The following is a 72,089-nucleotide window of genomic DNA, read 5'->3' on the forward strand; positions in this document are numbered from 1 at the left end:
CGAGTCTGATATGCATTATTATTAATTGAGATCAGTGAAGAGATATAAGATGGCAAATGCCCAGAGAGTGATTTATAGATAAAAAAAATAGCCAATGAGATTCTCTTCATGCAGCTAGGACCAACCAACTCTATCGTATAGTGAGCAGTGGTGAGTAGTGTGCAGTGGTGAGTAGTGAGCAGTGGAGAGTTGTGAGCAGTGGTGAGTAGTGAGTAGAGAGCAGTGGTGAGTAGTGTGCAGTGGTGAGTAGTGAGCAGTGGTGAGCAGTGTGCAGTGGTGAGTAGTGAGCAGTGGTGAGTAGTGTGCAGTGGTGAGTAGTGAGCAGTGGAGAGTTGTGAGCAGTGGTGAGTAGTGAGTAGAGAGCAGTGGTGAGTAGTGTGCAGTGGTGAGTAGTGAGCAGTGGTGAGCAGTGTGCAGTGGTGAGTAGTGAGCAGTGGTGAGTAGTGTGCAGTGGTGAGCAGTGTGCAGTGGTGAGTAGTGAGCAGTGGTGAGTAGTGAGCAGTGGAGAGTAGTGTGCAGTGGTGAGTAGTGAGCAGTGGAGAGTAGTGAGCAGTTGTGAGTAGTGAGCAGTGGTGAGTAGTGTGCATTGGTGAGTAGTGAGCAGTGGAGAGTAGTGAGCAGTTGTGAGTAGTGAGCAGTGGTGAGTAGTGTGCAGTGGTGAGTAGTGAGCAGTGGAGAGTAGTGAGCAGTGGTGAGTAGTGTGCAGTGGTGAGTAGTGAGCAGTGGAGAGTAGTGAGCAGTGGTGAGTAGTGTGCAGTGGTGAGTAGTGAGCAGTGGAGAGTAGTGAGCAGTTGTGAGTAGTGAGCAGTGGTGAATAGTGTGCAGTGGTGAGTAGTGAGCAGTGGAGAGTAGTGAGCAGTGGTGAGTAGTGAGCAGTGGTGAGTAGTGTGCAATGGTGAGTAGTGAGTAGTGAGCAGTGGTGAGCAGTGAGCAGTGGTGAGCAGTGAGCAGTGGTGAGTAGTGAGCAGTGGTGAGTAGTGTGCAGTGGTGAGTAGTGTGCAGTGGTGAGTAGTGAGCAGTGGTGAGCAGTGAGCAGTGGTGAGTAGTGTGCAGTGGTGAGCAGTGAGCAGTGGTGAGCAGTGAGCAGTGGAGAGTAGTGTGCAGTGGTGAGTAGTGTGCAGTGGTGATTAGTGAGCAGTGGTGAGTAGTGAGCAGTGGTGAGCAGTGAGCAGTGGTGAGCAGTGAGCAGTGGTGAGTAGTGTGTAGTGGTGAGTAGTGTGCAGTGGTGAGTAGTGAGCAGTGGTGAGTAGTGTGCAGTGGTGAGTAGTGAGCAGTGGAGAGTAGTGAGCAGTGGTGAGTAGTGAGCAGTGGTGAGTAGTGTAAGGGTCGCCAGTAATAAATCTTAGAGCAGAATGGTAGATTGAGTCTAATGGTTTGAGAGCGCTGGCGGATGCTTTTTTTTATAAATTACATCACCATAGTCCAGCACTGCTAGTATGGTTTCTCCACTAGTCTTTTCCTAGTGTGCACGGGTAAACAGGATTTATTCCCATAAAGGAATCCAAGCTTTTGTCTGCACTTAATGGCGAGTTTGTTAATGTGGGATTTAAAAGAAAGTTTTTCATCGAGCCAGATGCCGAGATATGTATATTCGCTAACTTGTCCAATAGTGGATCCTGTCAGAGTAGTAATAGTTCCGCAATTTAAAATAATATTTGAAAATAATGGAAAACAGCTTGAATTTGGTTTTATTCGCATTTAAAACCAACTTGAGATCATATAGAGCAGTCTGTAGAGTGTTAAAAGAATGTTGAAGTTTTTCTATTGCAGCATGTGCAGAATATGCTGAGCAGTATAAGATTGAAGCATCTGCATGAAGGTGTACTTTGCAGTCTAAGGTAGAGTCAGCAAGATCATTGATAAAAATATTTAAAAAAACGGGACCCAGGATTGAGCCCTGGGGCACTCCAATTGTTATGGACTGTAGGTCTGATTTATGTTTACCAATAGACACACATTGCTTCCTGCCAGAAAGGTAATCCTGCGCCCACAGAGTTGAATTATTGCTAAAACCAACCTTATGTAAAGAACCTAATGGTCGATCATGATCAACAGTATTAAAAGCTTTAGTGAGATCAATAAAAATGGCAGCACAGTACTTCTTCTTGTCTAGGGCGATGTATGGATCATTTAAAACCAGAGTGGTTGCAGAGATGGTACTATGTCTTTCTCTAAATCCAGATTGATACTATGTATGGAGAGCAGGTCTGGAGGAAGAAGATATTGGTTTTGTGGGAAGCAGTAGTAGTAATGACAGGCTGATTTACAGGCAGGTTTGAGTCAGTGTTATTAAATATCCGACCAGCTGCAGCAAAGTGTACATTAAAAGCTTGGCACAGTTCTTGCTGGTCAGAGATTAAATTACTATTGACTAGATTTTTAGTTTGCATTTGTTGGGAGTTGTTTTTGAGGGCGTTTACTGCGTTCCAGAAATCTTGTGGATTAGAGGAGCTAGTCATTTGGTTGAGGAAATAATCTGATTTGGCTTTTCTAATTGCAGAGGTGCATCTGTTTCTCAATTGTCTAAAAGTAAGCCATTTTTCAACTTCCCCTGTGCGTCTGGCAATTGACCAGGCTTTATTTCTTGACTGTAGCAGTGAGGACATGTCTCCTGAAAACCAGAGAATAATGTGAGGACAGTACTGAAGCCTGAGAAATGCATGATGGACACAGGAACAATGTGAGGACAGTGCTGCAGCCTAAGGAATGGATGTGGAACACAAGAAACTATGTTGAGATGGTGCTCAAGCTTGAAAAATGGATGAGAGACACAGCGAACGGTGTAAGGACAATGCTCAAGCCTGAGGAATGGAAAAGGGACACAGGGAGCAATGTGAGGACAGTGCTCAAGACTGAGGAATGCATGAGGGACACAGCGAACAATTTGAGGACAGGGCTCAACCCTAAGGAATGGATTAGGAACACAGGAAACAATTTGAGGACAGTCAAGACTGAGGAATGGACATGGGACACAGAAAGCAATATTTTGACATTAGTCAAGGGTGAGAAATGGATGAGGGACAGAATGAATTTTCTAAGGACAGTAAATTAGACTAATCTAGGCCCTTTCCAACATCCTGTTGGACTGGTTGCTCTAGACCATTCTCTACATTCATCTATATGGAGCTGAAACCCATAAGGAAGTGAATGTGGTTTTTAACAATCTCACGCAAGCCTTTTAAAAACTGTAAAACATTTCACTCAGCTGTCAGTCCTACATCGCTTTTACTTTCAGAAATGTGTTTTGAACATTCCAGCACCCCATTAGAATAATCTCTGATGAAGGTATCATGCACAAACATTCTGTTCTTTAAAAGTACCAATCATACCTCACATCATCTGACACTTCTTCACATCTTCACCAGAGATTGTTCTGTTGGGGGTACAGGAATGTCTGAAAGGCAGCTTTTATGTGGTGATCTCTTCTTAACAACAGGTTGTTTGTGCACAACAAATTATATCCACCATTTAGTTGTATTAGTTAAAGGAGTAAAACATATTTTCTATTACATTTAAAATGAACAGTGTTGCACTATAGTGTTGTACTAGTTAGAGACAGCATTTGACCAATCTAGGATTTATTGTAGAGTGTCCAGAGTGAAACCTGTCCTCAGGGTCTAAGGCCTTCCCCTGCTTTCTGTTGGGCTGGTGGTAACCAGGCACCTCCCAACTGCATAGGTTCAGGCGAATCCTGTGGGAATGCTGCTTGGATGGAGTCACCTGACTTTTCCTGAGCGCTCTGAAGTATATGGTTGTCCAGGTTTGATTCTGCTTTTTAGAGGCTGCTGAAAGATAGCTGCCAAAGCTTTTTCAGCCCAAGCTCTTTCAGCCATCAGTAAGGTCTAACAACCTTAGCCCTGTTCCCATTCCTCCTAAGGGTTGGTAAAATGTGTAGCAAAAGGCCTTAGTTTTTTAAAATATATATCAATTTATATTTTAATCTTATTTTATTATATTTGTTTTTATTTATATTTTAGTGCTTGTAGTTATTGACAGCTGAGTATGGACTGGAGCAATTTTACTGCCCAATGTGGAATTAAGACACCCAACCTTTGGCCCAAACAAAGCACATAAAACCAAACAAACCAATTTATTTGTATAGCAATTTATTTGATGTCACAAAGCAGCTTTACAGAAACATGATCACAGGACAAAGAATCAGGTAAAACATTAAACATAGAAAATACAGAATACAGAACCCCCAGTAAAAACTCCCTCAGAGCTGCAGGAGGAGGAAGAAACCTTGGGAGGACCAAGACTCACATTTAAGGGAGGACCATCCTACCACTGATCAAACAGCTTTTAAATTCATTTTAAAAAGTCTTTATACATACACATAGATTTTATAAATTCAGCGGTAGTGAGTGACAGGAGCGGCGGAATGACATGGGCACCAACTGACATGGGGAACAAGCGGTACCACGCAAGAAGCCCAGGATGAAGCACGTTCTTGGCGTCCACCCAGCTCCTCAGGTCCGCAACCATCGCAGTCAATGAGGTATTAAAGGCATCCTCCACGCCATTGAGTCCAGAACCTCTCAGCTCTCCCAAATCCACTGGGATGACCTTAGGTACACCCTCGTCTAAGGGACCTGTGACAACACGCTTGAGCAGCACGTGGAGAGTTATTGAGCAGGCAATTGGTGACTGTGCACTTTCCACTGTGGAGTCACTCAAGTTCCTGGGCACCACCATATCCAGGGACCTGAAGTGGGAGAGGAACATCCTCTCCATCATCAAGTAAGCTCAGCAAGGGTGAGGACGCTCGCTGGCAAAATCACCTCTTTCAGGCTTCCCTCAGATAGAAGCTTCATTCTCTGCTCTGCTACTCTGCACTCTGGCATGCTGCTGTTAGCTTGCTCTACTCTTCAGCTTCTACACTTTTCTCTGTTTTCTTCTCTTTTACTCTTCACACTTAATAATCCACTTTTAGTCTGCTTCCTCTTTGCTCTACACACCTATTAATCCACTCTCAGTCTACTTTTATAGACTTTTTCCTCAGGTTTGCTGGATCAGCTGCTTGCTGCTGCAGTTTGTTTGTGTAAGTTTCTAATTTCAACTGAAACAAGGTGAGTGCTTTTTTCTCCATGGCTTCTGCCCAGGTTTACCCCTGTTTAGAGTGTGACATGTTTAACTTAGACCCCTTGTCCACCGATACTGGTAAAAATAGTGGTATTTTTACTAAGTGTGAGATAGTTAGCACCTTGGTGGATAAGGTGAATAAGTTAGAGCTGCACATCCGGGGTTTAATAAGGGATAGACAGCAGGATTCACTGTTAGCAGCCCCGGGTGTCTCAGGGAGAGTTAGTACCCCCTCGACTCCGGCCTTAGAGCCCTCACAGCGGGGTGAATGGGTAACGTCTTGGCGGCATAGTCGAAAGGCTAAGGCTAATGCTACCGCAAAGGCCACAGCCAGCCCACCTAAACACCACGCTCCCCCAGTGAAGCACCAACTGAGGAGCCTGTTAAAGGTACTCTGGTGATAGGAGACTCTGTCGTCCGACACGTGAAATTAGCTACTCCTTTAGGGGCACCAGCGGCAACAGTTACTTGTTTACCGGGAGCCAGAGCACCGGACATTAGTGGCAACCTCAGGTTAGGGAATAGGAGATATTCGAGGGTAGTAATTCATGTAGGGGCCAATGATATTCGTCTGCGGCAGTCTGAAGTAACTAAGGCTAATATTAAAGAGGTGATTAAACAGGCCCAGACGCTGTCCGAGGAGGTAATCTGCTCTGGCCCCATCCCAATGAGGCGTGGTGATGAAGCTTACAGCAGGCTTTCTTCGCTGAACCGCTGGATGTCCAAGTGGTGTGCAGAAAATAATGTGGGCTTTATAGATAACTGGCTACAGTTCGAGGGCAAGCCTGGTCTTTAGGGTAGGGATGGTGTCCACCCCACGCGGGAGGGTGCTGCCTTACTTTCATGCAGCATAGCTCATAGTCTTTTAGCTAGTTGGCAGAGCAGTGTTAGCAGCTGCTGACAATCCAGAGCCGGGACCAGGCCGCAGACAGAGAGGCTTAACCGACCGTCTGCGAGCTGCAAAGAGACGTTACCTAGATACCAATGTATTCAGACTGTGTTTGTCCCCCGAGTCAAAGAAAAAACATCGAAAAACTCAAACAGTCAATCTTCAAACCTAATGATTGTTTTAGTTAACATTTCAATCTCTAAATTCAAAAGCAGTTATATTAAATGAAATAATAACTGATCAGAAATTTCATGCTCTGTGCTTCATCAGAGTTCTAGCCATTTTTTAAATTACCTTTATGGTAGCTCCCAGTCTTATGTAACTTTGCAGCAGGCCTTTTTCCTAAAAAAAGAACAGTAGAATGGGCAAACTTTACAGGAGTTTTATTTAGCATTAATGGGTTTAATGGAATCTGTACAGCATCATGCTCCAGAGGGGAAGCTAAATGTAGGTGTCTTACTTCGGGAACAGATTTTAGAGCATTTTTTATATGGGGCTCTTCGAGGGGAGTTAAAGCTATTTATCTGCTGACAGCCTACTGCTACTTTGTTGGAGGTACGTGGGGAAGCTATGCAATGGGAGAGGGAGGGGTTACAGGGAGGTGCTAGAGAGCATAGTTTTTCCTTGCCATCTGCTTATGGTCTGCAGTATGGTGTACAGGGATGTTCCTGCCCAGCCCCTTAAGGTGTCTCTCAGCCATCAGAATTGGGAAGAATAAAGGACATTTTGAAGCCTCAGTTTATTCAGTTAACTTCTACATCTGCATACCCATCTGGGTTCTTTAAGTATGGTCCAGGTTGTCAGCAAATCTTCTGGGGTTACCGAGGTCAGGGCCACCACTTCCACATTGTCGTCCCAAGTAGATATTAACTTTGCACAAGCTGGCATAGAGAGTGCTGATTTGTCTGATTTGACCGATCAGAAGGAGGTTAGCTTTCTCTTACAGAAGTATAGTTCAGTCTTCTCAGTCCATGAGGGTGATTTGGGTTGTACAAACCTTATCACACATGAAATTCCTTTTTTGGATCATTTTCCAGTGTGGCAGAGGTATAGACACATTCCACCCTCTGATTACGAACTGGTAAAGACACATTGATCAGCTTTTTGAGGCTCAGGTTGTGAGGGAGAGAAGCAGTCCTTATGCTTCCCCTATCCCTTCATAGCAAGACACACAAGGATAATTTCCCTCTGCCTCGCATTGAGGAGAGTTTGGACGCACATTCTGGAGCTCGCTGGTTTTCAACCTTGGACCTGGCCAGTGGGTATAATCAGGTCCCGGTTGCAGAATAGGACAAGACTTCTTTTTGTACACCATTTCACCTATTCGAGTGGAACCGGATGCCCTTTGGACTTTGCAACAACCCAAGTACCTTCCAAAGGTTTATGCAATTCATATTTGGTAATCAACTGTACCAATCACGTCTTCTTTATCTGGACCATATTATCATGTTCTCCTCTTCTGTTTCCCAGCATTGGCAGCAGCTGGAAGTTATGCTTAAGCGCCTCCAAAAGGAGGGATTGAAAGCTAAGGAGAAATGTGTCCTTTTCCAACAGGAAGTGAGCTAACTATGACATGCTATTTCTATAAATGGAGTTTCTACTGATCCTGCTAAGATAAAAACAGTAGAACAGTGGCAGCATCCCAGCAATGTTTCAGAGCTGTGCTCCTTTCTAGGATTCGCCAACTATTACAGGCGCTTTGTGGAGGGTTTTGTGCAATTAGCAGGCCCTCTGCATAAGTTGGTGGCTTCACTCATGGGCACAAAAAGTAAAAAGGGTTTGGACTTACCAATGTGAAAGTAGTTTTGAAGCTTTGAAAGGTAAGTTGGTTTGAGCTCCAGTTTTGGCATATAAAGACTTCTTGCTACACTTCATCCTGTAGCTTGATGCCAGCCAGAGTGTCTGGGGGCTGTGCTCTCACAAGAGCATGAAGGTGCAGTATTTGATTTTGAAATAAAATATCGTTCAGGTTGCAGTAACAAGAATGCAGATGCATTGTCCTGCCAGCATCCGCCAGGTCCTGGTTTGGCAGAATACCTCCCAGGTACCCCAGTTCCTGTGTCAGTCCAACAGCCCCCCCCCCCAAGTGGACCCACATGGTGTCTGTGACCTTTGTTTCCAGGTAGTTCTTTTTCGGGTGTCCATTCCTTGCAGGATACAGACTCTGTTCTTAAAGATGTTTTGTTTTTTTGGGAAAAGCAAATTCAGCCCTCCCCTGAACCCACAAGTGGGACAGGCTGGTCGACAAAGAGTGTTATTTAGTGTTTCATTTAGACGGTGGGGAGGAAAATCTCCAACTTACTTAGTCTGCAATCCTTAAGCCTAAGCATCAGGTGCATGGCTATCAGGGAATTGAGAGGACCACAGAATTGGTAAGGCAGCGTTGCTATTGGCTGGGGATGTCTGCAGAGTGCCAAGAGTGTGAGCAATGTCAAGTCACCAAAGATTCAGGGCAGGCTTCATGGGTCATGTGCTGGCATTTAGGCCAAATTAAATATTGGCCATCAATTTTACAATGTTGGAGCCATCCCAAAATGGACTGGAAAACATTCTTGTAATGACTGATGTGTTCAGTAAATATACTGCAGCAGTTCCCACTCGTGATCAGCGTGCCTCCACTGTGGCACAGGTTCTGCTGAAAGAATGTTTTTTCAAGTTTGGTGTTCTGAGCTGTATCCAGGGGAGATGTTTTGAGAGTGCTCTAATGCAGCAATTTTGCTAGTAATATGGAGTTGAAAAGTCCCGGATAACCCCATATCATCCGGCTGGTAATGGGCAGTGCGACCATTTCAATATAATGTTGCATAAGCTCTTGATTACTTTCCCAACTTCCTGGAAGCTGGACTGGGCATCCTATTTGCCACAGGTAGTCTTCTGCTACGACACTACTCATCAGGGTACTGGGGATTTGCCATATTCTTGATGTTTGGCTAGGAACTTAGACTCCCTATAGATTTCCTGATAGGGAGGTCCAGGACTGGGTGGTGTAACATCAGGCCATGCTTAAGTTGGCATTCAAGGGGGCCCGGTAGCGGCTGTTGGTAGCTGCTTGTTGCCAGAAGGAATGGCATGATCAACAGGTTCGGGAGTTGCCCTTACAGGAGGGTCTGTTGGTTTACCTCCGAGACAATAGTGTCCAGCATCGCTACAAGATCCAGGATGTATGGACTTCTGTAATCCATCAAGTGCTGAGAGCTCCTGTTGGGGAAGGATCAGTTTACACAGTTGCTGTAGTGAATGACGTATGTCACGTGAAGCATTTCCATCGTGACATGTTGAAGGCCCAGGTTCAGAAAGAGGCTCCTGGTCTTCCTTCTAGGGTTTCTCTGCAACAAGTTCCAGTAGCACCTTTGGATATCTCCAGTGATGAAGATCTTTGGCTGTTGGTATCAGAAACTAGATCACTGGCTGCTTCAGTAACTGCCATTAGTGCTTCAGGTCCTATAGGCCTTCCTACAGTGGCACCTGAAGAAGATGGTCATATTTTGGATGCTCCTGCTGTGGATTCTTCTTTACCTGCAGTGGATCAGCCTTGCTCAAGCCAGTCATTGCTGCATCATACTGCACGTTCTATGGCTTGTCAGCATTCTAATGTTCATCGTCTTCCACATTCTGTTGGTTTAAAGAATATGGTAGGTGAACCACAAGGCCCAGTCTTGAATGCTCAGTCAGCCTTGTTTAGACCTTGGCGGTAGTACCTTTTTTGTATTTACTTCTTTGTATTTACTACTATTGGTGGGGGACCTTTATTTTGAGTGTGCTTCCTGTCACCCACTCCTTTCTCTCCCGGGGCATCTCAATTCTGGTCCAGCGGGCTTTTTGGCTTGCTTCCAAACCAGCTCTGCAGATTTTCGTCTGTTTTGCCTGCCCAGCTGTGTTGTATAGTGCTCCTGCTGGTGTAGTTTCACTTTCAGTTTCATAAGCGATAGCGTTGCCCTGCTGTAGCTGTGGTGTCTATGGTGGCTGTTGCCTGTGTCTGCCAGTGCCATTGTCTGCTATCTACTGTTTGCTGTGCTTGCTGTGTTTGCCGGTGCCATTGTCTGTCTACAGAACTATCTCAAGCTGTACTAAACTGTGCTATAAGCATTATAAATATGGTTCACGCCCCCCTCCCCCCCACACATCACTCTTTATAGCAAAGCACATGTTCAGATAGATAGATAGATAGATACTTTATTGATCCCCGAGGGAAATTCTAGACATCCAGCCGCAGGTATGTATAATACACAAAGTTACAAAAGGATAAAATATAATAATACATATAATATACAATAATATACAAATACAATAAAATAAAATGGAAAGTATAAGATTATACTCTTTAGTGCATGCGTAATGGAGAATGGAGAATGGAGGTAGTGCAGTTGAACAATAGACAGTGAACACCAGTTGATGAGCATAAAGTGAGGATAACTGATGTCAGCCATACAGAAAGTGCAAATAAACAGTTGTTTAATGATTTAAATTCAGCAGTGCGAAAGATACATAAACAGTAGATGAACGAACTAGTGAATGAATTACTAGTGCAAAATAGGGTAGAACTATAAAAATAGTGTTATAGGCATCAGCAAGTCTGAGAGTGTGTCCATAGCTGAGGGTGTGGCCATGGTGTGGCCAGAGTTGCCAGAGTGAAAAAGTGTCACAGACTCTTTAGTTTGCTGTGCTGAGATGAGTTGAAAAGTCTTATGGCCTGAGGGACAAAAGACTTTCGGAGTCTGTCTGTGGAGCTGTCATATGCATGTCTATTCAGTATTCTCACTGTCACATGCAGGTTTATTTACTATACACTGTCCCTAGGCCATTACCTGCTCCTTCTCTGGTCCTAAGGTAAACTATATCCCTCAGCAACTTATCCCTATATACCCCAGTCTCCTCGCTAAGCACCCAGGAATTAATACTATCGTTGTTCATGTTTGCTGTAATAAAATTGGAGACGAGCAGCCTGAACTCATGAAAAAAAGATTTTCCTCTCTGGCCCGATCCCCACCATAGGAAGAGGTAAAGAGCATTAAAGACGTTTGCTGAGTCTCCACAACTAGCTACAGAAAACCTGCCAAAAAAACTTGCTTTACATTGATAATTTTAATCTGACCTGGAACCGTCTGTCTTTTTACCACCATGATGGGATTCCAGTAGACTTGGTTCACAGATTCTAAGCAACAATATATCTAACTCTGTTCTTAACATGAAATGACTACCAGAAACCAGCCAGCTATCCCAGTAATCATTAGCAATCGACCTAGAATCAGCCTGTCTTCACTGACCACTAATAAAAATGTATTTTTTATCTTTTTATCAACCCAGCTAATCCCTTCCACATTAACCTATCACAAACACACATCTGCCACCAGCCTGTCTCCTCACAAGCAAGACATATAATACTACTAACAGATCCCATGAGCTTTAGTCAAAGAAAAAAGCGTGATAAACTGGATCAGTTTAACATTTTAATTACACAGTCTGATCCGGATCTTTTAGTATTGACTGAATCCTGGCCTAAGCAAACTGTCACAGACTCTGAAGTAGCTGTCAGGGCCAGACAGGAATGAGACTGGTGCAGATACAATAAAATAACTTTTATTAAAGTTATAGAGTAGACAGGGGTAGTCAACAGAAACAGGGTCAGTACCAAAAATGCACAGTGTAGAGAAACCATACCATAACCGGAGGACAGTCCAGAGTTCATACACGGGTAGGCAGTATCACAGGGTAGGCAAAAATCCAGAGTACAATAAACAGTCCAGGTCATACACGGTAATCCAACACAAGGGAGCAGGCAAAAATCAAAGTCGGTAGAAAACAAAAACAAGATCATACACGGAGAATAGCAAGGGCAAGAGAAACGCTTTGTATTGTAGGATTTACCAAACAGATACTCGGCGAGGTGTGAGCGTGAGCATGGTCCTTAAATACACTGAGTAATCAGTACTCGGGACTTCCTGGTGGTGTCATGTGACGTGTCATGTGATCGGGAGTGTGTGTTGTGTCATGGAGTGGTGCGTTCTGGGTATTGTAGTTGTTACTGTGAGAATCGCAGATAGAGCTGGATGTGGGAGACACAGACGTGCTTTCAGCACCAGACATGACAGTACCCTCCCCCTGAGGGACCGGAGCGGAGGCAGAACGGGGCCGACCCCGGCGATGACCACCCGGCGGACAGGGAGTACCGGCGGGAGGTGCAGGTGTCGGAGCGGAGGTGCCAGACAGACGGGGCTCACCAGAGCGAGAAACCCGACGAGTTGGAGCAGAGGAGGTCGGAGGACGCTTGGGACGTCCACGGGGCCTAGGAGCAGGCTTACCAGGAAAACGAGCATGAAACTCCACGAGCAAGGCAGGGTCCAGCACGTCTTTGGCAGCCACCCAACAACGCTCCTCCGGACCATACCCCTCCCAATCGATAAGGTATTGGAGCACACCCCCACGTCTGCGTGAATCCAGCACCTCCCGGACAGCATACGTGGACGACCCCTCCCCCTCCACAGCCGCGGGTGGAACATCAGCCGGTGCAGCGTCAGTGAGCGGACCCGGGACCATAGGCTTGAGGAGAGATACATGAAAAGAATTATTAATACGATACTGAGGGGGTAACTCCACCTTGTAAGTAACTTCATTAATACGTGACAAAATCTTAAGAGGACCAATAAACTTAGGCAGGAGTTTTCTACAACTACCCTCAAACCCAAAGTCCCGGGTAGAAAGCCACACCCGATCTCCTGGTTGGTAGTCTGGGCTGTCACCACGGTGCTTGTCAGCACGCTCCTTGTACACGCGCAGTACCTCAGAGACTTTACGATGCGTGTCTTCCCACACCTGCTCACTGCGCTTCATCCATTCATCCACAGCCGGCACATCAGTGGACACCGCTGTCCAGGGAGCTAGAGGGGGCTGAAAACCCAGAACACACTGAAAGGGGGTGAGGCCAGAGGTAGTGTTAACTAGGGAGTTTTGTGCAATTTCAGCCCAAACGAGGTATTGCGACCAATCAGTGGGATGTTTGAAGCAGTATGTGCGGAGGAATTTCCCGAGTTCCTGATTAACCCTCTCACATTGACCATTACATGTAGGGTGGAACCCAGAAGTGAGACTGACATGTACACCGAGATGTTCAAAAAATGCCTTCCACACACGAGAGGTAAATTGAGGACCACGGTCAGACAAAATATCTTCGGGGATACCAAAGTGTCTAAATACATGCATATAAATAGCTTGAGCAGTTTGGAAGGCAGTAGGCAGAGCTGGGAATGGAATAAATTGAACCCCTCTAGAGAAACGATCAACAACAGTGAGAACTGTAGTATAACCCTCAGATACAGGCAGATCAGTAACAAAATCAACAGCAATATGCGACCAAGGTCTCTCAGGTACAGGGAGAGGTAGTAGCTTACCGGCTGGAAGGGTTTTAGGCGTTTTACATTGCACACAGACAGAGCAGGAGGTAACGAATGAGTGAACATCAGCACGCATAGAATCCCACCAGTAACGGGCAGAGAGTAATTGTAACGTGCGTGTGACACCAGGATGACCAGAGGTTAAAGCGGAATGAGCCCAGGTGATGAGCCTGTCTCGAAACTGGACGGGTACGAACGTTTTACCCTGAGGACAGTCCTCAGAATCGGGCTGATTAGCGTTACTTTGGCGAATCTGATCGTCTAACTCCCATTGAATGGCTGCGATCTGAACAGAGGGAGGAAGAATGCGTTCAGCCTCCTGGGGCTGGGATGCGCTGTCCACAGTGCTGTAAACCCTGGACAGCAGCGCATCAGCTTTAGTATTACGGTTTCCCGGACGGAACGAGATCGAGAAGTTAAATCGAGAGAAAAAAAGAGACCAACGTGCTTGTCTCGGATTAAGTCGTTTAGCCGTGCGGAGGTATTCCAAATTCTTGTGATCAGTATACACAGTAAACGGATGAACGGACCCTTCCAGCCAGTGACGCCATTCTTCTAGAGCTAATTTCACAGCAAGAAGTTCCCTATCCCCTATCCCATAGTTACGCTCCGCAGGGGAAAGCTTGCGTGAGAAGAAGGCTACAGGAAACAATTTGGGTGGCGACCCACTACGCTGAGAGAGAACCGCGCCAACACCCGATTTGGAAGCGTCCACTTCCACTACGAAGGGAAACTCGGGATTAGGGTGCCTAAGTACAGGGGCTGAAATGAACGCAGCTTTCAGCTCACAGAAAGCGCGATCCGCTTCGGTTGACCACTTCAGGATTTTAGCAGCCCCCTTAGTGAGGGCAGTAAGGGGCGCAGCAATGGAGCTAAAGTTACGGATGAACCGCCTATAAAAATTAGCGAAGCCAAGGAATCGCTGGAGTTCTTTAATGGTCTGGGGCACAGGCCAACTAGTAACGGCAGTTACTTTCTCATCGTCCATAAGGACACCGGAGGAACTGATAACGTAGCCGAGAAATGTGACCTTTTGAGTGTGGAACTCACATTTCTCGGCTTTGGCAAACAGGCTATGTTCTCTCAGGCGTTGGAGAACTTGACGGACATGCTGAATGTGTGTGGGGAGATCTGGTGAATAGATAAGGATATCGTCTATAAAAAGGATAACAGAATGATTAATGAGGTCGCGAAATATGTCATTCATAAACGACTGGAATATAGCTGGGGCGTTAGCGAGACCGTAGCTCATGACCAGGTATTCATAGTGGCCGTTGGTGGTGGAAAACGCCGTTTTCCATTCGTCACCTTCCCTGATGCGAATGAGATTATAAGCGCTACGGAGATCGAGTTTGGTGAAGTACACGGCATTACGTAACTGTTCAAGAGCTGCTGGGATTAACGGGAGCGGGTAAGCGAACTTTTTAGTAATGTCGTTTAAGCCTCTGTAATCTATGCAGGGTCTCAAACCTCCATCCTTCTTCTTCACGAAGAAGAAACCGGAACCAACAGGGGATTTGGATGGGCGAATGAAACCCTGCGCAAGAGCTTCACTAACATACTCTTCCATAGCCTTCTCCTCATCACGAGACAATGGGTACACACGAGCTTTGGGCAGTACAGAACCCTCTAGTAAATCAATAGAGCAATCATAGGGGCGATGCGGAGGTAACTCGGTAGCTTTAGCTTTACTAAACACATCAGAAAAGTCATAGTACTCGGAGGGAATAGCAGGGGTATCTACAGAATTAGGGCTTTCAACAGAGGTAGATTGCAAAGAGAGTGAATTTAAAGATAAACAGTTCTCACGGCAGAAAGGAGACCAGGCAGTGATGTCTCCCAGGCTCCATGAAATGACGGGGTCGTGTGTCTTTAGCCATGGCGCTCCCAAAACCAGTGGATGTTCTGTGCGTGGGAGCACATAGAGAGAGAGCTGTTCCACATGTAGAGCGCTGGCTTGAAGGGTGAGAGGAAGAGTCTGCAGGGTCACAGGTTTGGAGCATACAGTCTTTCCATCGATGGCATGGATGGAGATCGACTTGGGGAGAACTTTCGTGGGTATGGCGTGCTCCTCCACCAGGTCCAGGCTGATAAAGTTCCCCTCCGACCCAGAATCTACAAGCGCTGAGACACAAAACACATCCGTTGGAGTGGTAATAATAACAGGCAACATGAAACATTTTTCTTTAAGTTCAGAAACATAGGTACATACCACGTTAGCGCGTGGAGTACTCTCCACGCGCTGTCCCAGAGCAGACGCTTGAGCAGAATTGGGCCGGAGTTCACAGTTAGCCCTCAGATGATCTGAACCACCACAATAGAGGCACAGGTGAAGGCGCATGCGACGCTGCCTCTCAGCGACGGGTAGTCTGGATCGTGTGATATCCATGGGTTCAGAGCTGGGTGCAGGCGCAAATTCCGGAACTGGATTCCCGGACTGGAGTAGTGCAGGGCGAACCGCAGGAGTGTGGCTAACAGCTTTGGGCTTACGGGAAAGGAGCTGATCCAGACGGATAGACAGAGCGATCAGCTGATCCAGGGTGAGTGAGTCGTCCTTGCATGCAAGTTCTCTTTGAATCTCGGGGTTAAGTCCGTGTCGAAACATGGAGATGAGAGCAGGGTCGTTCCAACCGCTGCTAGCAGCTAACGTACGGAACTCCAGAGCAAAGGCTGCCACAGATAGTTTACCTTGCTTCAAGGTAATCAGAAGCTCTCCACTAGATTGCCCATAGCGTGTATGATCAAAAACGCTGCGAAAAATAGACAAAAAAGTGTCGTAGCTGGATTCAGAAATGTTCTCCCAAATAGCTGTAGCCCAGTTCAAAGCCTTGCCAGACAACCGAGAAATTATAAACCCGATTTTAGCTTTATCTGAAGCAGGAGGTGAGTTGCTAAAAAACACGGAGCACTGGAGCAGAAACCCATTACACTTCTCAGTGTTACCGTCATAGACTTCGGGTTTACACACAGCGAAAAAGGGAGTAGTGGTTTTGTTAGAGCTGGCTACAGGGTTAACCACAGGGCTAGGGTTCTGGGTGGACAAACCCCGGAGGTGACTCATAATCTCGGCTAGCTGCTGCTGTTGGTTAACCTGGTGGCGTGCTAGCTCGTCAACAGCTTGGGTCACACCAGCGAGCGTTTGCTGGTGCTGACCTAAAAGCCGACCCTGGTTAGCCAAAACCAGACTTAATAGACTCTGTATCCGCAGTCTCTGTCATAATGGCCGAGTATCTTGTCAGGGCCAGACAGGAATGAGACTGGTGCAGATACAATAAAATAACTTTTATTAAAGTTATAGAGTAGACAGGGGTAGTCAACAGAAACAGGGTCAGTACCAAAAATGCACAGTGTAGAGAAACCATACCATAACCGGAGGACAGTCCAGAGTTCATACACGGGTAGGCAGTATCACAGGGTAGGCAAAAATCCAGAGTACAATAAACAGTCCAGGTCATACACGGTAATCCAACACAAGGGAGCAGGCAAAAATCAAAGTCGGTAGAAAACAAAAACAAGATCATACACGGAGAATAGCAAGGGCAAGAGAAACGCTTTGTATTGTAGGATTTACCAAACAGATACTCGGCGAGGTGTGAGCGTGAGCATGGTCCTTAAATACACTGAGTAATCAGTACTCGGGACTTCCTGGTGGTGTCATGTGACGTGTCATGTGATCGGGAGTGTGTGTTGTGTCATGGAGTGGTGCGTTCTGGGTATTGTAGTTGTTACTGTGAGAATCGCAGATAGAGCTGGATGTGGGAGACACAGACGTGCTTTCAGCACCAGACATGACAGTAGCCCTAACAGATTACAATCTCTACAGAGCAGACAGGAAAGGGGTGGGGGTTTGGCTATTCACGTTAAATGCAACATTCAAGAACAAAATTTAATGCACTATCCAAGGAAGCCTGTTTTGAATTGTTAGCTCTGCAAGTGTGTTGGACGCAATAACAGTTTTGTGGTTGCTGGTGTTGCTGGTGATAGACTTCCTTCTGCTCCCTCTCATTCTATATATGAGTTAGCTGGGCTTTTATCTCTATACACTGATTCAGGAATGCTGATCCTAGGTGATTTTAATATGAACTGGTTAACTAATGCATCCGATCATCGAAGAGAAGTGTGTGGTAATCTGCTTAAGCAATTAAATACTGAGCCAACACAACCAAACTTGCATGACCCCACCAAGTCAACCATAATAGATTTAATTTTATCAAATAGATCTGACAGAATTACCACTACAGGTGTATTTTACCCTGGTTTAAGTGACCACTGTCCTATCAGATGCATTAGGGACACCAGCATTAAGAAGTCAGGCTCTCAGATGCTCTCGGAACATTTTAATGATCAAGCTTTCTTAAATGGTATAACGCTCAGCAAATCCTGGATGTTGACTTGGCACTACATCATTTTACCCAAACATTTCTAGCAGTGAGAATACGTGATAGATCTAACCCCTGGATGACTAATGAAATATCTTCCTTGCTAAATGCTAGGAACAAAGCATGGGCCTCTGCTAGAAAAAGTGGTGATAGAGACCAATGCTTTATTTTTAGGCAGTTAAGGAATAAATGTACCTCTCACATTAGAAAGGCTAAAGCAGAATACTATATGGATCAATTCTCAAAATCTGCTTCAAACCCTGTCAAATTTTGGAAAGTTGCTAACTCACTTAAAAACAAATCAGAGCTTGCTCCCAGACAGATTTTGTAAGTAATCACAAAATTTCTGACAAAAGAGAGCTTTGCCAACATTTAATAATCATTTTGTAGCAGCTGAACATGTATTTGATTAAATTAATACGGTAAAACCAAACAATGAAACACATGCGCCACCTGCTGTAAGCCATGGTCTCTTTACCATCCACCCTTTCCCTCATCATATAGGAGTTAAAGCCCTCAGCACTATTAACACAAAAAAAGCACAGGAGAGAACAGACTAGACCCTTCTTTCTGAAGCTTGCATCTCCAGTCATTTTAAAACAGATCACATATATTTTTAATCTTTCCATTTTATCAAGCAGAATTCCCAGGATCTGAAAACCAGCCCAAGTAATTCCACTCCACAAAGGAGGTGACGTTGTAGATCTCAACAACTTTAGACCAATCTCTAAACTGTCATGCCTAGCTAAAATTTTAGAATCCTTAGTGAATGACCAACTCAAGACATTTCTCAGTGTAAACTCAATCCTATCAGAACATCAATCTGGCTTTAGAGAGAGGCACAGCACAATTACTGCTACTACTCTGATCCTTGATGATCTTTTAACCTCCATTGATCGAAAGAAACACTGTGCAGCCATTTTCATTGATCTCTCTAAAGCTTTTGATACAGTTGATCATTCTCCACTTTTAAAAAGTCTACAAAACATCGGCTTCGACCACAATGCTCTAGAATGGTTTAGAAATTACTTATCTCATAGAAAGCAGTGTGTGATCCTGGGACAATGTAGATCAGAACCGCTACCCATCTCTAAAGGTGTCCCACAAGGATCAATCCTTGGCTCAATATTATGATATTGTCACTTCCGTTGTTGACGATAAAATACATTTATACGCTGATGACACAATTTTATATTTCGTATATATCGTAAAGTTAGGATAATGCAGGGACTTTGAGGTGATGGAGGTAACGTTAGTAAAGTTAGGATAACACAGAGACTTTGAGGTGATGGAGGTAACGTTAGTAAAGTTAGGATAACACAGAGACTTTGAGGTGATGAAGGTAACGTTAGTAAAGTTAGGATTACACAGGGACTTTGAGGTGATGGAGGTAACGTTAGTAAAGTTAGGATTACACAGGGACTTTGAGGTGATGGAGGTAACGTTAGTAAAGTTAGGATAACACAGAGACTTTGAGGTGATGGATGTAACGTTAGTAAAGTTAGGATAACACAAGGACTTTGAGGTGATGGAGGTAACGTTAGTAAAGTTAGGATTACACAGGGACTTTGAGGTGATGGAGGTAACGTTAGTAAAGTTAGGATAACACAAGGACTTTGAGGTGATGGAGGTAACGTTAGTAAAGTTAGGATTACACAGGGACTTTGAGGTGATGGAGGTAGCGTTAGTAAAGTTAGGATTACACAGGGACTTTGAGGTGATGGAGGTAACGTTAGTAAAGTTAGGATTACACAGGGACTTTGAGGTGATGGAGGTAACGTTAGTAAAGTTAGGATAACACAGAGACTTTGAGGTGATGGAGGTAACGTTAGTAAAGTTAGGATAACACAGAGACTTTGAGGTGATGAAGGTAACGTTAGTAAAGTTAGGATTACACAGGGACTTTGAGGTGATGGAGGTAACGTTAGTAAAGTTAGGATTACACAGGGACTTTGAGGTGATGGATGTAACGTTAGTAAAGTTAGGATAACACAAGGACTTTGAGGTGATGGAGGTAACGTTAGTAAAGTTAGGATAACACAGAGACTTTGAGGTGATGGAGGTAACGTTAGTAAAGTTAGGATAACACAGAGACTTTGAGGTGATGGAGGTAACGTTAGTAAAGTTAGGATTACACAGGGACTTTAAGGTGATGGAGGTAACGTTAGTAAAGTTAGGATAACACAGGGACTTTGAGGTGATGGAGGTAACATTAGTAAAGTTAGGATTACACAGGGACTTTGAGGTGATGAAGGTAACGTTAGTAAAGTTAGGATAACACAAGGACTTTGAGGTGATGGAGGTAACGTTAGTAAAGTTAGGATTACACAGGGACTTTGAGGTGATGGAGGTAGCGTTAGTAAAGTTAGGATTACACAGGGACTTTGAGGTGATGGAGGTAACGTTAGTAAAGTTAGGATTACACAGGGACTTTGAGGTGATGGAGGTAACGTTAGTAAAGTTAGGATAACACAGAGACTTTGAGGTGATGGAGGTAACGTTAGTAAAGTTAGGATAACACAGAGACTTTGAGGTGATGAAGGTAACGTTAGTAAAGTTAGGATTACACAGGGACTTTGAGGTGATGGAGGTAACGTTAGTAAAGTTAGGATTACACAGGGACTTTGAGGTGATGGATGTAACGTTAGTAAAGTTAGGATAACACAAGGACTTTGAGGTGATGGAGGTAACGTTAGTAAAGTTAGGATTACACAGGGACTTTGAGGTGATGGAGGTAACGTTAGTAAAGTTAGGATAACACAAGGACTTTGAGGTGATGGAGGTAACGTTAGTAAAGTTAGGATTACACAGGGACTTTGAGGTGATGGAGGTAGCGTTAGTAAAGTTAGGATTACACAGGGACTTTGAGGTGATGGAGGTAACGTTAGTAAAGTTAGGATTACACAGGGACTTTGAGGTGATGGAGGTAACGTTAGTAAAGTTAGGATAACACAGAGACTTTGAGGTGATGGAGGTAACGTTAGTAAAGTTAGGATAACACAGAGACTTTGAGGTGATGAAGGTAACGTTAGTAAAGTTAGGATTACACAGGGACTTTGAGGTGATGGAGGTAACGTTAGTAAAGTTAGGATTACACAGAGACTTTGAGGTGATGAAGGTAACGTTAGTAAAGTTAGGATTACACAGGGACTTTGAGGTGATGGAGGTAACGTTAGTAAAGTTAGGATTACACAGGGACTTTGAGGTGATGGATGTAACGTTAGTAAAGTTAGGATAACACAAGGACTTTGAGGTGATGGAGGTAACGTTAGTAAAGTTAGGATAACACAGAGACTTTGAGGTGATGGAGGTAACGTTAGTAAAGTTAGGATTACACAGGGACTTTGAGGTGATGGATGTAACGTTAGTAAAGTTAGGATAACACAAGGACTTTGAGGTGATGGAGGTAACGTTAGTAAAGTTAGGATTACACAGGGACTTTGAGGTGATGGAGGTAACGTTAGTAAAGTTAGGATAACACAAGGACTTTGAGGTGATGGAGGTAACGTTAGTAAAGTTAGGATTACACAGGGACTTTGAGGTGATGGAGGTAGCGTTAGTAAAGTTAGGATTACACAGGGACTTTGAGGTGATGGAGGTAACGTTAGTAAAGTTAGGATTACACAGGGACTTTGAGGTGATGGAGGTAACGTTAGTAAAGTTAGGATAACACAGAGACTTTGAGGTGATGGAGGTAACGTTAGTAAAGTTAGGATAACACAGAGACTTTGAGGTGATGAAGGTAACGTTAGTAAAGTTAGGATTACACAGGGACTTTGAGGTGATGGAGGTAACGTTAGTAAAGTTAGGATAACACAGAGACTTTGAGGTGATGAAGGTAACGTTAGTAAAGTTAGGATTACACAGGGACTTTGAGGTGATGGAGGTAACGTTAGTAAAGTTAGGATAACACAGAGACTTTGAGGTGATGGAGGTAACGTTAGTAAAGTTAGGATTACACAGGGACTTTGAGGTGATGGATGTAACGTTAGTAAAGTTAGGATAACACAAGGACTTTGAGTTGATGGAGGTAACGTTAGTAAAGTTAGGATTACACAGGGACTTTGAGGTGATGGAGGTAACGTTAGTAAAGTTAGGATTACACAGGGACTTTGAGGTGATGGAGGTAACGTTAGTAAAGTTAGGATAACACAGAGACTTTGAGGTGATGGAGGTAACGTTAGTAAAGTTAGGATTACACAGGGACTTTGAGGTGATGGAGGTAACGTTAGTAAAGTTAGGATAACACAGAGACTTTGAGGTGATGGAGGTAACGTTAGTAAAGTTAGGATTACACAGGGACTTTGAGGTGATGGATGTAACGTTAGTAAAGTTAGGATAACACAAGGACTTTGAGTTGATGGAGGTAACGTTAGTAAAGTTAGGATTACACAGGGACTTTGAGGTGATGGAGGTAACGTTAGTAAAGTTAGGATAACACAAGGACTTTGAGGTGATGGAGGTAACGTTAGTAAAGTTAGGATTACACAGGGACTTTGAGGTGAAGGAGGTAGCGTTAGTAAAGTTAGGATTACACAGGGACTTTGAGGTGATGGAGGTAGCGTTAGTAAAGTTAGGATTACACAGGGACTTTGAGGTGATGGAGGTAACATTAGTAAAGTTAGGATTACACAGGGACTTTGAGGTGATGGAGGTAACGTTAGTAAAGTTAGGATTACACAGGGACTTTGAGGTGATGGAGGTAACGTTAGTAAAGTTAGGATTACACAGGGACTTTGAGGTGATGGAGGTAACGTTAGTAAAGTTAGGATTACACAGGGACTTTGAGGTGATGGAGGTAGCGTTAGTAAAGTTAGGATTACACAGGGACTTTGAGGTGATGGATGTAACGTTAGTAAAGTTAGGATTACACAGGGACTTTGAGGTGATGGAGGTAACGTTAGTAAAGTTAGGATTACACAGGGACTTTGAGGTGATGGAGGTAACGTTAGTAAAGTTAGGATTACACAGGGACTTTGAGGTGATGGAGGTAACGTTAGTAAAGTTAGGATAACACAAGGACTTTGAGGTGATGGAGGTAGCGTTAGTAAAGTTAGGATAACACAGGGACTTTGAGGTGATGGAGGCAACGTTAGTAAAGTTAGGATAACACAAGGACTTTGAGGTGATGGAGGTAGCGTTAGTAAAGTTAGGATTACACAGGGACTTTGAGGTGATGGAGGTAACGTTAGTAAAGTTAGGATTACACAGGGACTTTGAGGTGATGGAGGTAACGTTAGTAAAGTTAGGATTACACAGGGACTTTGAGGTGATGGAGGTAACGTTAGTAAAGTTAGGATCACACAGGGACTTTGAGGTGATGGAGGTAATGTTAGCTCTATCACATGATAATGATGAGCAGTGGCTGATAAAAACAGCAAACGGTGAAGAATGAGATTTGTTGGATGAGCAGCAAGTGTATATTTTAGGCTACATCATTTTATTTTAGATATTTAGGTTAAAGGTGTGTTGAAAGGCTGCAGTTTGAGTTTTGTAGCCTCTATGCTGTGGATCAACATGTTTTAAAAAGCACTAAAACAAGTGAAATAACAGATTGTAAAACTGATAAATGATCAGTTAAAGGTGCACTATGTAGGACCTTATTAGGACATAATGACATAAAGCTGGCTACAGCAGTCCAGTTTCAAAACACCACAGAGAGTAGTTTCTACAGTTTCTAACCTGGGTTTTAAGATGGACAGTGATTTTAAATTGGATCGCCAGATTAGTGCAGTAGTCAAGTCCAGCTTCTTCCACCTTAGGCAGCTGGCAAAAGTGAAGTCAGTTCTTACACATGAGCACTTTGAAACAGTAATCCATGCCTTCATCACATCCTTGCTGGACTACTGTAATGCACTATATTTTGGAGTAAATCAGTCCTCCCTTAAACGCCTTCAGTTAGTGCAAAATGCTGCTGCCCGACTTTTAACAGGTTCACGCAAGAGAGAGCACATTACTCCCATTCAATGGACTCCGCCTTACCTCACTGAGCTGCTCTGCCCCCACGCCCCCGCTCGGTACCTTAGGTCAGCTGATCAGCTGCTCCTGGAGGTGCCGAGGTCAAAGCGCAAGCTTGGAGGGGATAGAGCTTTTTCAGTAGCGGCTCCTAAACTGTGGAGTGGCCTAACACTTTATGTCAGACCAGCCCTGTCACTGTCCACGTTTAAAACCAGGCTAAAGACTCATGTTTATTTCTTGGCTTTTAACCAAATATAAGACTTTGTTCTTGTTTTATTTATTTTTTATTCATTTTATTTCTGATTTTATTATTTTGTTTTGTTTAACTTTTACTTTACTTAGCTCATATATTTATCTAAAACAATGTTTTATTGATACCTATATTTTAATTTAATTTTGTTTTGTCCTATAATTTGCTATGTACAGCACTTTGTTGCAGCTGTTGTTGTTTTTAAAGTGCTCTATAAATAAAGTTGAGTTGAGTTGTTATATTCCTGGTTTGGTCACTGATATTTTTGCTGAGGCTTTTTAAGCTGTGTAGCAGCTGAGGTTTAACTGAAGCAGCTCTGCTAGCTAAGCTGCCTTACTGCAGCACCGATCGCTGTAGTGTAGTGTTATGACTGGTAACCTCGGGGGGTGGAGTTAGGGATAGGGAAGGAGCAGCAGGAGGAGTCAGAGGACAAAACAAACACAAAACCCGGGACGGACTGCACCATTAAAATAGGAACGTACTGCTGAAGCCCTGCTGACAAGAGCTGCCAGTGCTTTCACTCAACATGTTTCCTTAATATCTGATGATACATCCTGATCATTTTATCATTTACTACTGAAAATTAGTTACATGGTGGTCCTTTAACTTGCCCACAGTGAATAAGAGTAAAACAGTATCAAATGATTTCAAGTCATAGTTGCGTTGCATGAATTACAGTTTTTCCCAAATGTTTACACAAAAAATGTGGAACTATGCACACAAATCCAAAAACATGAAGCTCATGTGTCAACATTGTGACTCCAAACTGCTAAACTCTAAACACAATTTTATATGTTCTCACTCAAATATCATTCTAAATCACAGCCTTGCAAATCACTAAACACAAATTTCATCATTTAGAACACCTTGCTCACCTAAGAATCACTGACCTCCAAATACAAAACTCTAATTACTAAGTAGTCTCACACAAGTTGCAGCTATATAAACTTCATTAGAAGAACGTTTCACTCGTTTGTCAGAGTATAAAAGACGCCTCATGTGACTGATACAGCCATACTATGTTGTCATCTGGGATAATGTAAGTTTCCCACTGGGCAGCTCTGGTCAATGATTGGTTCTCTAAATCCACAGTTTGTTGTGCTGCACCTTCCACCATATTCCCCATCTCTCAATCCAATAGAGGAATTATTTTCTGCATGGAAAGTGTACAAACGCAGACCCCACGAGCGTGTGGCTCTACTTCATGTAATGGGGGAGGCATGTGATGACATCCACGCAGATGATTGCCAAAGATGGATTTGCCATGCAAGGCATTTTCCCACACTGTTTGGCGAGGGAGAATATTGCAGCTGATGTAGATGAGGTCCTCTGGTCTGACCGAGATCAGGGGTCTGAAGAACAGTGATCTGTTTCTTTGCATTTTGCAATAAATAAATTTTTGTGTCCTCTTTGTATGTGAATTTTCCTTATCATTGTGAAAATAGGTGAAAATTACAGTTTTGCAACATATTGCATACAGTAAATATAGCTTACATTTGTGTAGTACTGTAAATGGGGGGTCCTACACCACACCAAATAAATAAAAACAGAAAGCCAACATATTTCCATGGACTTGTATGCATTTGAATTTGTACAGCGGCCTCATGAAGTCAAAAACAAAACCAAATACTTCTGATAACAGTGCTCTGAATTGATCTTGTCAGTGTTTATTTGATGCTGTGTAAGAGATGAGCATAAAATAGCTGTGTGTGTTGTTTTGGTGGAAGGAATCAGTTTTGCTGGAGATTTGTAGAGTTTCAACAAAGGAGTTAATAATTTTCAGTTTGTGTTTAGAGTTTTGAGAAACTGAGCCAAGTTTTTAGAAATGCGTTTAAACATTTGGGAAAAACTGTAATAAAGCAGCCCTGTTTGTAGCCTGATACAAATACATGTTATAGCTGTTTAAAGGAGGAAGCACTATGTTTGTACTATGTTGCAAAACTGTAATTTTCACCTATTTTCACAATGAGAAACATGATAAGGAAAATTCACATACAAAGAGGACACAAAAATGTATTTATTGCAAAATGCAAAGAAAAAGATCACTGTCAGACCAGAGGACCTCATCTACATCAGCTGCAATATTCTCCCTCGCCAAACAGTGTGGGAAAATGCCTTGCATGGCAAATCCATCTTTGGCAATCATCTGCGTGGATGTCATCACATGCCTCCCCCATTACATGAAGTAGAGCCACACGCTCGTGGGGTCTGCGTTTGTACACTTTCCATGCAGAAAATAATTCCTCTATTGGATTGAGAGATGGGGAATATGGTGGAAGGTGCAGCACAACAAACTGTGGATTTAGTGAACCAATCATTGACCAGAGCTGCCCAGTGGGAAACTTACATTATCCCAGATGACAACATAGTAGGGCTGTATCAGTCACATGAGGCCTCTTTTATACTCTGACAAACGAGTGAAACGTTCTTCTAATGAAGTTTATATAGCTGCAACTTGTGTGAGACTACTTAGTAATTAGAGTTTTGTATTTGGAGGTCAGTGATTCTTAGGTGAGCAAGGTGTTCTAAATGATGAAATTTGTGTTTAGTGATTTGTAAAGCTGTGATTTAGAATGATATTTGAGTGAGAACATATAAAATTGTGTTTAGAGTTTAGCAGTTTGAAGTCACAATGTTGACACATGAGCTTCATGTTTTTGGATTTTTGTGCAGAGTTCCACATTTTGTGTCTATACAATGTGGAAAAACTGTAGTATTTATAGGATTTTGTTTTATTTTACATAAGTCATTACATAAATGTTCATGATTGAGGAAAAAAAGGTTAACACATTTATCTTTTAAATGCCTTTATTTGTTTTTTTTTCACAGACACTTAATCACTTCATTTGATCTAATTTAATTTTTTTGAAGAACATAAACCTTATGCATAAATATATGTTTTTAAATGTGTACTTTGATACATGCATATTTCTTCCCTCATTATTAAAATATAATTTTAACAATATTCCCTTTATATGAATATGAATTATTATTTGATTTACTTACCAATAAAAATATATTATGTTACTGAATTAAACAAAAAGTCTAATATACAATATTATACATTATATTGCCAAAAGTATCCCACGCTAGTCTTCATTTCTGTGTTTGGTGATGTGAAGTTTGAAGGTGTGTAGTGATGATGAACTCTGAAGCTACATGAAGTTTGGAGGTGTGTAGTGATGAACTCTAAAGCTACATGAAGTTTGGAGGTGTGTAGTGATGATGAACTCTGAAGCTACATGAAGTTTGGAGGTGTGTAGTGATGAACTCTGAAGCTACATGAAGTTTGGAGGTGTGTAGTGATGAGCTCTGAAGCTACATGAAGTTTGGAGGTGTGTAGTGATGAACTCTGAAGCTACATGAAGTTTGGAGGTGTGTAGTGATGAACTCTGAAGCTACATGAAGTTTGGAGGTGTGTAGTGATGAACTCTGAAGCTACATGAAGTTTGGAGGTGTGTAGTGATGAACTCTGAAGCTACATGAAGTTTGGAGGTGTGTAGTGATGAGCTCTGAAGCTACATGAAGTTTGGAGGTGTGTAGTGATGAACTCTGAAGCTACATGAAGTTTGGAGGTGTGTAGTGATGAACTCTGAAGCTACATGAAGTTTGGAGGTGTGTAGTGATGAACTCTGAAGCTACATGAAGTTTGGAGGTGTGTAGTGATGAACTCTGAAGCTACATGAAGTTTGGAGGTGTGTAGTGATGAACTCTGAAGCTACATGAAGTTTGGAGGTGTGTAGTGATGAACTCTGAAGCTACATGTAGTTTGGAGGTGTGTAGTGATGATGAACTCTGAAGCTACATGACGTTTGGAGGTGTGTAGTGATGAACTCTGAAGGTACATGAAGTTTGGAGGTGTGTAGTGATGAACTCTGAAGCTAAACATGAAGTTTGGAGGTGTGTAGTGATGAACTCTGCAGCTTCATAGAGTTTGGAGGTGTGTAGTGATGAACTCTGAAGGTACATGAAGTTTGGAGGTGTGTAGTGATGAACTCTGAAGCTACATGAAGTTTGGAGGGGTGTAGTGATGAACTCTGGAGCTTCATAGAATTTGGAGGTGTGTAGTGATGAACTCTGAAGCTACATGAAGTTTGGAGGAGTGTAGTGATGAACTCTGAAGCTACATGAAGTTTGGAGGTGTGTGGTGATGAACTCTGAAGCTACATGAAGTTTGGAGGTGTGTAGTGATGAACTCTGAAGCTACATGAAGTTTGGAGGTGTGTAGTGATGAACTCTGAAGCTACATGAAGTTTGGAGGTGTGTAGTGATGAACTCTGAAGGTACATGAAGTTTGGAGGTGTGTAGTGATGAACTCTGAAGCTACATGAAGTTTGGAGGTGTGTAGTGATGAACTCTGAAGCTACATGAAGTTTGGAGGTGTGTAGTGATGAACTCTGAAGGTACATGAAGTTTGGAGGTGTGTAGTGATGAACTCTGAAGGTACATGAAGTTTGGAGGTGTGTAGTGATGAACTCTGAAGGTACATGAAGTTTGGAGGTGTGTAGTGATGAACTCTGAAGGTACATGAAGTTTGGAGGTGTGTTGTGATGAACTCTGAAGCTACATGAAGTTTGGAGGTGTGTAGTGATGAACTCTGAAGGTACATGAAGTTTGGAGGTGTGTAGTGATGAACTCTGAAGGTACATGAAGTTTGGAGGTGTGTAGTGATGAACTCTGAAGGTACATGAAGTTTGGAGGTGTGTAGTGATGAACTCTGAAGGTACATGAAGTTTGGAGGTGTGTAGTGATGAACTCTGAAGGTACATGAAGTTTGGAGGTGTGTAGTGATGAACTCTGAAGGTACATGAAGTTTGGAGGTGTGTTGTGATGAACTCTGAAGCTACATGAAGTTTGGAGGTGTGTAGTGATGAACTCTGAAGGTACATGAAGTTTGGAGGTGTGTAGTGATGAACTCTGAAGGTACATGAAGTTTGGAGGTGTGTAGTGATGAACTCTGACTGTGGAATATTTAGTAGTGAGTAGCAGTGAAATTTCACGACTGGACTTGTTGCAAAGGTGCTGCATCCTATCACTGAGCTCCTGAGAGAGACCCGTTCTTTCACTGATGTTTGTAGAAGCATTCCCAGCATGCCTAGCTGCTGCTTTTATTATTAAACACCTGTGGACACGGAAGAGATTCAGAAACACCCGAGTTCAGTGAGCGAATACTTTTGGCAATTTAATGTATATGGCTTATTTTAATGATTGGATTTGTATACAATAATGTTTTCACCTTCACCAAATAAAGATAATTAACCTTGATGAACAATCGTTCCTCACATTTCACCAGTGTTTCATTAGTAACGTGAACAATAATATGATCCACAGGTCTATGTTAGTCAGGAATGTGGATCAATGTGGAGCAGGAGTGAAATTACGATTATTGTTAATCAGAATGGAAAGAATTATTAACAGTCAATATAAGCAAAATAACAATAAAAGCATCTTAAAATATGAAGTAGATTCTTGGCCATAGTTCCTTATTATTAAGTAATGTGTGATACAGACTATAAATGTAGCATTGTTGATAGAAACTACTTTTCAAAGTTTAAACTAAAGGTAAAGATTACAATTTGAGAAATCACTTTATTAAAGTAGATTAAACTAGAGAACATAAACCGCCAGAAATATCTGTGCACTTTTTCAACGTTAGAGCACTAATGACTCTGTCATGAAGTCCAGTTTGGCGTCTGTTTTGTGACCTTTTCTATCTGTGATGGTCGCCATCATCTCAGTGAAACCAAACTTGATCTTAAGTCTGACTGACTGCTCCCTGCTTTTCTTAGCTGTGGGTAATTCCACTCTGATCAACCCAAACTCCTCCACCCCTTCCTCATCTACGTACTGAACAGTTTTACTCTCAGTTCGGTAAAATCTGAAATTCAGTTCTGTCTGATCTCTTTCAACCGGACAAAAGCTGAACTCTCTGTCCTCATCAAACCTGATGGACTCGTCCTTCTTTACGAAGAAGTAGAAGCGACAGTTACAGAACTTTACTCCATCCCTGTTCTCAAATGAGCTTCTGCCCTTGTGTTTGATCTCATCAAACTGTTCAGATGTTGCAATCCCGTAAGTGTAAAGACTGATCCGGGACTGGATTATGTTTGGCTGTGTGCTAAATGTCACAGCTCCTTTCAGAACTGCAGCCTGAGCATCTACTGGACAGAGCACACTACACTCTTCTCCCCGATTAAACTTCCCCCTGACTAAACCTTTTACATACGGACTCAGAGCAAATCCTCCCACTACGAAGATGTAGCTGATGTTCAGTTCAGGTCTTTTCAGTATCTCTCTGATCTGTTTCTCGATGGCTCTGAGACTGTCTTCATGAAAGGATTCTATCTTTTCCTTTCTCAGCAGTATTGATCCATTCTCCCATACTGCACCACTGACTCCCCTAAAGCAATCTTGTAGCTGTTTTTCCCCGACTGTCTGTACTAAAGCAGATGGGCATTGCACCATGCCATTACTACCTGAACGTTTACAGACTGAAAAATCACACATTAATCTGTACAGCTCAGTGGGATACTTCTCCTCCAACTCATCAAACACTTTTTCAGTCAGAGTTTTTCTGAGGAACTCTCTGAAGTTCTTGTCCACAGTCTGTCCTCCCATGTTGTTGCCTGAGACCTTGTGCAGCTCCTTTAGACGACCTCCCTCCATCACCTCATGCACTGTGATATCAATGGTTCCACCTAAATAAAAAACAGGAGAAAGTCATATTCATATTCTGGTCTGGCGCACAGTAACGGTAACAATTTATTTTAAGGAACACAAATTAGGCGCTTATTAATGTCTTATTATTTGCTTAACAAAGCCAAAATTAGACATTTATAAATGATTTATTCACTACTTATTTGGCTTCATTCTGTGTAAGTGTTATTGGTGCTTAATTAGTGGTCTGTTATGTAGAAATGATTAATAATGGCTGTATTAGTTCTTAATTAGTTCAGAATAAACGGCTTGTACTCTTTGGAATAATTTGATATATCTTAATAATTCTATATATTTAGGAATAATTTAGAATATTTGGGAATAATTTGATATATTTGGAACAATTTAGTATATTTAGGAATTATTTGGTATATTTGTTTACTTTCTGGTGCTATGTAACTAATATCCCTTATGAAACATAATAAATGACAATATATTGGAAAATATAGTGCAATATATTAAATAATAAGTTTTCATATATGGAAAAAAATGACATCTATTGTTTAATATATGACAATTTGCATGGACCATTTATGTCTATATATTGGTAAATATAAAAACATACCACAATAAAGACCAAATCTCTAAACTGCTAAACTGCAATATTTTTTTTAGACCAAATGCTTTTTTTGTATTTATTAGTGTCTTTCTTAGTTAAGCATTTCACAAAAGAGACAAAAGCGTACCATGGTTTAAAATACATCCTGAATGTGCCAATAAAGGTCCACAGTTACAAACCCAATAAACAAAATACATTTACATCATCTACAATTACTTAAATAAAGCGGTCATATTCATGTTTGCATATTAAAAATTTTAATGTAACAAAGATTGACAAGTTATTACATTTATTTTTTTTTTGCCCAAATGCTACATACGTTACACAGACCTAGCCCAAAATCTTATATTTAGGTGTATTACACTTATACAGTCTATTAATTTTACTTTGTGATTTATCATTAATTTTGTGTATAAGGGCATACAAATATTATTATATTATATTATATTATATTATATTTGATTTTTATTAAAATACCCTCCCTCTCCTTAAATCATAATTGTTACATTTTCAGTTTGAAGATTGAGCAAAAATGTACCCGTGGTTTTCAGACAAGCCAAATTTGGCAGTATAACCTTAGCTATAGTTTAACTAGCTAACCTAGCTTTAAGTTAACTAGCTACTTTATCTTTAGTTTAACTAGCCAACCTAGCTACCAGCTAACCTAGCTTTAAGTTAACTAGTTACCTTTGCTTAATGTAACTAGCTAGCTTAGCTTTAAGTTAACTAGCTACTTTATCTTTAGTTTAACTAGCCAACCTAGCTACCAGCTAACCTAGCTTTAAGTTAACTAGTTACCTTTGCTTAATGTAACTAGCTAGCTTAGCTTTAAGTTAACTAGCTACCTATGCTTTAATTTAACTAGCTAGCTTGGCTTTATTTTAACTAGCCAGCCTAACTTTAATTTAACTAGCTAGCTTAGCTTTATTTTAACTAGCCAGACTAGTTTTAATGTAACTAGCTAGCTTAGCTTTATTTTAACTAACCAGCCTAGCTTTAATTTAACTAGCTAGCTTAGCTTTATTTTAACTAGCCAGCCTAGCTTTAATGTAACTAGCTAGCTTAGCTTTATTTTAACTAACCAGCCTAGCTTTAATTTAACTAGCTAGCTTGGCTTTATTTTAACTAGCCAGCCTAACTTTAATTTAACTAGCTAGCTTAGCTTTATTTTAACTAGCCAGACTAGTTTTAATGTAACTAGCTAGCTTAGCTTTATTTTAACTAACCAGCCTAGCTTTAATTTAACTAGCTAGCTTAGCTTTATTTTAACTAACCAGCCTAGCTTTAATGTAACTAGCTAGCTTGGCTTTATTTTAACTAGCCAACCTAGCTTTAATTTAAATAGCTAGCTTAGCTTTATTTTAACTAACCAGCCTAGCTTTAATTTAACTAGCTAACTTAGCTTTATTTTAACTAGCCAGCCTAGCTTTAATGTAACTAGCTAGCTTGGCTTTATTTTAACTAGCCAACCTAGCTTTAATGTAACTAGCTAGCTTAGCTTTATTTTAACTAACCAGCCTAACTTTAATTGAACTAGCTAGCTTAGCTTTATTTTAACTAGCTAAACTAACTTTAACTTAACTAGCTAACCTAGCTTTAATTTAACTAGCTAAGCAAGCTTTAATTAAACTAGCTAAGCAAGCTTTAATTAAACTAGCTAACCAAGCTTTAATTTAACTAACTAACCTAACTTTAATTAAACTAGCTAACCTAGCTTTAATTTAACTATCTAGTCTAGCTTTAATTTAACTAACTAACCTAGCTTTAATTTATGTTATAACTAGCTAACTTAGCTTTATTTTAACTAGCTAAGCAATCTTTAATTAAACTAGCTAACCTAGCTTTAATTTAACTAGCTAAGCAAGCTTTAATTAAACTAGCTAAGCAAGCTTTAATTAAACTAGCTAACCAAGCTTTAATTTAACTAACTAACCTAACTTTAATTAAACTAGCTAACCTAGCTTTAATTTAACTATCTAGTCTAGCTTTAATTTAACTAACTAACCTAACTTTAATTAAACTAGCTAACCTAGCTTTAATTTAACTATCTAGTCTAGCTTTAATTAAACTAGCTAAGCAAGCTTTAATTAAACTAGCTAACCTAACTTTAAGTTAACTAGCTACCTTTGCTTTAATTTAACTATCTAACCAAGCTTTAATTTAACTATCTAGTCTAGCTTTAATTTAACTAGCTAACCTAGCTTTAATTTAACTAGCTAACCTAACTTTAAGTTAACTAGCTACCTTTGCTTTAATTGAACTAGCTAACCTAGCTTTAAGTTATAATTTATAGCTAGCAACCTAGCATTCATTTTTAAGTTATAATTAGCTAACCTATCTTTAATTTATGTTATAACTAGTTAACCTATCTTTAATTTTGGATTTATTACTAGCTAACCTAGCTTTAATTTATAAGTTATAACTAGCTAACTTAGCTTTATTTTAACTAGCTAAGCAATCTTTAATTAAACTAGCTAACCTAGCTTTAATTTAACTATCTAACCAAGCTTTAATTTAACTATCTAGTCTAGCTTTAATTTAACTAACTAACCTAGCTTTAATTTAACTAGCTAACCTAGCTTTAATTTAACTAGCTAACCTAACTTTAAGTTAACTAGCTACCTTTGCTTTAATTGAACTAGATAACCTAGCTTTAAGTAATAATTTATAGCTAGCTAACCTAGCATTCATTTATAAGTTATAATTAGCTAACCTATCTTTAATTTATGTTATAACTAGTTAACCTATCTTTAATTTAGGATTTATTACTAGCTAACCTAGCTTTAATTTATAAGTTATAACTAGCTAACTTAGCTTTAAGTTAACTAGTTAGCTAGGTAAATTAGCTTTGAGATATGTTTTAATTAGCTAATCTAGCTATCTCACTTTATCCCATGAAATAGCTATGCTAATTTATTTTGTATTAAGGATTTAGCTGTACATTATTAAACTATCACAGTTTACCTTTAAATTAGGCTTGTTAGCGGTGGGTTCCAAATACTGAAACTTGTTTTTAATCTAAGAGTATTCGGACCCACTTGTAACTAAGTAGCATTGTGTTGCTGGTGGTCATTGTTTGTTTATTTCTCATTTTCTTCCTTTGTTATAAGGTGAAACTGGGGAAGGAAGGCACCATCACTGTCTCAGCCCATTGTTGGAAGACTGCAAAAGCACAAGCTACAGCCAGTGGGACGGCACGAGTGCTACTGATGGAACTCTTTAATGTTGATGTTTTTCTGAACTTTAAGCATACCTTTATCTGTTTTTGTATTATACATATAGTAGTATATGGTAGTATATATTCTTGAATTTATAGTGAAGTGTATTGTTAAATATATAATAAAATAAATTGTGATGTGTGGTAATAGATGGTATGTGTATTATTGATAGTAATATATTAAAATATATTCTTGAATACATAGTGAAGTGTATTGTTCAAAATATAAAGTACAATATATAGTACACTGCAAAATATGTGGTAATAAATGGTACATAATAATTGATAAGTCATGTTCATATGTTGCCATTGCTGTTACAGTTACCATTTTAGCTATATTGGTATCTGCACATTCGACCAGTCAGTCAGTCAATCTACATTTTAAATTTAACAGTTGAGAGTCTTAAACCAATAGAAAATAGAACTGCTTGAATTCAAAAGAGAATAAATGTGCTAAAATGTGTTTTCTGTTGTTTCATTAGGACAACTGCATTTTTGACATTCAACTTATGTAAATGGGAAGTGAAACACACAGTTCTTTTTAGTGTCTAATTAGTGATGAACAGAACCTCACTTTAGAATATGGTACACTTCTTGCTCTATTAGTGACTAATTAAACCCTTATTAAGTACATCGTGAGGGGGATTGGTTGATGAAGTATTTAGTCAGTTCTTTTTAGGGTGTAATTAGTGATGAACAGAACCTCACTTTAGAATATGGTACACTTCTGGGTGTATAAGTGACTTATTAAACCCTGATTAACTCAGTAAACTCCAGCACAGCCATAACCGTACCAAACTCACATAGATCAGATTGCGACCAATTATACACTAATAACGTGTATGATTTGGCTAATAGTTAATGCTAAAAACCTGCTTAACTGGGTGCTAACATAACTGTTTATAGTGCACTATAAGAACTAATACAGCCATTATTAATCATTTCTACATAACAGACCACTAATTAAGCACCAATAACCCTTACACAGAATAAAGACTAATAAGTAGTGAATAAATCAATTATAAATGTCTAATTAAGGCTTTATTAAGCAAATAATAAGACATTAATAAGTGCCTAATTTGTGTTCCTTAAAATAAAGTGTTACCGTAACTACCAGTAAAAGTACCAGGTATGTTTAAATATGTACATCAGTACTTAGTGTGGAGCTATTAGAACTTTTGGTTATGAATTTCACAACCACATAGTATAACCAACAGCTCTGTCACAAACACAAAGATATCATTTGTCTGTGATTTTTACACATTTTGAAGCAGCTACAGTGAGATTCTTCAGTTTCTTTGTGTGTAATTTCTCCGCTGCCCCTTTCTGCCGCTTCTGTTTCACCACGCAGCCTCCACCCAGAACGTAGTGGGGGTTCAGTGGACCACGCAGAGAAAGGGGTGGTGCCACTTTCGTCCTATATCCTGATTGGTTCAGTCAACTGTCTATATTGAAGATGGGCCAATGGGTCGCCCCCTCTATATTGTGGGCTAGTCTCTTAGAAAAAAAAATCCAACAGCGTCGGCCCCTGAAGACTTTCGGGCCACCGGGCAAACGCCCGGTACACCAGATTACCAGTACAGCCCTGATTACTACTCTAGATTTATATCTCAATCTAACATTCTCTAACTCTTCTGGTGATATTAACCTTCAGCACATTACTTTACCTCCACAATCCACCACCATGTACTGTGTTTCTGGCTCATCTTCTATCTTGTCTGATTCTCCAAGATCTCCTTCCAGAAATCCATCATAGGGCAGCTGTTTACACCAAACAGAAGCAGCTTCTGGTTCCAGAGCCACAATCAGCCTTTCAGGATCATTTCCTCTTATCAGACCAGCCTAAAAAATACATATATATTTGATTTAATATAAACCCAGAACTACAGTCTATCAGAATCCGATCTCCAGAACCATCTAAACACATAAATATATGATTAAATATAAACAAAGAACTACAGTCTATCAGAATCAGATCTCCAGAACAATCTAAACACATAAATATATAATTTAATATAAACCCATGTGTAATATGCTATAAATGATTATACTGTGTGTATTATTAATAGTGTAATACAGTAATAATGAGGGTAATTAAGAGGTTTATTGGTCTGGTATCTGATCTCACCTGCACTGCTGCTTCTCTCATGAACTGTTTAGCTGCAGGACTCCAGATAGCTGGAACCGTCAGAACCCACGTAGCATCACAGGCTGAGTACTCCATTCCAGCAGTATGATCTCCGATCATCTTCAGGGCGTGATCTTTCATGAACTTCAGGCTCTCTGAGAACACTTTTATAGCTCTCATTTTTTTCCCGTTTTTAGACGTGATCATCAGCGCTCTGTTCAGCTCCTGAAAAATACATATATTTATAGAATTAACATCATATTAAATCTGAGTGGAACTAAGACATAAAACAGTATTTATTTGTTAATATAAGAATGAATCTAATAAATCTCACCTTTCCGTAGAGCTCCATTTTGAAGTTGTCGAACAGGTAGAGTCTCTTTGCTTCTTCTCTTGATTTGTGTCGGTTGTAGGTTTCGATGGCATCGTAGCCGAAGTTCAGAAACTGTTTATTTTCATCAAACAGAATGCAGGTAGGGGTTTTTAGTGTATCATGACCGAATTCTAAACCCCATTTAGGCATCCGTATCTGTTTAGATTTTTTAAATTTAAAGCAGTATCCACTGTAGGCTGTGCCAAAATCAACAGCAATAGAAACAACTGATTCTGCCTTTTGTACCTCTGCCATTTCTCCAACAGTAAAGATCTGCACTCTCTGAGAGCCAGACAAGATAATGTGCTGAAGAAGAGACACGCTTATATAGAGTATCTTTTATTTTCACTTTGTTCAGTCCAACCCTCTGAAAACTGGGTGTGGCCTGGGTATAAAAAGACCTGCAGGATTGAGATTCTTTCACTGCTTTCCTGCTCTAAAGCCTCAGCTTGACGCTCTCGGATGGTAAGAGTTTAATGTGTCTATTTTATCTCTCATTTTATACTCAACTATAAAGCTGTTATAAACAACATGTTCAGCCTATAGATCTAATCATCACATAACACAGTAATAACTAATTCCGGTTCTAAGCATCATTAACAGGAATTACACATTTTATTGTAAATCTATGAAAACTTTTAACAATTGAAACTCAAGAGGAAACATCCAACTGAGCTTCTTTAATATTTACATTCTATTAAAATACATTCATTTACAATCAGCACATATGCAGCTGAAAGAGGGAACAGCCTAGTGCATCCTAAATTATATTATATTAATCAATATATTAATAAAAGTCAATATGACTTTTAGAAAAAGGTGTTTTGGGGAGGTGGGGGGTGGTGCACTATAGGGTTTTGTTTTTTATGGCTGTGTTTTTTTCTCCTTACATTACTTTTACTTTTATACTATAAGTAGTTTTGAAACCAATACTTTTACACTTTTACTTAAAGAGTAAAAAGCTTGAGTTGATACTTCAGCTTCTTATTATACTCTAGTATCTATACTTTCACCTACAGAGTAATGAATGGAGATACTTTTCACACCTTTGTATATAAATCACTTTTTAAAATCTATTATTGAAAGTATTTAAGTGCTTTGGGGAGATCATTTACAGTATTATTATTATTATTATTATTATTATTATAAAACAGCAGGAAGATAAGATATTTGTACTCAGATTAATCAGAAAGATTAATTACATTCATAATAATCTTGTTTATCATCTGTGCATTTCTATAGGGTTCCTTGGAAACAAGATAATCATAAGGTAATTTTGAATTGGTCATTCTTAATGCATAAAACAGTAATAATTTACATTAGGTGTTGATCAACTAATATGAAATAATGCATTAGTTAACATGAATAAAACACTAGTTATTACATTAATAATATTAACTTATTTTACACAAACAAGTAACTGCATTGATTAATGTATCTTGCTCATATACTGCCTACTGTCTAATGGGTGAATAAGCGTTGTTAAATAATACTCTAAATATTTAACTGATACAATATTTGTATTTTTAAGTAATAATGTTTACTTCTGTTTACTTTACTTACGGTGTGTAGGGCAGTAAAATAATATCAGCTACATTTCTGAGGCAGACGCAAGTGCAGGTAAGATGCTTTTATTATAATAGAAGAACAAATAAACAAAGAAACAGACCAAAACAAACGAGGAGAATAAATTAGGAACTAAAACAAGACTGAATAAACAAATAAAAAATTAAACTAGGAATATAAACAAGAATAAAGAAAGCTAATGCAGGATAGACAAAACAACAGGGGGAGGTGCAAAGACTGACCAAGACACACTGAAACACCAGGACTATATAAACAGGAAACACTTGGGGAAACAGGTAACAAGGGGGAGGAGCTACAGATCAGACACTTGTACATGTGAATGGAAAACTACAGGGGAGCACAAGGGGTGATGGGAAACAGGGAGACAAATCTACTAACAACAATTAACCTCTTAAGCTCCAAGCCTTTTTTTTTTTACCATTTTCTGCCTGAAATTACATACTCACATTTGAAGGCTTATCACTCCAATATTAAATAATTCAGAGTCAATTCTATGAATTAATATTACTTAGAAGCCTTTACACAATTCATTTAAGACACTTTAATTATTCAATTAAACATGTAATGGCCAAAATATGGTAAAAACCAGGAAAATTTGTAGGCGCTTTTCAGATTTTCTATTTTATTTTTTTTTTCAGACATATAAAATGAACTATTTATATGGAAGAAGGGTTTTGGCAGCTCTACATTTTGCTATAATGTGTTTACAATCATCATATAAAATTATAAACTGCTCCCTTTCACTTGTTAGATATTACAGTGATTTGAAGCAGGAATGGTATTTTCTTTCTCCAAAGGTCTGGAAACTTTATAATAATAAAAACTACCACTTTTATAACTCATTTTGCGCCCGGTGACGCACTCTTTCAGCTCTAATTCAGGAACCGTATTCGAATGCTGTATAACATGACCGCATTCGGTCAAATATGGACGTACGATAAACGCAAATATGAATATGATATTTAATAACTTTCAGAAGCAAGGCATATTTCGCCCTAAATGTTTATTTTCTGAAAGGAGATACTGCTAAATAGGCTATATAACTGAAAAGCAGAGATTCTAGGCTTTAAAATGGTATATTGGGTGTCTATATTGAGCCTATAAGTATTCATAACTATTCATAAACACAGCCAGATATTATATTTCATATATAATGTTAATATAGTGTTAAGAGGTTAAACAAGTGTGCCTTCATTATACATTACTAACACCTGTTAAAAATTACTAGTCGCTTTTATAGCATTACTGGTTTTCTCTTTATGTCAGGCCAGCCACTTCCTGTCTGCCTGCCTGCACTCTAATTCAGTGACTCACTTCCCACAATTCCTCTGCGCTCTCTCGCACTCTCCCAGTCATGTGCCATTAGTCTCATGAACTCTCCGTCATACTAATTAGTCTGATTGTTCTCACCTGTGCTTCCCTGTATAAATACCCCTCATTTCCTGTTCTCTGTGCTGGTATTGAATCTAGTATGCAGCTCTTCCACCTCGCGGTCTCTTTATCTTCTCAGCCTTTCATGTATGACCTCTGCCTGTTTCTTTACTGGGGTAGGTTTTCCGAAAACGATCAACCTTAGCGAATAACGAACGAACTAACGAATGAGTGTTTCCCAAAGAGCTTCGCAAAGTGAAAATTAACAAAGGAGGTTAAAGAAAGTCTTTGTTGACTCCTCCCCCGAAACAGCGCACTCAATCCATCCACAAATATTGATTCAACACTGACAATATGCACTACTTATTCCCTATTACACCCTAAAAACGTAGAAATGTGTTGTAATCATCAACATTATACATGTTCTGAAATTTAAATTACAAAAGGATGTACTTTGGCATTAATAAAGTACTCCTAAAAATACATATGACTAAATAAATACTCAAAAATCTAATCTATTTTAAAACATTGAACTTTTTTTACTTTTTTAAAACTGTTATTGTTAATATATATTATATTTAAGCAATAGAACACGAGAGGGAGTGTGTTATCGCGAAATAACATCACGGCTGTGATTGGGTCGCAGGCACGAGCCGAAGGCGAGTACTGTAGATCATCACAGCCGTGATGTTATTGGTGATAACACTCAACCTCGAGTGTTCTACTGCTTTTATACAACAGTTTATTTTTTTACTAAATGAATAAAGAAAATAAATTAAAGAACTTTAAGAAATTCAGTTTGAATATGCTTTAATATGGACTGAGCCTTCCGCCAAAAAGTAGTTCCACCACAACTTAACTACATACAGTGTATGGTTCAGGCAGACTAACACCGCGAAAGTTAGCTTTAAATCAAAATTGTGAATAAGTGAAGATGATAACGTTAGGAGCGTGAAATAACGCTAATACTCTCCTCTCCTGCTCCGTGGAGTCGTCTTCAGGTGAACGCTGCGAATTTTAGCATTTCTGCTTGTTTTGCTGGGTGGTGTTGGTTTTTGCTAGCCGGCTGGACTGTGGTTAGGTTAGCGTAGCTTGCTTTAGCTCAGCATTAACTTAGCTTAGCCTAGCCTGGCTGGTTAGTGTTCTGGCTGTAAGACGGTATTAACCGAGCGATTTTCTTTCCATTTTTTTTCGAGCGTGCCGCGGCTGAGCGCTAGTCTGTGCTAAGCTAACGCTGCTGCGGGTGTCCTGTGTGTATAAATACGCCGTTACTCGGCAACGCGAAGGCCGTTATGTTATCACGAAATATCATCACGGCTAGATCACTTCTCAACCAATCAGATTGTGAGGTCGAAACTAACTGTTGTATAATAATAAATATTATACTATTATTATTAATAGTAATATTGATAGTAATATTAATGTACTATTATTATTATTATTATTATTATTAATAATAATAATATATATATATATATATATATATATATATATATATATATATATATATATATATATATATATATATTTTATACACTCTGTGAAGCTCCAGCTCATCCTAAATCACCATATCAGTTGAGTTTAGGTCAGGGGATTGTTAAGGCCATGCACCTTTTTGTTTACTAGATAATTCCATAGTCAATTAATAGTTTTCATGGTTTTAATAATAATCGACAATGTAAAATAAAATTAATAAAAACATTGAATGAGACGTGTCCAACTTTTGACTGATATTTGCGAGCTGACACACCCCAGAGTTTACCCAGATGAACGGCCACAATGTTGGTTACAAGCACCTGATTAAGGAATAATATTAAATATTACCTGCACATTCACTGATACCCTTTACAATACGTGTAGGTGTGATTAAAGACACCGCAGGCGTCTCCTGCACCGGACCTACAGTACCAGGGATTTTCCCAATAGCATGGAAATATATAATGTTGAGCTGTAATTCCCAGGCTGGTGGAAATAGTGTGTGTGTAACACAGTAACAGCCTAATTACAGAATCCACGGACTTGCTGACTTTGCAGCTTTGCTTAGACCGTGAGCATCATCTGCAGGAATCTGGATTTTAATTACTCACTCACTCATCGCCAACCGCTTTATCCGTTAAGGGTCACGGGGTGGCTGGAGTCTATACCAGCCGGCATCGGGCGGAAGGCAGGATACACCCTGGACAGGCCGCCAATCCATCACAGGGCAGACAGACACACAGACACATCCACTCACACACTCACACCTAAGGGGCAATTTTTATCCGACATCCAATTAGCCTGAAAGCGCCGTCTTTGGACTGTGGGAGGAAAACGGAGCACCAGCAGACACGGGAAATAATATAATATAATATAATTTAACAATAATTATATAATAATATAATTGATTATAATTAATAGTGATATAATATAATTGCTTCAACCACGGAAATTAACATTTTTCTCCCTCAAAATTGGCGGTCCCTGGTGTTTAAGGTGCTGAACTGCAAGTCGAGATCCCCTAAAGAAGCTCGTTAAAAATAACGACTGGGTGAGGTTACTCGTTAATCTGCGAGCGAGTTTACGTTATACTTTAGTTACGCACGGGTTTGGGAAACACTCTTTAATTAACGATCAATCTTAAGTACGAGTTAACGACGTTCTTAGCATTACGAAGCTTTCTGGAAACCCACCCCTGATTACTGATGTAGCTTAGTCCTCTGTTAGTTATCGTGTTCTGGTTTAGACCCTTGCCTGTTTTTGGATCTTGCTCTCTGCCCTGCCCATGGTTTGTGTTGTTGATATTCTGTCTATGACCGTCTGCTTCAAACACTCTGATATGTTGGGTTTTGCTGCCTTACTGTTTTTAACTAAACCTGTGCTTGGTTTCCCTGTAGTTCTGTTACTTTTTTTTATAAATTCTCTGATTCTAATCTGCATGGGTCTCGCCAGTCTAATATATATATATATATATATATATATATATATATATATATATATATATATATATATATATATATATATATGAATATATATATATATATTCTTTTTGCATAAAGAGTTAATACAAAATGTCCCATTTACACTCTATACGCTATACTCTTATCAGAGAGCTTCACCCCCCTGCTGTCAAGAGCTGCCAGTGCTTTCACTCAGAATGTTTCCTTAATATCATTTACTATTATCATTATCATTCACTATTGATAATTAGTATATTGGTCCTTTAAGCATTGTTAATGTATTATCTCATGTCTTGTTAACATTAACTAATGGATTATTTCATGTTAGTCATTTTTTACAGGGGTAACACGTGTTCTTTTCATTTAGGCATGGCACAAAATGAAGAGTTCATCACTATTAAAAGGTAACAGCTGTTTATTGTTTCTCTAAACTGTGATTGTAAAGCTGAACCTTTGCAGCGTTCTTTAAATTGTAGATTGCACTACTTTTTTCTCTGATTGTGTATCCTAGGTATAAATGGTGTAAAATGACTGAAACTCATTGATACCTCTTGGTATTTGGGGTGACTTTTGGGCAATAGCTTTGCAATTAGTGCAAATATGGTACCAAAGCGTGATATCCTCTTACAGCCATATATATGGCAAAATCACCAGTAGATAATAACATAATTACCTGTAAAATATCAGTCTCAGGAGATGGGTGGGGGATGAAGGACTGTGAGACTATCAGACAGCCACACCGCGTGCCAACAAAAACACTCACAAACACGTTTAACAATTTAACTTATAATCATCTCCACTGACGCCCCTCTTAAGATAAGATAAGATGAGATAAGACAAGACAATCCTTTATTAATTCCACTATGGGAAAATTTACAATGTTATAGCAGTACAGAGCAAAGAACAGAGAAACAGGTCAGGAAAAAGTATAAACAAATAATGATGAATCTATATATACAAAAAAACTACTACAGGAAAATATATAATACATCTAGTGCATAGAGATATGATTATGGTAGGGTGGACCAGTATTATTGCACAAGAGTAACAGTGAATAAATATCAAATAAATAGTAGATAAAAAGGTGAGAAAAATATTGCACGTTAAACATACTGCACAAATGGTGATAAGGGGATCACAGTACTCGTAGTGAGATGGATATTGCACACGGTAAGCATTACAGCTACACTGAGTAGTATGTAGGTTTGTATGAAGTCCTGAGATAGTAAACTAGTGTTTACTGGGAGCGCGGTGTGTTGTAAAGTCTGATGGCGTGTGGAAGGAAGGACCTGCGGTATCTCTCCTTCACACAGCGTGGGTGCAGCAGCCGGGCACTGAAGGAGCTGCTCAGTGCTGTCAGAGAGTGGGGCATGGGATGGGACAGGTTCTTCAGCATGTTCTTAAGCTTAGTCCTCATTCTCCTGTTTCCCACCACCTCCACTGGGTCCAGAGGACACCCCAGGACAGAGCTGGACTTCCTGATGATTCTGTCCAGTCTCTTCCTGTCAGCGGTGGAGATGCTGCTGCCCCAGCAGACCACTCCATAAAAGATGGCTGATGCCACCACGGCATCAAAGAAGGTCCTCAGTAGTGTCCCCCGCACGCCAAAGGACCGGAGTCTCCTCAGGAGACGCAGTCTGCTCTGACCTTTCCTGTAGAGAGCAGCCGTGTTGTCAGTCCAGTCCAGATTGTTGTTAAGGTGGACACCTAGGTACTTGTAGGACCACACTATCTCAATATCCGAGCCCTGGATGTTCACAGGCACCGGAGGAGAGTGTTTGGTCCTGCAGAAGTCCACCACCAGCTCTTTGTGTAATGAGACAGCTGCCCTAAAGGTAAGATCCAGATAGCTGTCTCAGATTGTATTTAACCTGGTGAAATATAGCACCAGGATGAACTCAAAAGCAAATATGGCAGAATTGCATTGAGCTGGGTTTGAACCCAGACCGTTTGTGTGAAGGGCCAATAAGTAGACCACAACACTATAGAGGGATATGAGTGATTAGTGACTGTAGGTGCTTTAACACTGGGGGCAGGGTATAGAACACCAAATAATTAAACAAACTAAAGTGTAAGAGTAGAAAGAACTGTTTTACTGTGGCGAAATGAAAGAAATGAAGACACAAAGCGACAGTATAAGGTTTGAAAAAGTCAAAATAAAAATCGCGGAGAGCGGGGTTTGAACACCCGCGAGAATGGGTTCTGAGGCGCAGCGACCGCTGCCTACACACTGCGCCACCGGGGACGAGCCGATGACGTCAGCGCTGGAAAGAACTAAATGACTCGTGGCAAGCGGGAGCGCGAGCAAAGTAAACGAAGTGAAAGAAACAAATAATAATAATTATAGCAGGATTAATGATTTGTAAACTGTGAGAACCAACCAATAAAGGCTAGATAAAAAGGTAAGCGAAGTTAGAAGGGAAGAGGTTTCCCCCTCTGGTCGCTAGAAACGATAGAAAGTTTTTTTTTTTTTTTTTTTTTTTTTTTTTTTTGTGACGAAAGTGAGAGAGAGAAAAGAAGAAAGACAGCCTCGTGGTGACACGACCAACGAGGTGGAGGGATTAAAGCGAAGCAGGTAGCTCCGAAAGGAATAAAGAGAACCTCTCTGAACTGAGCCCAGTATACACTGTTCCCATAGAGGTGAAGAGAAAAAGAAGGAATAAAGAGAACCTCTCTGAACTGAGCCCAGTATACACTGTTCTCATAGAGGTGAAGAGAAAAAGAGAGCCACTTGGCAACTCTAAGGAGATCGCTAGGAAAACCGGCGTGGTCTTGCTTTCTCACAGGAATACTCAAGACTCTGCGCCGAGGAACCGGAAGGAAGCCCTTATAAGGTAGTGACACCAGCTGTTGTTAATCGCGCTGATTACCAATTGGCTTAGAGCGTGGCCTCCCTCTAGTGGTGGGAAGACCACGGCGCGGGCGGCCCCTTACACTTTGGTTTTTCCTGCGATGATCTGCAGGCAGTTCCTCTGGCACCATTTCACAAAGTCCTGCGTCAGTTCATCTCCATCACTGATGAGTCCGACGATAGCAGAGTCGTCTGTAGTGGAGACTTAAAAAGTGTGTGTGTGTGTGTGTGTGTATGTGTGTGTGTGTGTGAGGGTGTGTGTGTGAGGGTGTGTGTGTGTGTGTGTTACTCAGTAACAGGGAGTTTTCTAATGTAGCAAAGTAAATTACTTGTGTCAAAATGGGCTTGAGTAAAAGTAAAATTAACTATTTTAAAAACTACTTTAAAAATTACAAATAACTCATAAAATCTACTTAATTACAGTGACGTAAGTAAATGTAATTCGTCCACCATCATCTCCTTGGTCTTGGATATGTTCAACCTGTACTCCTCCTCCTGACCACCCTTCACACACCCAACGATGGCAGTGTCATCCGAGAATTTCTGCAGGTGGCACATCTCAGAGTTGTACTGGAAGTCTGATGTGTAGAGAGTGAAGAGGAAGGGGGAGAGCACAGTCCCCTGTGGTGCTCCAGTGCTACTGACCACAGTCTCAGATGTGCCGTCAGTGAGCCTCACGTACTGTGGTCTGCAGGTGAGGTAGTCAGTGATCCAGGACACCAGGTGAGGATCCACATTCATCTTCACCAGCTTGTCTCTGAGAAGTGGAGGCTGGATGGTGTTAAAAGCACTGGAGAAATAAAAAAAACATGATTCTCACAGCACTACTCCCCTTGTCCAGATGAGAGTAGGTTCAGTGGAGGAGGTAGATGACAGCATCCTCAACACCAATCTTCTCCCGATATGCAAACTGGAGAGGGTCCAGTGCATGCTGTACCTGGGGTCTGAGGAGTGGGAGAAGCAGTCGTTCCATGGTCTTCATAATGTGCGAGGTCAAAGCTACCGGCCTGAAGTCGTTGAGCTCACTGGGATGAGGTTTCTTGGGAACAGGGACCAGGCATGAAGTTTTCCACAGCGTAGGAACCCTCCCCAACTGCAGGCTCATGTTGAAGATATTCGACAAGGGTAACCCAAGTTTAAAGGCACAAGCCTTAAGAAGTCTCGGGCTCACCTCGTCAGGTCCAGCTGCTTTCCCTGAGCGGAGTCTCCTCAGCGCCCCTGTGACCTGGTCTGCAGAGAGGTGGAGGAGGGAGGTGAGGGGGGGCGGACTGGATGTGCTGACAGTCTGTGGGAGGGAGACCTGAGCAGCACTTAGAAGAGGTAGGGAGGTCTCCTTAGCCTCCCTTAAGCAGGACTTGAGTCCTCGCTGAATATTCTTCAAATCCTCCTGGTTCTTGTCTTTAAAGGCCCTCTTCTTTTTGTTTAAGAGGTCCTTTACATCACTTGTAATCCAGGGCTTGTTGTTGGCAAAGCAGCGAACAGTTCTTACAGGAACCACAATGTCCATGCAAAAGTTCAGATAGTCAGTTGTGCAGTCTGCTACCCCCTCAATGTCCTCACTGTGAGAGTCCTGCAGCACACTCCAGTCTGTGGATGCAAAGCAGCCCCCCAGGGTCTCCTCTGCCTCCGGAGACCACTTCCTGAAGGAGCGTGTTGTGGTAGGTTGCCTCATCACACAGGGTTTGTACTGAGGCTTCAGGAAAACCAGGTTGTGGTCAGATTTTCCAAGTGGGGGCAGTGGGATGGCGGTGTACGCATCACTGATGTTTGCATACAGGAGGTCAATTGTCCTGTTTTTTTCTGGTGGGACAGTCCACATACTGGGTAAAAGAAGTCAGTGTGGAGTCCAGCGTGATGTGGTTGAAGTCACCAGAGAGAGCGACAAAAGCATCCGGGTGTTGTGTCTGGAGCCTAGCGATGGTCGCGTGTATGACGTCACACGCAGCCTCCGCGTCCGCTCGGGGGGGCACGTACACACAAACAACAATGGCGTGTGAGAACTCCCGCGGGACGTAATATGGTCTTAAACTCACCGCGAGCAGTTCAACATCCCGGCAGCAGATAGTCTCTTTAACAGTCACATGCCCAGGATTACACCATCTGTTGTTAATGAGGATAGCGAGCCCACCGCCCTTAGATTTGCCGCTCCGCTCGCTGTCTCTGTCCACTCTCACCGTGACGAATCCGGGGATGTTTACATTAGCGTCGGGAATGTTAACGGTTAGCCAAGTCTCTGTGAAGCGGAAGAGACTGCACTCCCGGTAGATTCTCTGGTTCCTCACTAATGCTGCGAGCTCGTCCCTCTTGTTGACCAGCGAGTTCACGTTCCCCATCACCACTGCCGGAATACAAGGCTTGTATCTCCAGCGGTTCTCCCGTTCTTTAACCTTTAGCTTAGCACCCGCTTTGCAGCCCCTGAAGTGGCGCATTTTCTCTGCCAGAGCAAAGTGCGGGACTAAATTTAAGTGGTCAAGTAAAGCTGATCCTGCTTTTGGGTTGCTAAAGAAGCACTTGTGTGAAACTCCAATTCTGGCATACCCTAGACTGAGCAAGTAGTTTGTGATCGATGCGGATGCAAGCAATCGCGGTATTGGAGCAGTCCTGTCACAAATTTCACCATGGCGCTGAACGCATTATCTTTTATTTTAGTAGGCATTTGGATAAAGTGGAGCGGAACTACTGCGTTACACGCAGAGAGTTACTTGCAGTTGTGACCATACGTGTATGGTGTACCTGGTGGACCCTAAACATACAGCCAGAGCTACAGTGTAATAATTTAGATCAGAGAATATTCATGTGTTAAAATGATCCAGTTAAAGTCCTAAAGACCTAAATCTCATTGATCTTCTGTGGAGAGACATGAAAACTGCTGTTCACAGACCAACACTCTCCATCCAACCTGACTGATCTTCAGCTGTTTTGCAAGCTGTAACGGCAGTGAAAGGTGGCTCTACTAAGTATTGATACAGGGGGGCTGATTACTTTTCACACTTTTCAGATCATTTGATTAAATTTTTTAAAACCGTATAGTTTTTAATTTCCTTCCACTTCGCAATTATGTGCTACCGTAAGAGCCAAATGAAGTTAGGTTTAATTTATATTAGTATTTTCTGTTTCTCTATTGTGTTAGATGTCTTTATTATATACATATGTGGGAGCATTTAATTTGCTTTTGGTTTAAGGGACGTTTGTGCATGAGCATGAAAAAAAGATTTAAAAAGGGCATTGTGCATATAACAAAAACAATAGGCTTTTGACCATCAAACTTTTGAAAATAAAATATGTTGCCTGGTTACACTTTGGAATGGCCATTGCTGCTATGCTTTGAAGGATTGCTTTGGATGGAGTTGAACATTTAAAAAAAGATTGAACATTATCGTTCTGTACAACAGTATCACTTAAATTAATACTTTTGTAACCCACTGTATAAGAACCAGCTAGAAACCACCTTGCAAGAACAATAGCAAACATCTAAGAAGCCATAGTAACCATTAGAAACCACTTTAGTTGCTCAACCATTCATTATTTTTTTAGTTATAAAGTGTTACCTAATTGGTGAAATAATCTGTAGATTCCAGCAAAATATTATTGGCATTAACCATATTATTTACTTTTATAAATCTGTGAAAATACAAATGTTACAGGCTTTAAGAATGTACTTGGATCTATTTGTATTTACAACCATATTATTTATTTTTGAAGGTCTGAATTGGAGAAACTGAATGATTTTCAAGAAAGGTATGATGTAAATATTTGTATTTATTTTATTTTAATTTGTTAATATACAGTTTCCAGACCAAATACATTTTTGTGTTCTCACTCTATTAAGAATGGAAGAGGCAATGGATCTTCAGTTAGGAACTAGCGGATCTCTGTCTGAAGACCTCAACAACCCCTGCAGAGAATCAGAACTGAAAGAGAAGTACAAGGAATTAAAACAGATTAAATGGGCTGACTTTCTGTTTCATGTAAATGAACAAAGAATGAATAAAGACACAAAAAAGGCCATCAAGAGGAAAGCAGCGGAAGCCATCGAGGTAGGTTTTGTCCATTATTTTGATGCATTACTAAGCATTAAACACAAACATTAGCCTTGTGTATTAAACTGAGTGTGGTCTTTGGAGGTGGTGGTGATAAATTCTAAAATAAAAACAGTCTGTTAGACCTTTTTAAACAAAAGACCGGTTCTGGAACTGGTTCCATTCAGGTTTATAAGAACCTTGGTGCTTTTCAGTGAGTTTTAGTGGAACTGAGGATAGATCACAGAATATGTTTTCAACAGAGTTGCACAATAACTCTCAGTTTGCACTGAAGAATCTACTGTGCATTGGTTCTAGCTGGGAATAACCCTTTTAAGTTCCAGAATCTTTCTTTTTTTAGAATTATGCGAAATGGTTCAAAAACAGGTGTACAAACCAGAACAGAGCCCATTTTAATGCTGGTGGAAAAGGGCTGTGTGTGAGGAATGGATGGATTTGGCTACAATGTTGGTTGATCAATAAATGCAGTCTGTTTCAATGTTTCAACATTTTCAGAATTTAAAATAATTCTGGACCACCCCTGCAACCCACCCCCCCCCCCCCCCATTCAAACACAAAAACAATATTTGCAGCACTGCAAACGACCCCGATGACGAGAAAGAACTTTGGAGAAAGTGTTCCCTTGCTCGGACATGGGTCACCGGGTCCCCACTCTGGAAGTGGGGCATGCTGGCGAGCGCCTGGTGGCCGGGCTGTGGGAGGGACCAAAGGGGTTGGGTGCAGTGTGATTTGGGTGGCAGCCAAAGGCCTAGCAGTCTGATCCTCGGCTGCAGATGCTGGCTCTTGGGACGTGGAATGTCACCTCTCTAGGAAGGAGCCAGAGTTGGTGTGCGAGGTAGAGAGGTTCCGGCTAGAAATAGTCGGGCTCACCTCGATGCACGGCTCTGGCTCTGGAACCAGTCTCCTTGAGAGGGGTTGGACACTTTCCGCCTACGGGTGGGGGACGGTTCTTGACTGTTGTTTGTGCTTATGCACTAATCAGCACTTCAGGTAACCCACCCTTTTTGGAGTCCTTGGAGGGCGTGTTGGAGAGCACCCCTCCAGGGGACTCTCTTGTTCTGCTGGGGGACTTCAATGCTCATGTGGGTAATGATGGTGAGACCTGGAGGGGTGTGGTCAAGAGAAATGGCCATCCTGATCGGAACCCGAGTGGTGTTTTGTTATTGGACTTCTGTGCTTGTAATGGATTGTCCATAACTAACACCATGTTCAAGCATAAGGGTGTCCATGTGTGCACTTGGCACCAGGACACCTGAGGCCGCGGTTCAATGATCGACTTTGTTGTCGTGTCATCTGATCTGTGGACGCATGTCTTGAACACTCCTAAACAAATCGTGAGGTTCTGCTCGGAATGGCTGGCAGAGTCTCCTGTCAGATGGAGCTTCAACTCCCTCCTCTAGGAGAGCTTCAAAACACATTCCAGGGGAGGTTGGGGACATTGAGTCAGAGTGGGCCGTGTTCCGCACCTCCATTGCTAAAGCGGCTTACCAGAGCTGTGATTGCAAGGTTGTTGGTGACTTTCACAGCGGCAATCCTCGAACCCACTGGTGGACACCGGAGGTGAGGGATGCTGTCTGGCTGAAGGAGTCCTATCTGGTCTTTTTAGCCCATGGGACTCCGGAAGCAGCTGACAGGTACCGGCAGTCCAAGCGGCATGCCGCACGGGTGGTTGCTGAGGCAAAAACTCGAGCATGGGAGGAGTTCCATGAGGCCATGGAAAATGACTTTGGGGGTTCTGGAGAGGAGGGTCAGTCGGATAGTCAAACCTCGTATTCAGGAAGAGCAGTGTGGTTTTCCTCCTGGCCATGGAACACTGGATCAGCTCTACACCCTTGGAACTTGGAGGGGTCATGGGAGTTCGCCCAACCAGTCTACATGTGTTTTGTGGACTTGGAGAAGGCATTTGATCGTGTCCCTCTGGGAATCTTGTGGGGGGTACTCCGTGAGTATGGGGTACCGGGCCCTTTGATACGGGCTGTTAGGTCCATGTATGACCGGTGTCAGAGCTTGGTCCGCATTATATAGTTATATAATGGACATGGATATAAAGTTTAGACTTTCAGCTTTTATTTGAGGGTTTCATTTTGCTGTGAAGAAAACATGCGGTCAAAGATGCTCTCCATGAAACAAGCCATCCTTAAGCTAAAAAAAAACAGTAAACAGCCAACAAAGTGTTTTCAACCAAGTATTAGAAATTAATATTTTATTCACAATTATTTAATTTGTCCAATTACTTTTGAGACCCTGAAATGAAGGGATTGTGTTTAAAAATGCTTTAGTTCCTCTGTCAGGTGCAGGCAGGGGGCAAGGAGAGGACAAGGAGAGCGGACGCAAATGCAAGTATATTTACAAAATAAACAAAGACAAAAATAAACAAACAAAGAACTGAAACAAAACTGGAGCCAAAATAGAAAACAGGGAGAACATGGGAGACACAGATGCAACCCAAACAGATGTAACAACGTATAAGAACCGACAAATGAGAAAGGAAACACGGACTATAAATAGTGGCGGACAGGAACGGGAAACAGGAAACACCTGGGACTAAGGGGCGGAGCTACAAGTGAACAGCTTAACAACAGAGGAGGAGATAGGATACACACAGGGCACGTGCAGAGGGTAAATAAACACAGAGAAACACGAGCACAGAAGGGAGACATCAGGGCTAGGATGTAACAGTAGCCCCCCTCTCAAAGTGCAATTCCTAGGGAACGAAAAATGGCACCCAGGAGCCAGAGGTGAGGGGACAGGAAAAACACTGGAGGGAAACAGAGATAGAACCGTAGGCTGGACATGGGATGTGAATGGAAGGGGAAACAGGGGACTGAACAGGAGACTGGACACGGGGCACGAACAGAGACTGGACAGAGGAATGGACAGGAGATGTGAATGTAGACTGGACAGGGGGCTGTACAGGAGACTGGACAAGGAACACAGATGGAAACTGGACAGGGAACTGGACGAAGGGTTGGACAGGCGACAGGACAAACAACTGGACAATAGACTGGACAGTAGACATGAAAGGAGACTGGACGGGCGATGTGAAAAGACTGCACAGGGGACTGTAGCACTGAAGCTGTGAATAAGTAATGTTGGAGCTCTTCAAAGGCTTTCTTGGCTGTACTGGTCCATTTAAACTGTCACTTTTTTTTTGGTTACAGAGGTTAGCAGAGCAACAACTGTGCTAAAATAAAAATAGCAAAGCCCAAAAAGTGCTGAAGCAGCTGAAGAGAGGTGGGGCAAGGCCAGTTTACAAAAGCTTTTGTTTTGGCAGTATCCATGCTCAGCTGGCCCTTGGACACTACAAATCCACGGACGAACACTGACGGCACATGGATGAGGGACTTCTCCAGCTTAACATAGAGATTCAGGACTAGCTGAAGAATCCTTCTTACATGACCCACATATTCCTCCATGGAATTACTGTAGTTGATGATATGATATATCAGTAGATAAATCAGTAGATAAAAACATAGCAGTCAAGACCTCATTGATGTACTGTTGGAGGAAATCTGATGCATTAAATAAACCACAAGGCATTGCAAGGTACTCGTATTGGCCTGATGGAGTGATAAAGGCCATCTTTCATTTTGGTAAAAAATTAATCCTGCTGCAACCCCTCAAAGGCTGAGGTCATGAGGATCAGAGGGTAGTGGTCTTTGGCTGTAATTTAATGTAGACCTGGGGAGTCTATGCAGTCTTTTTCCTTGCCACTGTGTCACCATAAAATTGGCATGTCTCTGGTGCTGCTCATAAGAGGCGTGGACCTGTTTTTCCTGTAAAGCGGCTTTGTGACAACCTTTGTTGTAAAAAGCGCTATATAAATAAAATTGAATTGAATTGAATGCAGGGACTTAGCCCCTCATCCTTCTTCTCAATAAAGAGAAATCTGACTTCTGCTGGCAATATTGAAGGTCAGATAAAGCCTAATGCAAATGCCTCTTGTATGTAGTTCTCCATTGCTTTTCTCTCAGGGTCAGAGAGTGAACAGCCTACCATGAGGAGGAATAATACCTGGAAGAAGGTAAATAGTATAGTCAAAGGACCAGTGGGCTGGTAAGATATGGGCCTTCTGTTTAATAAAGCCCTCCCTCAAGTCAAAGTACATGTAAGGGACTTTAGATAAGTCAGGGACACCAGCAAGCAATGGGGAGGTTGTATGTTAGATGAGGTGTACTACCTTTGCATTGAGCCCCCCAGACTCTTTTGGACCATGTTGATGTGGGAGTTGTGATGTCGCAAGTATCTCCCAACTGCATAGGCTGCCTAAAAGAGAGTAGTGGGTGGTACAAAAAAACAAACCTGATGTTGGTGTAGGGGAAACCATGCATCTCAGAGCCTATGATGCTCTCTTAACTGGTTATCTAATTTGAGGGTTACTATGATCAAATCCTCAAGGAAAGAAAAAGATCATGGGGGAGTTCTTTACTCAACCATTGCTGGAAAACTGCTATTAATGCAGAGAAGATACAGCAGCCAGACTGTGAAACTCGTTTGCATAGTGAGACATTGATCTTTTCCCCTGTTGTATATGTAGGAGATGGGGCTCAGAGAGCATTGGAGCAGAAAGCCACGAAAACATCCAGAATCCTGAATGGGAGAAATTCCCATCAGGGACTGGTGCAGGTGGGATGGGAGCAGCAGCTGTAGACACAGTAGACTCAGACTGTAAGGCTGTCATTAGAGCTTACAAGTGTGATAGGATGTGTTGGAGGGCTTGCTCATGTTTGCCAATGGCAGCACCCTGGTTGATTATGGCACCCTTGACCTGCTGTACATCTTTGCCAGTCTTGCTGTAATATAATAGCTTGCCTGGAAGTGGATTTGAACCACCAACCTTTTGAGTCAGAGTAAGTAAACTGAATGACCTCCCAAGTGAATTATTAAGAGAGGGACCCAAGTGCAGAATAGGATGAAAAAAAAGAACAAACAAAATATAACACACAGCAACTACAGAAAGAATTGATGGGACACTTAGAAATAGAGTAGATATATAAACTTAATATATAAACCTCTTTGCTTTACAGGATGACTGTAACCCACAACCTATTGCTTATAGGACATGTAAAACATCACTTCAAATGTTTAAATAAGAGATTAGGGCTGTAAGGGTTGGTGGCCAGCCAAGGCGTCCCCTGGCTGCCAGAGGGCACTCTTGACCAGCACTGGGAACTGATTAGGCTGATCCTCTACACCTGGGTACACCTGTACTTAAGGGACAGCAATCAATTGCTCAGTGCTGGATCTTTGTTGTGCATGAGAGCAAATTTATGCCCATTTTTACCTTGATCTCCAGCTCTCTTTTCCTTTCTTTCTTTCCAGGGGAAAGCCCATTTTTCTTGGCTGAGGGTTAGGTAGAGTGGTGTTCCCCTGTCCTCACCTCTCCCACGTGTTCCCCAATGGTGCTCACTGTAGTTCCTCTGTAGAACATGATGAGGATGGTATTTGCTGGTTTTTGATGTCAGTGTGGATGAAAAAGTGGTGACTAAAATAAAAACCAGTGGTGTCAAAAGTACACACATTTGTTACTTAAGTAGAAGTATAGATACTGCAGTTTAAAAACACTTTCGTAAAAGTTGAAGTATCAACTTGACCTCTTTACTCAAGTAAAAGTAAAAAAGTATGTGTTCCAAAAACTACTTAAAGTACAAAAGTATAAAGTAACCTTAAAAAAAGGGTAGATGCCACTAGTTAATATTTGAGAATATATAAAGAAAAAATTACCTAGATGACTGAAAAACTGAGATCCTAAGCTTTTAAATGGTATATAGCTTGTCTATATTGACCCTACAGTTACTCAGATAAACACAAGCAAATATGTTTTTAATAATTTATGCGGATTTCTGGCCCGCCGGCGGGCCAAGGCGTGTTAAAAGGTTAAATCGCTGGCACACGTCACAAAAATATCCATAATTACTGAGAGTTTTTGTAAATATATTTACTGATATTCAAATGGGTCCCGATTGTGTTCATATTATTGCTCATCATATGAATAAAAGCCTTCTGTTAGCTGCTACCCGGGCATGTCTCGGCATGTCTGTCCCTATGCTAGCCAAGCTGCAGCAAAATATATCAATTATCACAGTTAGGTAGGTAGTAGTAACAAAGTAACGAGTAACGTTTGTTTAAAAATGTAATGAATAGAAAGTACAGATACTTGTGTGAAAATTTAAGAAGTAGAAGTCAGAAGTAGGCAGAAAAATAAGTAATGGAGTAAAGTATAGATACCTAAAAAGTGTACTTAAGTACAGTAACGAAAGTATTGTACTTCGTTACTTGACACCTCTGATAAAAACATACCCTATTCTATCAAACCAGATATTTTCATTGACAGCCAGTTGTTTATTATGGCCAGCTAATTCCAGAAGCTTGCCAGACTGCTTGTCTAAATGATAAAGAAGGTTGACCTCTTTGTTCTGTTCTGTTGGACCAGTGTGGCCATATTAATCAACTAATGTGCTCTTGCTGGTCATGCTGTAGTACCAGATCAGTCTTGCTGTTTCTACTGGCTGTTCAGCTGGACCAGGTTGATTATGCTTGTGTAAAAATCCCATATATTAACAGGTGTCTTGTTTTTTCTCTCTAGACAGTCTTGGAAAACTCACAAATTGAAATTGGGAAAATCATTGATGAACTGAGGAGCATTTTACAGCTGACTCAAGATAAAAAGGATGACAAGGTAGATAATTTTATGTTTATGAAAAGTTATTATTTACATATTTATTTATTGTAATTTGCCTTTATTTTTCTTCAAAGATGCATCAATATCATAGTTCCTGCATCAACAAACTTCAAATGGCAGTATATTTTGGTGACAGAAGATGCCAAACTTTCCCCAAAGTAGGTTTTTTGTTTGTATGTTTAATTTCATGTTTATGTTTGATTTATCTACACAGTGCTGTTTTTTACTCTGTGTAGAAAGCTGTTGTTCTTGGGACAAGTAAATGATGTGTAAGAGTGAGTTTGTATGTAAGCTTAACCTGTGTTGTGTTTTATTTAAGTAACTTTGTATCATTTTGGAGTAATGAGACAAGGCCAGAGTCTCGTTTAGTAACTTTACACTGAACATGTGACACTCACTTTTAAGCAGCGGCTCTCCCTCACTAAAACTGAGAGTTCATCACTACACACCTCCAAACTTCATGTAGCTTCAGAGTTCATCACTACACACCTCCAAACTTCATGTAGCTTCAGAGTTCATCACTACACTCCTCCAAACTTCATGTAGCTTCAGAGTTCATCACTACACACCTCCAAACTTCATGTAGCTTCAGAGTTCATCATCACTACACACCTCCAAACTTCATGTAGCTTCAGAGTTCATCACTACACACCTCCAAACTTCATGTAGCTTCAGAGTTCATCACTACACACCTCCAAACTTCATGTAGCTTCAGAGTTCATCACTACACACCTCCAAACTTCATGTAGCTTCAGTGTTCATCACTACACACCTCCAAACTTCATGTAGCTTCAGAGTTCATCACTACACACCTCCAAACTTCATGTAGCTTCAGAGTTCATCACTACACACCTCCAAACTTCATGTAGTTTCATAGTTCATCACTACACGCCTCCAAACTTCATGTAGCTTCAGAGTTCATTACTACACACCTCCAAACTTCATGTAGCTTCAGAGTTCATCACTACACACCTCCAAACTTCATGTAGCTTCAGAGTTCATCACTACACACCTCCAAACTTCATGTAGCTTCAGAGTTCATCACTACACCCCTCCAAACATCATGTAGCTTCAGAGTTCATCATCACTACACACCTCCAAACTTCATGTAGCTTCAGAGTTCATCACTACACACCTCCAAACTTCATGTAGCTTCAGAGTTCATCATTTCACACCTCCAAACTTCATGTAGCTTCAGAGTTCATCACTACACACCTCCAAACTTCATGTAGCTTCAGAGTTCATCACTTCACACCTCCAAACTTCATGTAGCTTCAGAGTTCATCACTACACACCTCCAAACTTCATGCAGCTTCAGAGTTCATCACTACACCCCTCCAAACATCACGTAGCTTCAGAGTTCATCATCACTACACACCTCCAAACTTCATGTAGCTTCAGAGTTCATCACTACACACCTCCAAACTTCATGTAGCCTCAGAGTTCATCACTACACACCTCCAAACTTCATGTAGCTTCAGAGTTAATCACTACACACCTCCAAACTTCATGTAGCTTCAGAGTTCATCACTACACACCTCCAAACATCACGTAGCTTCAGAGTTCATCATCACTACACACCTCCAAACTTCATGTAGCTTCAGAGTTCATCATCACTACACACCTCCAAACATCACGTAGCTTCAGAGTTCATCATCACTACACACCTCCAAACTTCATGTAGCTTCAGAGTTCATCACTACACACCTCCAAACTTCATGTAGCTTCAGTGTTCATCACTACACACTTCCAAACTTCATGTAGCTTCAGAGTTCATCATCACTACACACCTCCAAACTTCATGTAGCTTCAGAGTTCATCACTACACACCTCCAAACATCATGTAGCTTCAGAGTTCATCACTACACTCCTCCAAACTTCATGTAGCTTCATAGTTCATCACTACACACCTCCAAACTTCATGTAGCTTCAGAGTTCATCACACACTACACACCTCCAAACTAAATGTAGCTTCATAGTTCATCACTACAGGCCTCCAAACTTCATGTAGCTTCAGAGTTCATCACTACACACTTCCAAACTTCATGTAGCTTCAGAGTTCATCACTACACACCTCCAAACTTCATGTAGCTTCAGAGTTCATCACTACACACCTCCAAACTTCATGTAGCTTCAGAGTTCATCACTACACACCTCCAAACTTCATGTAGCTTCAGAGTTCAACACTACACACCTCCAAACTTCATGTAGCTTCAGAGTTCATCACTACACTCCTCCAAACTTCATGTAGCTTCAGAGTTCATCACTAAACTCCTCAAAACTTAATGTAGCTTCAGAGTTCATCATTACACACCTCCAAACTTCATGTAGCTTCAGAGTTCATCACTACACACCTCCAAACTTCATGTAGCTTCAGAGTTCATCATCACTACACTCCTCCAAACTTAATGTAGCTTCAGAGTTCATCATTACACACCTCCAAACTTCATGTAGCTTCAGAGTTCATCACTACACACCTCCAAACTTCATGTAGCTTCAGAGTTCATCACTACACACATCCAAACTACATGTAGCTTCAGAGTTCATCACTACACTCCTCCAAACTTCATGTAGCTTCAGAGTTCATCACTACACACCTCCAAACTTCATGTAGCTTCAGAGTTCATCATCACTACACACCTCCAAACTTCATGTAGCTTCAGAGTTCATCACTACACACCTCCAAACTTCATGTAGCTTCAGAGTTCATCACTACACACCTCCAAACTTCATGTAGCTTCAGGGTTCATCACTACACTCCTCCAAACTTCATGTAGCTTCAGAGTTCATCACTCACTACACACCTCCAAACTTCATGTAGCTTCAGAGTTCATCACTACACACCTCCAAACTTCATGTAGCTTCAGAGTTCATCACTACACTCCTCCAAACTTCATGTAGCTTCAGAGTTCATCACTACACTCCTCCAAACTTCATGTAGCTTCAGAGTTCATCACTACACACCTCCAAACTACATGTAGCTTCAGAGTTCATCACTACACACCTCCAAACTTCATGTAGCTTCAGAGTTCATCACTACACACCTCCAAACTTCATGTAGCTTCAGAGTTCATCACTACACACCTCCAAACTTCATGTAGCTTCAGAGTTCATCATCACTACACTCCTCCAAACTTCATGTAGCTTCAGAGTTCATCACTACACACCTCCAAACTTCATGTAGCTTCAGGGTTCATCACTCACTACACACCTCCAAACTTCATGTAGCTTCAGAGTTCATCACTACACTCCTCCAAACTTCATGTAGCTTCAGAGTTCATCACTCACTACACACCTCCAAACTTCATGTAGCTTCAGCGTTCATCACTACACTCCTCCAAACTTCATGTAGCTTCAGAGTTCATCACTACACACCTCCAAACTTCATGTAGCTTCAGAGTTCATCACTACACTCCTCCAAACTTCATGTAGCTTCAGAGTTCATCACTACACTCCTCCAAACTTCATGTAGCTTCAGAGTTCATTACTACACACCTCCAAACTACATGTAGCTTCAGAGTTCATCACTACACACCTCCAAACTTCATGTAGCTTCAGAGTTCATCACTACACACCTCCAAACTTCATGTAGCTTCAGAGTTCATCACTCACTACACACCTCCAAACTTCATGTAGCTTCAGAGTTCATCACGACACTCCTCCAAACTTCATGTAGCTTCAGAGTTCATCACTCACTACACACCTCCAAACTTCATGTAGCTTCAGCGTTCATCACTACACTCCTCCAAACTTCATGTAGCTTCAGAGTTCATCACTACACACCTCCAAACTTCATGTAGCTTCAGAGTTCATCACTACACTCCTCCAAACTTCATGTAGCTTCAGAGTTCATCACTACACTCCTCCAAACTTCATGTAGCTTCAGAGTTCATCATCACTACACACCTCCAAACTACATGTAGCTTCAGAGTTCATCACTACACACCTCCAAACTTCATGTAGCTTCAGAGTTCATCACTACACACCTCCAAACTTCATGTAGCTTCAGAGTTCATCACTACACACCTCCAAACTTCATGTAGCTTCAGAGTTCATCATCACTACACTCCTCCAAACTTCATGTAGCTTCAGAGTTCATCACTACACACCTCCAAACTTCATGTAGCTTCAGGGTTCATCACTCACTACACACCTCCAAACTTCATGTAGCTTCAGAGTTCATCACTACACTCCTCCAAACTTCATGTAGCTTCAGAGTTCATCACTCACTACACACCTCCAAACTTCATGTAGCTTCAGCGTTCATCACTACACTACTCCAAACTTCATGTAGCTTCAGAGTTCATCACTACACACCTCCAAACTTCATGTAGCTTCAGAGTTCATCACTACACTCCTCCAAACTTCATGTAGCTTCAGAGTTCATCACTACACTCCTCCAAACTTCATGTAGCTTCCGAGTTCATTACTACACACCTCCAAACTACATGTAGCTTCAGAGTTCATCACTACACACCTCCAAACTTCATGTAGCTTCAGAGTTCATCACTACACACCTCCAAACTTCATGTAGCTTCAGAGTTCATCACTACACACCTCCAAACTTCATGTAGCTTCAGAGTTCATCACTACACACCTCCAAACTTCATGTAGCTTCAGAGTTCATCACTACACACCTCCAAACTTCATGTAGCTTCAGAGTTCATCACTACACACCTCCAAACTTCATGTAGCTTCAGAGTTCATCCCTACACACCTCCAAACTTCATGTAGCTTCAGAGTTCATCACTACACACCTCCAAACTTCATGTAGCTTCAGAGTTCATCACTACACACCTCCAAACTTCATGTAGCTTCAGAGTTCATCACTACACTCCTCCAAACTTCATGTAGCTTCAGAGTTCATCACTACACTCCTCCAAACTTCATGTAGCTTCAGAGTTCATCATCACTACACACCTCCAAACTTCATGTAGCTTCAGAGTTCATCACTACACACCTCCAAACTTCATGTAGCTTCAGAGTTCATCACTACACACCTCCAAACTTCATGTAGCTTCAGAGTTCATCACTACACACTTCCAAACTTCATGTAGCTTCAGAGTTCATCATCACTACACACCTCCAAACTTCATGTAGCTTCAGAGTTCATCACTACACACCTCCAAACTTCATGTAGCTTCAGGGTTCATCACTACACTCCTCCAAACTTCATGTAGCTTCAGAGTTCATCACTACACACCTCCAAACTTCATGTAGCTTCAGGGTTCATCACTACACTCCTCCAAACTTCATGTAGCTTCAGAGTTCATCACTATACTCCTCCAAACTTCATGTAGCTTCAGAGTTCATCACTACACTCCTCCAAACTTCATGTAGCTTCAGAGTTCATCACTACACACCTCCAAACTTCATGTAGCTTCAGAGTTCATCACTACACACCTCCAAACTTCATGTAGCTTCAGAGTTCATCACTACACCCTTCCAAACATCACTTAGCTTCAGAGTTCATCATCACTACACACCTCAAAACTTCATGTAGCTTCAGAGTTCATCATCACTACACACCTCCAAACATCATGTAGCTTCAGAGTTCATCATCACTACACACCTCCAAACTTCATGTAGCTTCAGAGTTCATCACTACACACCTCCAAACATCATGTAGCTTCAGAGTTCATCACTACACTCCTCCAAACTTCATGTAGCTTCAGAGTTCATCACTCACTACACACCTCCAAACTAAATGTAGCTTCATAGTTCACCACTACACGCCTCCAAACTTCATGTAGCTTCAGAGTTCATCACTACACACCTCCAAACTTCATGTAGCTTCAGAGTTCATCACTACACACCTCCAAACTTCATGTAGCTTCAGAGTTCATCACTACACACCTCCAAACTTCATGTAGCTTCAGAGTTCATCACTACACACTTCCAAACTTCATGTAGCTTCAGAGTTCATCACTACACACCTCCAAACTTCATGTAGCTTCAGAGTTCATCACTACACACTTCCAAACTTCATGTAGCTTCAGAGTTCATCACTACACACCTCCAAACTTCATGTAGCTTCAGAGTTCATCACTACACACCTCCAAACTTCATGTAGCTTCAGAGTTCATCACTACACACCTCCAAACTTCATGTAGCTTCAGAGTTAAACACTACACACCTCCAAACTTCATGTAGCTTCAGAGTTCATCACTACACCCCTCCAAACATCATGTAGCTTCAGAGTTCATCATCACTACACACCTCCAAACTTCATGTAGCTTCAGAGTTCATCATCACTACACACCTCCAAACATCACGTAGCTTCAGAGTTCATCATCACTACACACCTCCAAACTTCATGTAGCTTCAGAGTTCATCACTACACACCTCCAAACATCATGTAGCTTCAGAGTTCATCACTACACTCCTCCAAACTTCATGTAGCTTCAGAGTTCATCACTACACACCTCCAAACTTCATGTAGCTTCAGAGTTCATCACTACACTCCTCCAAACTTCATGTAGCTTCAGAGTTCATCACTACACTCCTCCAAACTTCATGTAGCTTCAGAGTTCATCACTACACACCTCCAAACTTCATGTAGCTTCAGGGTTCATCACTACACACCTCCAAACTTCATGTAGCTTCAGAGTTCATCACTACACTCCTCCAAACTTCATGTAGCTTCAGAGTTCATCACTACACACCTCCAAACTTCATGTAGCTACAGAGTTCATCACTACACACATCCAAACTACATGTAGCTTCAGAGTTCATCACTACACTCCTCCAAACTTCATGTAGCTTCAGAGTTCATCATCACTACACTCCTCCAAACTTAATGTAGCTTCAGAGTTCATCACTACACACCTTCAAACTTCATGTAGCTTCAGGGTTCATCACTACACACCTCCAAACTTCATGTAGCTTCAGAGTTCATCACTACACTCCTCCAAACTTCATGTAGCTTCAGAGTTCATCACTACACACCTCCAAACTTCATGTAGCTTCAGAGTTCTTCACTACACACCTCCAAACTTCATGTAGCTTCAGAGTTCATCATCACTACACACCTCCAAACTTCATGTAGCTTCAGAGTTCATCATCACTACACACCTCCAAACTTCATGTAGCTTCAGAGTTCATCACTACACACCTCCAAACTTCATGTAGCTTCAGGGTTCATCACTACACACCTCCAAACTTCATGTAGCTTCAGAGTTCATCACTACACACTTCCAAACTTCATGTAGCTTCAGAGTTCATCATCACTACACACCTCCAAACTTCATGTAGCTTCAGGGTTCATCACTACACACCTCCAAACTTCATGTAGCTTCAGAGTTCATCACTACACACTTCCAAACTTCATGTAGCTTCAGAGTTCATCACTACACTCCTCCAAACTTCATGTAGCTTCAGAGTTCATCACTACACACCTCCAAACTTCATGTAGCTTCAGAGTTCATCACTACACTCCTCCAAACTTCATGTATCTTCAGAGTTCATCACTACACACCTCCAAACTTCATGTAGCTTCAGGGTTCATCACTACACACCTCCAAACTTCATGTAGCTTCAGAGTTCATCACTACACACCTCCAAACTTCATGTAGCTTCAGGGTTCATCACTACACACCTCCAAACTTCATGTAGCTTCAGAGTTCATCACTACACACCTCCAAACTTCATGTAGCTTCAGAGTTCATCACTACACACCTCCAAACTTCATGTAGCTTCAGGGTTCATCACTACACACCTCCAAACTTCATGTAGCTTCAGAGTTCATCACTACACACCTCCAAACTTCATGTAGCTTCAGGGTTCATCACTACACTCCTCCAAACTTCATGTAGCTTCAGAGTTCATCACTACACACCTCCAAACTTCATGTAGCTTCAGAGTTCATCACTACACACCTCCAAACTTCATGTAGCTTCAGAGTTCATCACTACACTCCTCCAAACTTCATGTAGCTTCAGAGTTCATCACTACACTCCTCCAAACTTCATGTAGCTTCAGAGTTCATCATCACTACACACCTCCAAACTTCATGTAGCTTCAGAGTTCATCACTACACACCTCCAAACTTCATGTAGCTTCAGGGTTCATCACTACACTCCTCCAAACTTCATGTAGCTTCAGAGTTCATCACTATACTCCTCCAAACTTCATGTAGCTTCAGAGTTCATCACTACACTCCTCCAAACTTCATGTAGCTTCAGAGTTCATCACTACACACCTCCAAACTTCATGTAGCTTCAGAGTTCATCACTACACACCTCCAAACTTCATGTAGCTTCAGAGTTCATCACTACACACCTCCAAACTTCATGTAGCTTCAGAGTTCATCACTACACTCCTCCAAACTTCATGTAGCTTCAGAGTTCATCACTACACTCCTCCAAACTTCATGTAGCTTCAGAGTTCATCATCACTACACACCTCCAAACTTCATGTAGCTTCAGAGTTCATCACTACACACCTCCAAACTTCATGTAGCTTCAGGGTTCATCACTACACTCCTCCAAACTTCATGTAGCTTCAGAGTTCATCACTATACTCCTCCAAACTTCATGTAGCTTCAGAGTTCATCACTACACTCCTCCAAACTTCATGTAGCTTCAGAGTTCATCACTACACTCCTCCAAACTTCATGTAGCTTCAGAGTTCATCACTACACTCCTCCAAACTTCATGTAGCTTCAGAGTTCATCACTACACACCTCCAAACTTCATGTAGCTTCAGGGTTCATCACTACACACCTCCAAACTTCATGTAGCTTCAGAGTTCATCACTACACTCCTCCAAACTTCATGTAGCTTCAGAGTTCATCACTACACACCTCCAAACTTCATGTAGCTACAGAGTTCATCACTACACACATCCAAACTACATGTAGCTTCAGAGTTCATCACTACACTCCTCCAAACTTCATGTAGCTTCAGAGTTCATCATCACTACACTCCTCCAAACTTAATGTAGCTTCAGAGTTCATCACTACACACCTTCAAACTTCATGTAGCTTCAGGGTTCATCACTACACACCTCCAAACTTCATGTAGCTTCAGAGTTCATCACTACACTCCTCCAAACTTCATGTAGCTTCAGAGTTCATCACTACACACCTCCAAACTTCATGTAGCTTCAGAGTTCTTCACTACACACCTCCAAACTTCATGTAGCTTCAGAGTTCATCATCACTACACACCTCCAAACTTCATGTAGCTTCAGAGTTCATCATCACTACACACCTCCAAACTTCATGTAGCTTCAGAGTTCATCACTACACACCTCCAAACTTCATGTAGCTTCAGGGTTCATCACTACACACCTCCAAACTTCATGTAGCTTCAGAGTTCATCACTACACACTTCCAAACTTCATGTAGCTTCAGAGTTCATCATCACTACACACCTCCAAACTTCATGTAGCTTCAGGGTTCATCACTACACACCTCCAAACTTCATGTAGCTTCAGAGTTCATCACTACACACTTCCAAACTTCATGTAGCTTCAGAGTTCATCATCACTACACACCTCCAAACTTCATGTAGCTTCAGGGTTCATCACTACACACCTCCAAACTTCATGTAGCTTCAGAGTTCATCACTACACTCCTCCAAACTTCATGTATCTTCAGAGTTCATCACTACACACCTCCAAACTTCATGTAGCTTCAGAGTTCATCACTACACACCTCCAAACTTCATGTAGCTTCAGAGTTCATCACTACACACCTCCAAACTTCATGTAGCTTCAGAGTTCATCACTACACACCTCCAAACTTCATGTAGCTTCAGAGTTCATCACTACACACCTCCAAACGTCATGTAGCTTCAGGGTTCATCACTACACACCTCCAAACTTCATGTAGCTTCAGAGTTCATCACTACACACCTCCAAACTTCATGTAGCTTCAGAGTTCATCACTACACACCTCCAAACTTCATGTAGCTTCAGAGTTCATCACTACACACCTCCAAACTTCATGTAGCTTCAGAGTTCATCACTACACTCCTCCAAACTTCATGTAGCTTCAGAGTTCATCATCACTACACTCCTCCAAACTTCATGTAGCTTCAGAGTTCATCATCACTACACACCTCCAAACTTCATGTAGCTTCAGAGTTCATCACTACACACCTCCAAACTTCATGTAGCTTCAGGGTTCATCACTACACTCCTCCAAACTTCATGTAGCTTCAGAGTTCATCACTACACTCCTCCAAACTTCATGTAGCTTCAGAGTTCATCACTATACTCCTCCAAACTTCATGTAGCTTCAGAGTTCATCACTACACTCCTCCAAACTTCATGTAGCTTCAGAGTTCATCACTACACACCTCCAAACTTCATGTAGCTTCAGAGTTCATCACTACACACCTCCAAACTTCATGTAGCTTCAGAGTTCATCACTACACACCTCCAAACTTCATGTAGCTTCAGAGTTCATCACTACACACCTCCAAACTTCATGTAGCTTCAGAGTTCATCACTACACTCCTCCAAACTTCATGTAGCTTCAGAGTTCATCACTACACTCCTCCAAACTTCATGTAGCTTCAGAGTTCATCACTACACACCTCCAAACTTCATGTAGCTTCAGGGTTCATCACTACACACCTCCAAACTTCATGTAGCTTCAGAGTTCATCACTACACTCCTCCAAACTTCATGTAGCTTCAGAGTTCATCACTACACACCTCCAAACTTCATGTAGCTTCAGAGTTCATCACTACACACCTCCAAACTTCATGTAGCTTCAGAGTTCATCACTACACACCTCCAAACTTCATGTAGCTTCAGAGTTCATCACTACACTCCTCCAAACTTCATGTAGCTTCAGAGTTCATCATCACTACACTCCTCCAAACTTCATGTAGCTTCAGAGTTCATCATCACTACACACCTCCAAACTTCATGTAGCTTCAGAGTTCATCACTACACACCTCCAAACTTCATGTAGCTTCAGGGTTCATCACTACACTCCTCCAAACTTCATGTAGCTTCAGAGTTCATCACTACACTCCTCCAAACTTCATGTAGCTTCAGAGTTCATCACTATACTCCTCCAAACTTCATGTAGCTTCAGAGTTCATCACTACACTCCTCCAAACTTCATGTAGCTTCAGAGTTCATCACTACACACCTCCAAACTTCATGTAGCTTCAGAGTTCATCACTACACACCTCCAAACTTCATGTAGCTTCAGAGTTCATCACTACACACCTCCAAACTTCATGTAGCTTCAGAGTTCATCACTACACACCTCCAAACTTCATGTAGCTTCAGAGTTCATCACTACACTCCTCCAAACTTCATGTAGCTTCAGAGTTCATCACTACACTCCTCCAAACTTCATGTAGCTTCAGAGTTCATCACTACACACCTCCAAACTTCATGTAGCTTCAGGGTTCATCACTACACACCTCCAAACTTCATGTAGCTTCAGAGTTCATCACTACACTCCTCCAAACTTCATGTAGCTTCAGAGTTCATCACTACACACCTCCAAACTTCATGTAGCTTCAGGGTTCATCACTACACACCTCCAAACTTCATGTAGCTTCAGAGTTCATCACTACACTCCTCCAAACTTCATGTAGCTTCAGAGTTCATCACTACACTCCTCCAAACTTCATGTAGCTTCAGAGTTCATCATCACTACACACCTCCAAACTTCATGTAGCTTCAGAGTTCATCACTACACACTTCCAAACTTCATGTAGCTTCAGGGTTCATCACTACACACCTCCAAACTTCATGTAGCTTCAGAGTTCATCACTACACACTTCCAAACTTCATGTAGCTTCAGAGTTCATCATCACTACACACCTCCAAACTTCATGTAGCTTCAGGGTTCATCACTACACACCTCCAAACTTCATGTAGCTTCAGAGTTCATCATCACTACACACCTCCAAACTTCATGTAGCTTCAGAGTTCATCATCACTACACACCTCCAAACTTCATGTAGCTTCAGGGTTCATCACTACACACCTCCAAACTTCATGTAGCTTCAGAGTTCATCACTACACTCCTCCAAACTTCATGTAGCTTCAGAGTTCATCACTACACTCCTCCAAACTACATGTAGCTTCAGAGTTCATCACTACACACCTCCAAACTTCATATAGCTTCAGAGTTCATCATCACTACACACCTCCAAACTTCATGTAGCTTCAGAGTTCATCACTACACTCCTCCAAACTTCATGTAGCTTCAGAGTTCATCACTACACTCCTCCAAACTTCATATAGCTTCAGAGTTCATCACTACACTCCTCCAAACTTCATGTAGCTTCAGAGTTCATCATCACTACACACCTCCAAACTTCATGTAGCTTCAGAGTTCATCATCACTACACACCTCCAAACTTCATGTAGCTTCAGAGTTCATCACTACACTCCTCCAAACTTCATGTAGCTTCAGAGTTCATCACTACACTCCTCCAAACTTCATATAGCTTCAGAGTTCATCACTACACTCCTCCAAACTTCATATAGCTTCAGAGTTCATCATCACTACACACCTCCAAACTTCATGTAGCTTCAGAGTTCATCACTACACTCCTCCAAACTTCATGTAGCTTCAGAGTTCATCACTACACTCCTCCAAACTTCATGTAGCTTCAGAGTTCATCACTACACTCCTCCAAACTTCATGTAGCTTCAGAGTTCATCACTACACACCTCCAAACTTCATGTAGCTTCAGAGTTCATCATCACTACACACCTCCAAACTTCATGTAGCTTCAGAGTTCATCATCACTACACACCTCCAAACTTCATGTAGCTTCAGAGTTCATCACTACACTCCTCCAAACTTCATGTAGCTACAGAGTTCATCACTATACTCCTCCAAACTTCATGTTTCAAGTTCGCTCAGTTTGTTGTCTAAGCACGGCACTTTTTCCAAAAGTAAGGTGGGCAGAGGTGGAAGTTGAGACGTCCATTGAAGCCTGTAGGACTTTTGGGGAATTTTCGGTGTTTTAGTCTGTATGACATCATTACAGCACTCATCACTATACTCTTTGTAATTGCAGGAAGATCGTGATTTGCTCCAGTTCCAAGATGTTTTAGGCCCACTTCTTGATGCTTCTTACAAGATAGGCTGTTTAATGGCTTTGCATAACCCACCTCTACTGCTGGACTGGGAAAATAAAGGGCTAGGACCTTTTCCACCAGTTAAGATAGTAAGTAAATCTACGCTCTCATATCACAATTTATATAGAAAAATTTCACACTTTAAATGTGCTTAAAATGCCATAACAATGCTTAAAATTAGTTCTCACTGGCAGACGCACTGCACAGTTCTGCATAAAGTAAATATAATGCCAACTTGCACCTATGGCCTACAACACAGTCACCAGAAACTTATGCATTATATACTATATAACCGAATACCCACGAGAAAGTAGCCCAGGTGGGTTTAGTGAGTTTAGGACGAGACATGCCCATTATGCAAAATGACAAAGTCTAATAGGAAAGATGTAACTGTTGGTTAACATTGTAAGAAATGGGTCTCAATTGTTAAATTTAGGTAAATATTTACTCAGAATTTGGAGTAAAATCTCCACTATGTCAGAGCACCTTTTTGCTTCAAATGTATTAAGTAGATTCTTTTTTACAGTCTATAACAAGAACATTTAGGAAGCTTCTAGAGAACAGAATAATAAGTGGTACTACTAAAAACTGTTGGTGATCTTCGGGCCCTCAGGCAGCACTGCATTAATAATCAAATCAAATCAAATTTATTTGTATAGCACTTTTTACAACTGATATCACAAAGCAGCTTTACAGAAACATGATTACAGGACAAAGAATCAGCCAAAACATTAAACATAGAAAATACAGAATACAGAACCCCCAGTGAAAAACTCCCTCAGAGCTGCAGGAGGAGGAAGAAACACTGGGAGGACCAAGACTCACATTAAAGGGGGGACCATCCTACCACTGATCAAACAGCTTTTAAATTAAAATTTAAAAAGTGTTTTATACATCCACATAGGTTTTATATATTCAGGTGTATAGCAGCACCACTAATGGCTTATAGAGTGAGATGGATGATGAGCAGCTGATCTGTGGTGGGTGATTGATGGAGAAGATCTGACTTCAGAAACTCCATCAGTCTGGCCAGACAGGAGACATGAGAGCCTGAGGGTCCAACATCCATCAGTATCGGGGGTCAAACAGGTGGGCGGTCAGTAACTCGGAGGAGCAGAAAGACGGAATTATGTTTAAAACAGAGAATATAAAATATTATCAGAGTGTGATTATCTAATGACTCTAAAGAGAGAGAACCAGAAGATAACATCCACCCACTCCACCTTCCACAACACCAGCATCCACTCACTCCACCTTCCACAACACCAGCATCCACCCACTCCACCCTCCACAACACCAACATCCACCCTCCACAACACCAGCATCCACCCACTCCACCTTCCACAACACCAACATCCACCCTCCACAACACCAGCATCCACCCACTCCACCCTCCAAAACACCAGCATCCACCCACTCCACGCTCCACACACCTGACCAAACACCAGCATCCACCCACTCCACCGTCCACAAACCTGAGTGACCAAACAACAGCACCAGCATCTCAGTTTACCCACAATTCCCTCTGTCCATGAACCCCTGGATCTGCAGCCTTATCTAAAGGGAAAAACATTAATTACCAAAAGCTAAACTAAACAAGTAAGTTTTCAGTCTAGACTTAAAGATTGAGACTGTGTCTGAGTCCCGAACATATTCGGGGAGATTATTCCAGAGTTGAGGCGCTTTATAAGAGAAAGCTCTTCCTCCTGCAGAGCTCCTCTGAATTTTAGGAACTACTAAGAAACCAGCACCCTGAGATCTGAGTAATCGCGGTGGTTCATAACAGGAGATGAGGTCTTGTAAATACTCAGGAGCGAGCCCGTGTAGGGCTTTATACGTTAACAGGAGAATTTTATAGTCTATGTGGACTGCACACCAGCAGAGCAGTGTAGCAGAGCACAGAGCAGAGCCTCATCAAATAACAGGCTGTACTGATTCTCTACTGGAAATCACTGCATGAACTCAGCAACACTTCCAGAAATCAGTACTCTCTCTGAACACAGCTCACCTTACTGAAATCCACCAATGCAGGTTAAAGTAGGATCATACAGAGAAGATGTCAACAATATCCAGAAACACCACTGTGCTATGTATCCTCTATTAATAATTAGGTGTTCAAGCCCTGTAGGTGCTGGAACCTATTTATTGTAGAGTTGCTAGATTTCTTCTTCTTCTTCTTCTTCTTCTTCTTCTTCTTCTTATTATTATTATTATTATTACTATTATTATTATTATTATTATTATTATAATTAGGTGTCCAAGGACCAAAGGTGATGGAACCCTATTGGAATAATTCTTATATTATTATTTCTTGTTCTTTTCTAGAAATGTCTGTAGAGCAGTGACCATCAGTCGACCATTAGTTCAAACTCTAATTTAGGTAACTGACAACTTGTTGCAGTTCGGTTTCATTGTTAAATCCACAGGTTATGTGTTGGGCTTGTGATTGCGGGAGAAGCGTACAGTTGGATGCTACAATATCTTTAATATTTTTCAATACTCTTCTTTTGTATAAAGAAAAAAACACTGACACACTTTTACCAACAGTGAAACACTTTTACCAACAGTGAAACACTTTTACCAACACTGAAACACTTTTACCAACACTGAAACA

General features: G+C 41.3%; 1 protein-coding gene and 1 long non-coding RNA gene across 8 annotated transcripts; one reads left to right on the plus strand and one right to left on the minus strand.

Moving 5' to 3' along the window:
- The first annotated feature begins 27,064 nt into the window (after positions 1–27,064).
- Positions 27,065–28,892, plus strand: LOC125802438 (uncharacterized). Of its 7 annotated transcripts, XR_007439571.1 has the most exons (4): positions 27,065–27,118; positions 27,159–27,241; positions 27,805–27,846; positions 28,007–28,892. It is a non-coding gene; the product is annotated as an uncharacterized LOC125802438 (long non-coding RNA). The 7 variants fall into 7 exon arrangements; XR_007439570.1 differs by lacking the exons at positions 27,065–27,118; positions 27,159–27,241 and adding an exon at positions 27,277–27,441; XR_007439573.1 differs by lacking the exons at positions 27,065–27,118; positions 27,159–27,241 and adding an exon at positions 27,277–27,401.
- A 507-nt stretch (positions 28,893–29,399) lies between these two features.
- On the minus strand, positions 29,400–37,222 carry LOC103039888 (heat shock 70 kDa protein 12A-like). Its single transcript, XM_049480524.1, has 4 exons — positions 36,902–37,222; positions 36,568–36,792; positions 36,107–36,281; positions 29,400–30,644 (listed from the first exon to the last, which is right to left on the minus strand). The coding sequence occupies exons 1-4, from the start codon at positions 37,193–37,195 to the stop codon at positions 29,599–29,601; spliced, it is 1,740 nt and encodes a 579-aa protein (XP_049336481.1). The 5' UTR covers positions 37,196–37,222; the 3' UTR covers positions 29,400–29,598.
- Positions 37,223–72,089: the final 34,867 nt, after the last annotated feature.

This window comes from Astyanax mexicanus, chromosome 6, assembly GCF_023375975.1.
Source record: "Astyanax mexicanus isolate ESR-SI-001 chromosome 6, AstMex3_surface, whole genome shotgun sequence".
NCBI classification, from domain to species: Eukaryota; Metazoa; Chordata; class Actinopteri; order Characiformes; family Acestrorhamphidae; genus Astyanax; species Astyanax mexicanus.

Excerpts from the sequence above, each read along its gene's own strand:
- LOC103039888 (XM_049480524.1), bottom strand. The coding sequence starts at position 37,195 with ATGGCAGAGGTACAAAAGGCAGAATCAGTTGTTTCTATTGCTGTTGAT. Across the intron at positions 36,793-36,901 it reads AAATGGAGCTCTACGGAAAG|GAGCTGAACAGAGCGCTGAT; the intron begins GTGAGATTTATT and ends TGTATTTTTCAG. Across the intron at positions 30,645-36,106 it reads CATGGTGGTGGATTGTGGAG|GTGGAACCATTGATATCACA; the intron begins GTAAAGTAATGT and ends TTTTTTATTTAG.